The sequence below is a fragment of the Ambystoma mexicanum genome, chromosome 1q (assembly GCF_040938575.1).
Source record: "Ambystoma mexicanum isolate Mex_15411 chromosome 1q, UKY_AmexF1_1, whole genome shotgun sequence".
Classification (NCBI taxonomy): domain Eukaryota; kingdom Metazoa; phylum Chordata; class Amphibia; order Caudata; family Ambystomatidae; genus Ambystoma; species Ambystoma mexicanum.
Window position 1 is genome coordinate 461,480,486 of NC_090922.1, and position 72,089 is coordinate 461,552,574.

Genomic DNA, 72,089 nt, shown 5'->3' on the forward strand with positions numbered 1-72,089 from the left:
AAATGATTTGAAAAGGAAAGACACATCACAGATCATTCTCAAAATGGAGAAAAAGACATGTCATTGGCTGGAGGAACAGAATGAATGGAATGTGGGCCTGGACTTGCTTTCTTATCTAAAAGGCCTTAAACACTGCTGGAAGTAGGTGGCACAGGGGGTTGGAAACAGTACACTTTCTGAGAGTTGCATTTAACAGAATAAAGGAGAAAAAAACTGATTCTTTTCACATGTAACCGTTAAGCTAGGTAGAAGCAGTATCATGGTGGGCCCGGCTAGTTTCCTAAAATTACTGATGTTATTTTAAGAGGCATATTGGAGTGAGAGGTTGAGGACACATAAGGCGTGATTCACAGAACATTTGCCTATGGCATTGCACCATTATAAAACACTTCCATAAATCAGGCCCATAATTGGGAATGGGGTTATTTTGTATTTTAATCACAGAGTCTAAAAATAATGTGTTTTGCAGCCTCGAAGTAGCGTTTTAGTGATTCCAATGTAGCAGCTAACGCCTCTTGCTTGGTAAACAGTTTGGCAATACAAAAATGTGCTCTAAGGTTTAACTCATGCATCAGGACTTTTAAACATAATATGCTTCCATACTGTTCATGTAATATATTTTCAGGGTGAGACAGAAAGAGAGAACTTTTTAAATGACATTAAAGTTTAGGAGAGAACCCGGGATAGGTGATTTTTGGCAGTGTTCAACAGAATGTAATTATATTCTGTAATTGTTCAACCAACATTCAAAAGAAATCTGTGTTTCATAGAAATGCAAACTAGCTTTTGAATTTTCTTTTAGAACTGTTGCCTTCTCTTCCATGCACCTCAACTATTTACTTTGCATATTTGCACTTAGGCAGCTTAATTAAACACACACTCACACACAAGCAGTTGCATTGAAAATATTTGTCACAGCTTTGGGGGACAGAACAATTGTGAAGGTGATGGAAACATTGTTGGAGGCGGTGATCAAAGGTCGTGGGCATTAGTGCCAGGTTTGATTGGCTGTGTGAGGCATCACACCACTCGCACAAGCTGTAGGATCCAGGAGGAATTTGTTTTGAATGGGCACACTCACACACCTCAGGGGCATGGAATGGGGATGTTCACCCAGGCTTACAGTGTAACAAGAAATGTGACCAACAAAACAAAGAATGTTTCTAGGGTTTTTATTAACCTTTTTAGCACAGACTAGAAAGGAAATTGTCAGGATGTGGGCAAAAAACAAAAAAGACGGTGTTATGATGATAGCTATGATCATGAAATAAGGGGACATGATAAAAGGTCCAAGTGTCTGGGCCTAATGTGAGGGGCCAGTGGGGGTTGGTGTCTAAAGCAAATTAACTGCAGATCTTGCTTCAAAGAAGTTTCCAATAAATTATGTAAATGTGTCACAGTTCAACACATCTCAAGGTCTGGTGACAATGGCAAATCAAACGTTCCAAATACTTCCTGTGTGAGCCCCCTCAAAATGTTCCCACAAACTATTTCTTCCTCAATGAGGGCATCTTTATCAAACTTGGGGCTTCTGGGGACAGGATTGTCTGGTCTTCTGTCCTTCTTCTTGGGCTGCTGCGTTTCCAAAGCCATTGGCCAATGAATACCATGGTTTCTGTGATCTTCCTGAATGCTGCCTCCTCAGTGTCTTACTGGAGGGTTTTTGCCTGGTAGTGTTGCAGGAGTAGCCCAACAAACCAGTCACGAAATTGTAGACTGGAAAGTGATCTGATGTGCCCTGAGGGGGTTCGATGGAGACAAATAGCTTTAATTTCACCTTACACCCATTTCTCATCTCAACAATCCCTTAATGTGCCTCCTGTATCCTGGCTAGCAATATGCTCTCCTCCCTGCTCCGGACAGTAGTGGTGATGTCTACAATCTCCATGGTTGAACGACATTCTCCAGAATCACATCATTCCTTCTACCAAGATGGGTGGTTGCTACCTTCCCTTTTTTTCCTACACTGGTCTGGATCTATTCCCCTCTCTAGTGGCTCAGTCTCATCCAATTTCTCCTGATAATATCCCTTTTCTGCCTTCTGCAAACAGTGTTCAATTCTGCTCTTCTTTCGTCTGCTCTTCTTTCGTCTACACAAAGATACACTCCTCCTAGAATGTTACTATTTTCTTTCTCCCTAAGAGGAATATCCAATACTGTTTTATAATTCTCCCTTTTTCAAGCTGACATCTCTCTTATTTGTTGCCCTGTCAAAATCTCCCTCATCCTTCCCCTAGATGGTATTTCCCTCCTTTCTTTCAAATATTATTCCCCTCTTTCCTTTACAAATCAATATATTCTTCCTCCTTCATCAACATACTCCACCACTGCATTCCTGGTAATAACTTCCACCTGTCCAAAGTTCCTCTCCTTCTCTGTCCAGGTGGCATAAGTCAGGCCTCTTTCCTGCTTCATACTGCCAGTATGCTCCACTAACGCCAAATTATCTCCCTCTAAGACAATTGGGCCTCATTATAAGGTCGGCGGTAACCCACTGCTGCCACTGGCAGGTTGCCACTGACCTCATAACACCGTTCCGCCACCTGATATCTCAGTGCCACTGGTATATTCCAGGTGGTGCTGGGCTGGGATGTCAGGTGGCAGAAAGTGTAAGTCCCCATTCGCGTGGATGGGGACACCGAAGCGCCAACACCGTTGCTAACTGTGCCAGTGCTTCTGTGAAAACCATGCCGTTGCTGCCAGCAGGTCTGACCTGCTGGGAGCCCCGGCCCCTGCAGGCATTCTCATAGTCTGGCAGTCCAGAAAGTGTGTTGATACCTTGCTACTGCACCCTTATTTCCAGACCGCCAGGCTTATAATTAGGCCATAATATTTCACTCCTCTCTATCCAACGCTTCTTCCTCATTTCCAAATACCAGTGTCTCCTATCTTCTTGTCTCTTTCAATGGAGCCAATCTTTCTGCCTATCTCAATCTCACTCTTTGCTCCCCCTCAGTCACCACATTTAAGGGTTGTTTGTCATTTTTTCAATTTGTGTAGGTCTCCTAACCAAAAGACTGATTTATTTTGGCTGATTTTAGGCAGCCTAGACGAATAGAAAAAATGAAATTTCTTCACCCCCACTCCCCACCATCCTCCCCCCACCCTCTCTTGCAGCATTTGATAAAAATCGGGAAGTTTCATCCGCCAAACCCACCTTCCTCAGCCACCTCTGCCTCTCTCCCTCCCTCCCTCCCTCCCTCCCTCCGTTCCTCCCTCCCTCTCTCTCCCCAATAATCCCACCCCACCATTACACACACAAAAACACACACATGAACGTATACCTAACACACACACAAACACACACGCACACATAAACGTACCTGTTCTCCGGCGTGCCCGCTTCTGGGTCCTAGTGTACCTTTCAGCCCCTGTATGCACTCGTGTTCATCACAGGGGCTGACAGTTTGATTTAGAAAGACTGCTTGTTAGAGAGAATTCTCAGAAATGTGCTAATTTCTCTTACCTTTTGAGACCAACAGCAACTTTGCTGGATTTCTAGGGCTTTCATTTTCACCAGAAAAGAGTGTGAGCCTTTTTTCCCCACTCTTTAATGTATTTTGTTGTGTGTTTTACTTTTGTGTTCTTTGGATATGGAGTTTTAGACAACTCAATAGGCATCATCTTTTTCTTGTGTGTCACACAGCACCCTCAGTGCAGTGGCACAGGGATGTCTTTCAGCCTTCCCAAGGTTTAAATACCTTCTCTGAGACTGACTACTGTCTCCCAGTGAATGTAAAGTTAAATTGACTTTACTCGTTTTTTTAAATTGCTAGACCCAGCGCACACTGCCTTACAGCAGAGTGCTGGAGGGAATACCTAGTATTCCCTATGCCTAGAAAACTAATGTAGCCCTCAGAAAGCTACCCTTGCCTCTTAGAATGGCTGGTGGCAGTGGTATTACCATCATTTTCCCGACCGCAACCCTTTAAAACGCTCCGGTAGCTAAAATCCACCAGAGCCTTGTTTTTCAAGATGGCGCCTGAGCCCCCTCTGTAAAAACAGGTTCCGATCGATTTATTTTTGGAAAGGTCCTTTGGTCCCTTTGTTCATTGGCCTTTGGCGGGCTTCAGTGCTGAAGTCCTCCTCTGGCACCTGAGTTTCTGTGGTGGACATGATGTGAGGGAGGTGCCCGAAACCCCCTGTGCTTAGTCTCCTAGGAGTCCTGAATGCACTGTGGCGTGATTGGCTGGCTGACTGTCCGGCAAGGACAATTACCCTGCTGGGTGAGTGACAGCTAGGCTGGAATGAATGGGAGAAAACTGTTTAAAAGCAGGTCTCTGGGACTTGGAAGGTAGACTCGACCACTGGAACGAAAGAACCAAACACAAGCTGAAGGATGATGACTACTGCAACTCCTGGACCGTTGGTTTGCCCGGTGAAGCCCTGCTGCAGGTCCGAATTGCCTGAAACTCCCTCGACAGAGAAGCCCTTCAAGGACGGCTTCTTCCCTTGAGCTGGTGGGAACAACCAACTCGCAAGCCACTTGGAAACCATCTCAATACTGGTCGAATTTTCATCAGAGTGCTGTTGAAAACCAGATAGCCAGTGAGCAGGATACCAGATTGTGGACTTTAGAGCACTCACACCTTTAAACCAATGTTTTGCCAAGCTGGTGGCTTCTTCCATGTGTGGTGCAGGAACCTCCCGAATTCCTCCCTCTTGTCCCTACGACTGAGGCTCAGGAACAGCGAGATTGGCAGGAACTGCCAGGGACAACTGCCTCAGCTACAGCGTTTCTTCATCCATAAGGTACTGTGCAAGTGCTGTAGAGAAATCCTCTTTGCCGCTGTGAAAGTTTGTGAAACTTTCCCAACATTGGAGTCTTGTTCGCTCCTAACCCGACATATAATTCATGTCCTTGAAAACTACTTCCAAGAACATTGGCAAAGACTTAACCGTTTACTACCAGAACTGTGCTATCCTATCCAAGACTGATAGTCTGAAAAAAACAAATTCCTAACCGTCGTGTTGCCCCCACCTTGGGCAAGCACGCTCCGGTCTTCAGACAATCTTTGACAGACTGACAACCTCCTATTGGGGTTGTGGATCACTATACACCCCTTTGGCTGCATTCCTATTAGGCCGCATGTGCACTGTGTACTCCTAGATTACGCCTAATAACATACACCTATCTTACTACCGTAGGCAATAACAAATAACACTAAGACACAAAGAAAACACAAAGAATCGATTACATTATAATACAATGGGATACATTTATTTATATACACACAGCTAAGCATAATGCATAACAATGCAGGCAGTTCTAATGCTATGTCTAATTTGCACCTTTTATACTTCTGGTACAAAGCTACTATGCAATAACTATAAGCCTGTGCTGCGAGTGTGTGGTTCTAATGCAATCTAATGCAAGCTTCAATCATCCATCATCTTCATGGGTAAATCCACACCTTCAATCCACACCATCCACACTCTCCTCTCCCAAAGCTCTGTGTGTCTGTGTGTGTGTGTTTGTCTGTCTGTTCTTATCAATAAATTTAAACCTAGACCACAACCATACTTCCCATTCTGCATGTGCCAGGTCAGTCAGTGTCTGCCTCTCAAGATCTGGTCACTCGAACTCCCAAGCTCTCGATCTCATCAGAGCGTCATCAGGCTGCTGCACCAAGACAACTTTCATCTCGCATCTAGCACTGCACCATCTCTCCAGCCAACAACTACAGCCAACCTCTGCAACTCTCTGGCTCTCTCGATCTCTCGTGCAGACTCTCATGCAGTCTTTCTCGAACTAGCTCTCTGCAACCACTTCTTACGGGCTCTGCTCTGCTCCTTGGTTATAGTCTTCCATGACGCACCATATTTCTAAGAATGTCTCTCCCTCAGCGTTTAGCAAAATGCCTGCATGTCTGTGTTTGCATGTTCCTTGCACGGCATGTCCTGTCACTTCGTGTGCTGTCAGCGTGACCTCATATCTCTCTGCCTTGGCCTTCCGAGTATGTTGTGAAATACATCATCTATTCACTGTTCATACCCATTCTCTCCACTGTAGGCTTCACTCTGCATTACAAAATGCACTTTTAGGCCCCGTCCCTCTCATACAAAAGGCACTCCCTTCATCTCTCCATTGTCACTCCCTTCATGGCCCCAACCCTCGTGGTTCTCTCCGCGAAGTGCACACCAGCCAAGCTGATAAGCTTCCTAGGCCGTCTCTACTAGGACAAGGGTCCATGTTATCTGTCTCTCTCTGCCAATGTTTACAAAACAATTCTCTGCACTGAGCCCAGTGCGTGCAGGCAACTTCTGCTCTATAAGAATGGATACAAATGTCAGCCTAATGCTCTCTAGCATTTACCGCAAATCCAGGCACTATAAAGCAACTCATTCTAAGTACATACTCAACATACATACATACATGTGTGTCAATCATATCTCTAAATGTGTCTCTACAAAGCATAACAATGTGTGTATGGCTTTTCATGCATTTTAAATATGACAGTGTGTGTGTCATTCCAGGCCTAATTTGTTTCTCTCACAGCCTAAGTGCTATTTCTAATGCAAACATAAATACATAGATATACCATGGTGAGCATATATCATGTCTCTAAAACACTACATGGCACTTCAAATATGTGCAAGTGCAAGTGTCATTCTATTTCAAATGGCAAAGTGCAAAGTGGCAGCATGTTTCTCTATCATTCTAAATGGCAAGCATTATATGCAAACATATCAATCTATAAGAAGATCTGCAAATGCATACAAAGGTGACAGTGTAATATGTAGATAGTGTCTACTTCAGCAATGTACTATGGATAGTTAAACAGAATGCAATAATGGAATGATTCCATAGCAAAGATTCTAATGATTCTTTTAAAATTGAGCCTAATAATGGGTAATGGTTCTCTACATATACTCTATGATTTCTAATAATGATAACAATTCCAGGCTTCTCTTTCCATCCAATTCCACAAGACAGTGAACCATTGAATTTGGCCCAGGCCTATTGAATTGAATTGCCTCTTGTAGTGAACTGAAACTATTTGCCCTGCCTATGAAAGTAACTGTGTTTTGATTATTATAACCTTTGTCTTTCTACCCCTTTTGAAAGTTACTGAAGTGCCATTTTGCTCCCACTTCAGGGGAGCCTAACTTGTTCAGAAACGTATTGGTTGAGTATTGTAGTGTATTATAGTGTGATATTGAGCTGCTTATTACTAGTGGAATGATTTCTAACTAAATGTGTAAATAAATGTATATTCCTTTACCAAGAAACCTTGAGTAAGTGTTTATTTGAACTACTGTGATTGCAAGTCCTGGCTGCTCATCCACTGCTACCACATAACTATGTAGTACAGGCTTGTACCAAAGGTGAGATTGTGTTTACACCTGTAGTGTTAATTGTGTGTAGTGTTCCCAAAGGATACTGCATGTAATTCTGCCTAACACTGGTGGCAAATGGTGTGAATAAAGTATACTTGTTACATTGAGGGTGCTGCTCTTACCTTTGTTCAAATAACCCTCACAAGCTAAGCACCACTAGAAAAGCAATTGTTTTATCTTGTCTGATATGGATAGCTACAGACAGGAGACCCTAGTCACTTTAACAGTTGATCAACTAAGAGAAATGTGTAAAGCTAGAAACCTCACTGTTAAAGGCAAAAATAATTAATTGATAGAAAAGTTGTTGGAGTTTCAAAGTCTTAGAAGTAGGTCTGCTATACCTACTCCCTCAAATGTTATTGATGAGTTAGAAGAGACAGAAGAGTCTCAAGATGTAGGCCTTACTGTACCTCTACCTGCTCTTGGGCCTCAACTTTAAGCCACAGGGACCCTACCAGGTCCAGTACTGAGTCCAGAGTTTGTCTCTCTTGAGAGGATGAGACTTGAGTTAGAATTCAAAAGGCTTCAAGCCCAAACTTGAAAGTAAACATCAAGAACTTAAACAAAGGGAAATAGAAATTGTCTCTTGAGAAGTGGTCTTTCCCAGAGTCTTCTAGGTCTTCCAGTCCTAAGAGGCATCACATGCCCAAAGATGCAGTAAGTATGTATGAGGTTGAGCTTGATATTTTGGATTGGTGGGCTGCTTTTGAGTATAACTATGGGATTCAGGAAATTACAGGGAATCAGCTGATTCCTTGGCTTTTGTCTAGGCTACCGCAGGTTGCAACTGATGCTGTAATGGAGATGGGAGAAGCAGACAGTTTGGAGTATGAAAGTGTGAAGCTAGCTTTGATAGCTATGTTTAGGAAAACTCCTTCCCAGTATCTTAAGAGGTTTAGAAGACTCAAAAAGCATGATGGTATCCCTTGGGCTAACTGGGTGTGTGAATGTTTGTAAAACTTAGATGGTTGGGTTAAGGGTTACAGAATTAACACTTTTGAAGGTAGGAGAAATCTGTTCATGTTAGAATCTATCCATGATGTCTGCTCTCCTGAGCTGAGACAGCACTTGGCTGACTCTAAGGAAATGGATCCAAAGAAGTTAGCAAAGCCTGTTGACTTGTGGGTTGCCAACAGGGTCACTCACAAGGATTCTGGAGCTACTCAGAAGAAGGATGAGGGAAAGCTACACAAGAAATATAACAAAGTGAATTCCAATACCTCCAATCCAAAAGAGGGCCACATACATAAGAAGGGTAATCCTGCTGTGAAACCGAATCAGGCTAGTGTAACCTCTGGTGCTATCCAGAGGGAGGTCAGACCAAACCCCCATTCATAAAGACATTTGGAAAATGTTATGCTTGCGGGTCAACTGACCATGTGAAAGGGGATCCCAGATGTAAGGGTAAACCTTCAGGGATCCACACTATCTCCTTAGCCTTCTCCCCAGAGGAAGTAGTACAAATGGCAAGTGGAAAAGTTCACCTACTGGCTGAGGAACCCATGAAAGTTTCAGCCAGCGTTTCTTTAGTGTCCCTGGGTCTGTGAGAACAACAGAACTTAGATGTCTATAATTCCATCCCAGACAATACAAAAAGGTATAACAAAGACAGTGTTCTTGTGAATGGTCACGAGACCCCTGCCATCAGAGACACTGGGGCAAGCATTATTATAGTGGATGAATCTTTTTTCAAGGTAGAGGGTGTTGCTAAGGCACCCAAATACCTCACGTAGCTTGCTGGAATCCCTGTCCAAATGCATCCACAGTTACCAGCTCTCATCCAGTGCAATGGCATGACTGTCAAGATACCTGTTAGTGTGCAGAGTGAAGTATCTGGGAGAGTCCTGTTGGGGAATGACTTAAAAACTCTTTGGGTTGTATCAAGCACCCCCAGACCTCCCAGCAAAAGGAAACAGGAGCACTCAAGGAAGGCCAGAGAGAGTAACTTAAGAAGATCTCAAGGGGAAATGATAGAGGAAACTATAACCCCCAGTCCACAGGATTTACTGACTGCATTTTCTCAGAAAAAGGAGGAAAAGGGAAAACCTAAAACCTAAAGGAAGAAGCCAGCCATCACTCCTGTGCTACCTACAAGGACATCCCCGAGTGCACTGTCCAAAGTCACACCTGTGACTCCTCCACCAGCTGAGGATAGGTGTGAGGAACAACCTGGTAAGGTTGAATCAGCTGCTGACGAATAAGAGCTGGAAGAAAACCTTGCCCCTGTTGGAGATCTGGATCCTGCAGACCATCCTGAGCTGCAGACTTTACTGGCAGAAGGTGGACCCTGTGGGGCAGACTTCACCAGAGGTCAAAGGCAGTGTCCTACTCTTGAAGGTCTTTGCCAACAAGCAGCTTCCCAGCTGGATGGGCAAAAGCCAGGGAAGCATAGGTTATACTGGGAAGATGGCCTCTTCTACAGTGAACCTACTGAGTCTATTCCAGGGGACTACAGTAGACTTGTAGTGCCTCTGGAAAGCAGACACCAGTTCCTACAGTTAGCCCATGAGATTCCTTTGGCTGGTCACTTGAGTTTCAAGAAGACTAAGGAAAGGTTCTCTCTGTATTTCTACTGGCCTAAGTTGGGGTCCGATGTTGATAAATTCTATAGGAGCTGTCACACTTGTCAGACATCTAGCAAGAGTGGAGCCAAGAAGGTGGCACCCTTAGTGCTTCTCCCAGTGGTGGCAGTCCTTTTTGAGAGGGTAGCAATCAACATTGTTGGTCCCTTAGACCCTCCAACCTCTTCAGGCAACAGGTTTATCCTGGTTGTAGTACACCATGCTACTAGGTATCCTGAAGCACTACCTATGTGGACTGTTAAAGCACAGGCTGTTGCTAAGGCCCTACTTGGTATTTTTACCTGGGTAGGTTTTCCTAAGGAAGTCATCTCTGACAGGGGATCCAATTTTGTGTCCCACTACATGCAGGCCATGTGGAAAAACTGTGGAGTGACTTACAAGTTCCCAACTGCCTACCATCCACAGACAAATGTATTGGTAGTGAGGTTTAACCGTACAATGAAGAGCTTGATAGGTGCTTTAGAAGAACCCCTTTGAAGAAAGTGGGACATTCTACTTCCATGCCTTCTATTTGCTTATAGAGAAGTCCCTCAGGAGGGAGTTGGATTTAGTCCCTTTGGGCTTCTATATGGCCATCCAGTTAGAGGTCCCTTGGCCCTAATTGAGGAGGGGTTGGAGAGTGCTCCTTCCCCCAAGCCAGTGAGAGGCACTGACTATGTGATAGGTCTCCAGAGGAGAATGTCACACATGATGGCAGAAGCATCAGATAACTTAAAAGCAGGTGAGGCTGTGGCGAAGCACTGGCATGACCAGAAGGCCAACATGGTTGAGTTTACTCAAGACCAGCAAGTTTTAGTTATGGTACCTACAAGGCAGAGGGCCCTACAGAGCAAATTGATAGGACCCTTCAAGGTTGTGGGAAAACTTGGAGATGTCAACTATCTGGTGGACTTAGGCAATCCTAAGGAGGCTCCCAGAGTCTTTCACACCAACCGTCTAAAAGCTTATGTCTCAAGACCAGAAGTAGGAGCTTTGCTTCTAGCTTCAGCTCAAGAGGAGGAAGAGAGTGAACCTCTACCCAACCTCCTCAGAGGACAACCTTTAGATGAGAAGATAGAAGGAGTCAATCTCTCTTCTAATCTGACTCTGGAACAACAGGAGGAGTGTAAGTTTCTCTTAAATCAGTTTGCCTCCCTGTTTTCACTATCACCAGGCTTGCCCCCTTGGGGCCTGCATGATATTCTCTCTGGTGGCTGTTTACCTGTTAAAAGCAGAGGTTACAGGATGTCAGATCATGTAAGAACCCACATACAGGAAGAGGTCAACAAGATGCTTGATCTCGGGGTAATAGAGCCATCTACCAGTCCATGGTCTAGTCCAGTTGTGCTAGTGCCAAAGGCAGGATCCAAGGTGTTGAGTGTGGACTATAGAGATCTTAATGCAGTCACAAAGACTGATGCCCATCCTTTACCAAGGACAGATGAACTGGTGGACAAACTTGGTTCAGCCCAGTACCTCAGTACATTGATCTCTCTTCAGGCTATTGGCAAACATCACTGACAGACCATGCCAAGGAGAGAACGGCATTCTCCACCCCAGCAGGCCTCTACCAGTTTAAGGTAATGCCTTTTGGACTAAAGAATTCACCTGCAACCTTCCAAAGGATAGTTAATCAAGTTCTAAATGGAATGGAGGACTTTGCATGGCATACTTGGATGACATTGCAGTGTTCAGCCCTACTTGGAAGTAACATGTTGACTACTTAGGATATGTTTTGCAGGCTCTTGAGCAGGCCCATCTGACCATAAAGGCAAGTAAGTGTCAAATTGGTCAGAGTAAAGTGGTCTACCTTGGACATGAGGTAGGAGGAGGTGAAATCAGGCCATTTCCTAGCAAGGTACAAGCTGTACAAAACTGGGCCACCCCTACTACTCAAACCCTTAATAGGCCTAACTGGTTACTTTAGGAACTTCATAGAGAACTATGGGACCATAGCCTCTCCCTTGAATGTGGTCTCCTCACCCAAATTGCCCACATTTCTGAAAAAGGTCAGGTGGAATGAGGAGTGCACTCAAGCATTTGAAGGACTGAAGAAAGACCTTTGTCAAGCTCCAGTCTTAAGAGCTCCTCACTACAACCAAACCTTCATTGTGCAAACAGATGCTTCCAATACAGGTATAGGTGCAGTTCTGAGTAAGCTGGATGAGAAAGATAGGGAGCACCCCATTTGCTTCATCAGCAGGAAGCTGGAGTAACCTGAAACAAGGTGGGCAACCATTGAAAGAGAATGTTTTGCTATTGTGTGGTCACTGAAAAGGTTTAGGCCATACTTGTATCGATCTACTTTTGGGATTCACACTGACTACCATCCCTTGAGATGGTTGATGCAAATGGAAGGGGAAAACCCTGAACTATTGAGATGGTCAATCAGCCTGCAAGGGTTTGATTTTACCATTGAACACAGGTCTGGGTGTCACCACCAAAATGCTCATGGTCTCTCTAGGATGTTGGACCAACTGGAGTAGGGAGATTCATCCAGGAGTGGATTAAATCCTCCTGTCCCTTAGTCTGGGGGGGAGAGCAAGTGTTGGGGAGAGTTCTTAGAAACGTAGTAATTTCCCTTACCTTTTGAGACCCCCAGCAACTCTGCTGGATTTCTAGGACTTTCATTTTCACCTGAAAAGATTGTCAGCCTTTTTTTCCCCACTCTTTCATGTATTTTGATGTGTGTTTTACTTTTGTGTTCTTTGGATATGGAGTTTTAGACAACCCCATAGTCGTCATCTTTTTCTTGTGTATCACACAGCGCCGTCAGTGCAGTGGCACAGGGATGTCTTTCAGACTTCCCAAGGTTTAAATACCTTCTCTGGGACTGGCTACTGTCTCCCAGTAAATGTAAAGTTAAATTGACTTTACTAGTCTTTTTAAATTGCTTGACCTAGCACACACTGCCTTACAGCAGAGTGCTGGAGGTAATACCTAGTATTACCTATTCCTAGAAAACTCATGTAACCCTCAAAAGCTACCCTTACTCTTAGAATGGCTGGTGGCAGTGGTATTACCATGATTTACCCGACCGCGACCCGTTTAAACCCTCTGGTAGCTATAATCCACCTGAGCCATGTTATACAAGATGGCGTCTGAGCCCCCTCTGTAAAAACAGGTTCCGATCTACTTTTTCTGCCATTTTTTTTTGGAAAGGTCCTTCTAGTGTTTGTCTCTGTGCGCCAAACCAGGTTTGGTCCCTTTGTTTGTTGGCCTTTGGCGGGCTTCAGTGCTGAAGCCCACCTTTGGCGTCTGAGTGTCTGGGGTGGACAGGATGTGAGGGAGGTGCACCCTGTGCTTAGTCTCCTAGGAGACCTGAATGCACTCTGGTGTGACTGACTGACTGACTGGCTGACTGTCTGGCAAGGACAGGCACCCTGCTGGGTGAGTGACAGCTAGGCTTGAATGAATGGGAGAAAACTGTTTAAAAGCAGTTCTCTGGGACTTCGACCACTGGAACAAAAGAACAGAAGACGAACTGAAGGAAGATGACTGCTGCAACTCCTGGACTGTTGCTTTGCCCAGTGAAGCCCTGCTGCATGTCCGAATTGCCTGAAACTCCCTTGACAGAGAAGCCCTTCAAGGACGACTTCTTCCCTTGAGCTGGTGGGAACCAATTCGCAAGCCACTTGGGAACCATCTCCATACTGGTCGAATTTTCATAGGAGTGCTGTTGAAAACCGGATAGCCAGTGAGCAGGATACCAGATTGTGGATGTTAAGGCACTCACACCTTAAACCGACGTTTTGCAAAGCAGGTGGCTTCTTCCCTGTGCGGTGCAGGAACCTCCCGACGTCTTCCCTCTTGTCCCCATGACTGAGGCTCAGGAACAGCGAGATCTGCATGAACTGCCAGGAACAACTGCCTCAGCTATAGCTTTTCTTCATCCATAAGGTAATGTGCAAGTGCGGTAGAGAAATCCTCTTTGCTGCGGTGAAAGTTTGTGAACCTTTCCCAACTTTGGAGTCTTGTTCGCTCCTAATCTGACATATAACTCATGTCCTTGCAAACTACTTCCAAGAACATTGGCAAAGAGTTAACCGTTTACTAACAGAACTGTGCCATCCTATCCAAGACAGTGAACCATTGACTTTGGCCCAGGCCTATTGAATTGAATTGCCTGTTGTAGTGAACTGAAACTATTTGCCCTGCCTATGAAAGTAACTGTGTTTTGAATCTTATAACCTTGGTCTTTCTACCCCTTTTGCAAGTTACTGAAGTGCCATTTTGCTCCCACTTCAGGGGAGCCTAACTTGTTCAGAAACGTATTGGCTGAGTACTGTAGTGTATTATAGTGTGATATTGAGCTGCTTAGTACTAGTGGAATGTTTTCTAACTACATGTGTAAATAAATGTATATTCCTTTGCCAAGAAACTTGGAGTAAGTGTTTGTTTGAACTACTGTGATTGCATGTCCTTTGTGTAACATCTTATACTGCTCACATCCCTCTTGAGATAAGTCTGGCTGCTCATCCACTGCTACCACATAACTGTGTAGCACAGGATTGTACCAAAGGTGAGATTTTGCTTACACCGGTAGTCTTAATTGTGTGTGGTGTTCCCAAAGGGTACTGCATGTAATTCTGCCTAACACTGCTCTGTGCGGTCACAGAGCAGTCTTTCTAATTTGTGTTTTTTTATTTTTATTTTTCAAAGAGGGCGGATTGAACTGCAGAGTGTTGCAGTGGAGAATGGAGCTGGGATTCTGTCTGCTGTTTCCATTACTGACTGCTGCCAGTTTAAAAACGTCCCCGCTTTGCTGAGCAAACGCAGAGTGAGCTGCAGAGTGTTGCTGTGTTTCGGTATGGCGGTGTGACGGAGTGATGAACACCCTGAAGTGAAGGTGATCTTTGTTCGAGATACCAGTAAAGAAGAAAGTTTGTGTGGAGACCCGCAAAGGTTGGAGGAACTACTTGCCCGCTGCGCAGAGCCCTGTTAAAGGTGAGTAGGATCAGCAAGTGGGAGAGTGCGGAGCAGTGACCATCATCCCGGGATTGGGCTCACAGACCCACCTGCATGTAAGACGGCAAGATAATGTGGGGTGCATGAAGATTCAGCCTCCCCAGGAAGTTGGTAGCTGGCTAAGCCTCACCCATATAGACCCTGATTCCTCGGTCGAATTGCTCCAAAGGGAGCGTGCCTGTGTGGAGCCCCCATCTTTAGAAACTATAATTGGGGGCAGTTTTATACCTACACTTGCCGATTCGACTCAGGAAAAAGACTGGGATACAACAAGGCACGATGATAGTTTGCCGAATAACTGGCTGGGAGCTGAAAATTGTATTCACCCGCAGCCCTTGGACATTTTGATTATGACACCAACAACTAGCAGCGGTTCCCTGGAAGTGGGATTGTCGACCGAAATGGACAGCCGACTGGTGAAAGTAAGAATGTTGAGCTAACGTCTAACTTGTCTCTCAGGGAGGATAAGGAATCAACAAAGGATGACGTGGAAGAAGATCTTAGCGGGGCACAGCCGGATAGGGTATCTTGGCTGCCTTGATACTGGCAATAAGGTCTGTTGCTGGAAACTTGATAACCCAACAAGACTCTGAAGAAAGAGACAGAGAGAGAGAACCAAGTGAGAACAAGGTGGGGTTGGAAGGGTCAAAATCGCTGACGCAGGTGGCTCGCTTGTCAAAGGATATTTTGAACCTTACATCTAGAATTGAAAAACAAAAACGTTTGAGCCTAGCAAGCCTCAAAGAAAGACTGGGAAATGACTCCTGACTGAGCCCATATCCGGCAGTAAACCCATCTGACAAAGAGGTATTCTACTTTGATGAAAGAGGCCCCATCTCAACCGAGGAGGCTGTGGATGGCTGGGGGAGAAGAAGACCGTAGGCTGACATAGAGCAAGGATCTCCATTGAGACAGTGGGATGATGTGCCCAGAGACTCAGATAGCAGCCTATCTTCGGCTTCGTTCGATGAGAGGAGACGTGACTACGACTTACATGCTGAGGCCAGAAATGCAGTGGCTTGTATCACGACAGATCAGGCCCACCTGCAAAATACCTTAACGGCGACACAATGTCATTGACACCCTTCAAGAAATTGTATGAATCCCTCAATGGCTCTTTGAAAGATCAGACTACCCTCATAGCAATTATTTGCCAGACAGTCACTGGCTCCGCTACTCACAGAATTCTACGTTTCACAACAAGTATTGGGAGAATACTATGTCCATTGGCTGATCAAATAAAGCAACTCAAAAGACTAGTGAAACAAGAATTATGTCAGAGCCATTGATTTAGATTTTCAATTTTTGTTATTGAAACAGTTTGCGCTAACATGGTGAGATTAAACAAAAGCAACCATAATACACTTTTATGGACTAAAAATCAATAGAAGCAACCATATTGCAAAGTGACTTGAAAGTGAACGTCAATCAACAGAAACAGCCATAGTGCAATATAACAACAAAACCAATGCCAACACGTGTTTCAACCCTAACCGGGCCGTCTTCAGGGCGTAAATAATATGAAATGAACTATGTCAAGTTGTCCAAATATGAAACATTGTAGAAATGCACCCAACACAACATGAAGTAGTGTAATTTAAACATTGGTATTCATGCCAAACAATGCAAAATAAGAAGCCATAAATCAAAAAGAGAAATGAAGAGAGGGGGCATAAAGGGGGTGGGGATAAGGGAAGAAAAGACACAAGAAATTATTCATATTTTTTTAAACATTAGAACACATATAATTCAACAAAATTTGTTCTTGAAATATGTATGCACAGTAACATATATGGTAACTGTTGCGCATAACCACATCCTTACTGGCAAAGTTTTCAACTGAAAAGTACCTGATAGATTGGCGTCAAAGTACTAGATGTGCGCAAATTCCCGCGCAAGATACGGTTGTGTATTCTACTCCAACTTAATGAGATATTCAATGGTGGCAGGAATCTAAAAACAAATCATACTCATATTGTTTTGTCTGTTGAATTAGAAACGCCAAGGATCACTAGTATTTGAACTTAATATGAAAATTAAATGTTCAACGTTTACCTACCCGTATTTTAGGTAGGTTGCTAGCACAGTTGTAATACAGGGATATGATTCCATTCAATGCGTTTGCCATTGCCCCTTTACTTACAAGTTGACTGCAAAAGAGAGACTGCGGAAAATATATGTCTATCTGTAGCGTGGGTAATTCCCCTTGTAAGATAAAGTACAAATTGCCGTTACTGCTATGTAACTAGAATATATTTACTCAAGTGTTGGCTACAGAAACTCACCAAGTCACTGCTTCAATGCAAACTACTGGCGAAGTGCATGCCGTGTGGCCGGTCGTACGTTCGAAGAATGAGAGCGTTGGCTGCAATAGCCTATAACAGCCCAGAAAAGCTAAAACCTCTCTGGTCACATGATCCAAGTATTGCGACGTTGCCTAGCAACATAGGGTTGCTCCAAAACAGCTTGTCCCAAAGATCGTAATATCGATTACGACCCAGGCGGTAAGGGGTTAACGGCGCCGTAAAAGGTGTTGGCGCCGTTAAACCCTTATCGCCTAATTACGACGTCCCTTTGAGGGTCCTGACCTTAGCGGCTGGTTTTACCAGCCGTTAAGGAAGGAACCAGTGAAGGGACCTTCGAGGTAATTACGGTACTGCAATTTGCGGTACCGTAATTACCGCCTTCCCCATTCCCATTGAGCCCTATGGGGGCAAAAATGGGAATGGGGAAGGGCCAATGGTGAATGGGGAATTACCGTCCCACCAACCTTGGAATGGGGCGGTAATTCCGCCATTCACCATGGCGGAGTTGGTAAAATACCGGCGTCAACCATGGCGCTAATAGCGCCATGGTTAACGCCGGGGTCGTAATGAGGCCCAAAGTGAACTTGTAACCACAACGGTATACACTAAGGGGGTCATTACGACCCTGGCGTTAACCATGGCGCCATTAGCGCCATGGTTGACGCCGGTATTATACCCACTCCGCCATGGTGAATGGCGGAATTACCGCCCCATTCCAAGGTTGGCGGGGCGGTAATTCCCCATTCACCATTGGCCCTTCCCCATTCCCATTTTTGCCCCAATAGGGCTCAATGGGAATGGGGAAGGTGGTAATTATGGTACCGCAAATTACGGTACTGTAATTACCTCGAAAGTCCCTTTGCGGGTTCCTTCCTTAACGGCTAGTAAAACCAGCCGTTCAGGTCGGGACCCGCAAAGGGACCTCGTAATTAGGCGGTAAGGGTTTAATGGCGCTGACACCTTTTACGGTGCCGTTAACCCCTTACCGCCTGGGTCGTAATGAGGCCCTTATTGTGCTATGTATGTGCTGGTAAATAACGGCTTCGTGTTGGTGTGCCTGCTATTTCATATCAATAGGCGTCGTTGTCCAATCCTAATAGAGTACTTGTAATGTGACCAGGTGTTACCTGGTACCACTTCCTTGTTCTAGTACGAAGCATCCCATATTTCAACGCAAAGATATTAAATGCAATCACCAGCCGTAATGGTAACGCATACTCAAAAATAAAGTTGTCGCTAAATAGCAGTTCAATGCGGTCCCCGCCATTACAGTGAGACATTCAGTTTGATAGATAAATGAGTTGAAAAATGAATGTATCTATTGAATATTAGTCGCTTGGGTATTTACACAACAATAAGCTGATGCCGGTCATCCATAAAATGTGAGTTTGTTCGATCACACAATTGGTAATATCAAATGTCAAACATATTAAGCCGTGCCTAGTTAAACATGCTAAGGTCGTATTAATTGATGTGTGTGCTGCATTGGTATCTACTTGTACTATAACGGCCTATAAGGGGGTCTACATTGAAGGGTGAACTAGTTGAATGTGCACATAAAGACCACTCGTAAGTGATGATAATACTCATCTAGATATGATTGAGAGTTAAGCTAATTAGGTGGGCATCTAGTAATGGGCAAACAAAGTGCTATTGGGCAAATGATTGGCAAAGAAGTATTATTGACAATATGTTTTGAGAAATTACCCTTTTTGCTTTCACTGCTGCTGCACACCTGACAATTATCAAACATTTCAGGATATATATATTATTCCTATTTATATTGGGAGGTGTGCGCACGTCCAACTCAAGGATAATTTTTCAATTCACACTTACACTACCCTCATAGCAATGGCTCACTCCAAGATGAGCTATTTAGAGGGCTTTGTAGTAAAGGTCCAGGAGCGGTTTGATGAGGAAGCAGAAACATCTTTAAACTGGCAAAATCGCCTATGCGACTTAGCAAGGAGAGAAAAGTTGGATAAGTCAACTTTGATGGCAGCCGTACTCGAAGACTGCAAATGGATGCAGAGCAACTTTAAAGATTTGCAAGGAGCGATGGAAGGGCAGGCAATGAAGTGAGTGCGAGCTCTGATGGCAGGAGAAAGGAAGGGAATGGTGCAAAAACCCAGTAGAAGGGTGGGAAGCATAAGGAAATGCCTGGCCCGGGAGGCAATGAAGAATGGTCAAGGGGACCTGAAGGGGGGCCTACTAATAACAGTCTTATCGAGGAATATGAGGAAAACGCTGCATATAAACTGCACAAAGATCATTCCCTGGCCCCTTGAGAAATTACCCTTGAAGCAAATGTTTTTTTCGATATTCCAAAGTTTTGGTTCGATAGGGGGGAGATTGGGAACCCAGGGTAAAGTACCCCGACAAGATTTAAAAAAATCAAAAAACATGAAAAAAGGAGGAAAGTGAAAGTCAAATGGGTCACAGGCATTTTTGAGAAACTTGAGAACTCCCCCACCCATTCTGGAAGCCCCAAATGTGAAGGGCCAAAAAAAAGGACGCTCTTGGAGAAATCAGCACATTGCAAAGAACGAAGGATCTAACTATGCCATCAGTAGCAAGCCAGGAGCAGAGTCTACGGGAACTCTAGAGACTGAGGCAATGTCAGACTCATGTTTGAGTGACCTGGTGGAAATAATTCGAGGAGAGGAAGTGGCTGAGGAGTGGGGAAATGTTGATCATCAGATTCTGCAGATTTCGAAGGTCTGGCTGTCCAAACCCCTGGCAGATGACCTACAAACTGGGAAAGCTATACATAGTGATGTGAGGATTTCCCAGTTCACGACCTTAGAAGAAAAGTGGCTAAGCATCGGTAAAAGATCAAGGGTCGGACAAGAGGTGACTACCAGACAGGCGGAACCAAAGGGCTCTATGGTAGCAAAAGACAATCAGAAGTGCAATAGGAACAATGAAGTTGGAAGGAACCGTGATGCACCGAAATGTGAGAAACCAATGTGTGTCTCGGTGAGATCAGAATGGAATAATAAGAGGGAATCTAACCGAGTATATCTAGAACACCTGACACCTGCAGACAATGATCTGATTCTAAATCGGCGGAATGTGATGATTCTGCTGCACCATATTCCAAGATTAAGAACAATCACTACAGACGATATTCAAGTCGTCCAGTTTGTTGATGAGCGACATGTAGATTGATTTATTCTACATTTGGCATCTAAGGCTTTAAAATCAACGATATTGGAACTCAGTAATTATATGTTTCCATTGGACTTTGAGTTCAGTAATTGTGCAGACAGACTCACAGCTGAACTACATCTATCGTCCCACCCCATTCCAAAAGAATACTAGCCCTAGGTTAAAGAGGGTTTTGCCCCCACCACTCTGAAGGGTGTAGACTCGGAAGGGCAAAGCATCAAGTCACAAGCCTTCCAGACATTTACAGTGACGATCGGAAATCAAGCAGCAAGGGAGCACCAGTCGGCAGGTGGGCAGAAACCCCGGCTTGACGGGGGAAACGCCCAAAGTTGGGACTGGCTGGCAGCAGCTTTGGTGGGGCCACGTAACCATTAGAACCAGAAAAGGGAGGGAAGGAAAGCCTCCAGTTAGGCTCCTGGAACACAAGAGGATTTGTGGACCTGTTTGAAAAGGAGAATTTGGGCCTGCATCACTTTGATCTTATTTCCCTTCAGGAGACTTGGTTGAGGGCCAAACCTATCTGTGTAGGGTACACCATCCAAAAGGGACATTTAGGGCGCCCCTTATAGGGCCTGCTGTCACTCGTCAAAAGGGTAATTGAATCCTTAATTCCTCTCCGTACATCCAGAAGGTAAGACTTGAACGACACTGCCCCGGTCATAAAAAAAAACAGCAATTGTCCTCTTAAATGTGTACTGGAGCATGAGCATGCCATCTGATTGTGCTTTTGTCTCGTTAATAGAGGATGCTCGTATGACTGGAGAGAACACATCAAATAATGATATGTGGTGATTTCAATCTACATTACCTGGATGCTTTGGGTGAGGTGAGGGATGAAGCAATGTTGGTGGAAAAAGAGCTATTATTGCTCAATGGAGCTGCTTCCCAAGATTTAATTATGTTGAATGGGCAGACAAGGGGGGACATGCCAGAGCCAGTCACCTGAAGATGAGGTGTTTTGAGAGCCTGCCTGGACTACTGCTTTCTATCAGATGGCATCGCTGACTCAATAGTAAAAATGTTGATCTTAAGGTTGAAATCAAGCGATCATGATTTGATGGCAATCGGTTGCGAAATGGCAGGATGTCGTAGGGTGGAAGTATTGCTAATTCAGTTGAGTTAACCGGGGACCAGAACAGACTCATGATAAAACCGTCGGAAATCCCGAATATGATGGCACGTTTTGTACAATACGTGTCGGATTATCCGAACGAAGTAGAATAGGTTTTGATTCTGAGAAATGATAAGGAAAAAACAGGAGCTTTGAGAAGACCAGACTGTAACGCTCACCTGATTCCCGCAGAGGCGCCGGTCTTGACTGGGTGAATGCCGTATCTTCAAAGGTGATGTGTAACACACGGTTGGCTCTTTGGGCTGGACCTCTGTGCACTGTATGTCTGACTCGAAGAGTAAGATGTCTTAGGTAAGTGAACGCCGAGCTCTCCATCTGCCTCGGGGCAGGGTGCCGTAACCAGTTTCTTCACTGGATAAGGGTGCAGGCCTCTTGACCTCAGAGGACTGCTGTCCGTCGTTAACTGCACGAACGGTAAGTTCTGGGCACTTCAAATGTCTTAAAAGTCTTTTGTAATGATATCTCTTGTTTTGCATGGTTCCGGCGATGGCGGATGGCGGGCTGATGAGAGTTGAGGATCGAACCCGCGTGAGGAATAGAAGCGCCTGGAAGCACGTAAGTAAGCGCTTGTAGCCTGCTTCACGATGCGCACTAACTGTCCCTTTTATCTTGCAGGTACAAGTTCAGAGCTTTAGAGAAGCTGAAGGGTGCTGGAATACCCACTGGATTCGGCGTGGGAAGGAGTAATGGCACGTGAGTAATAAAGTTGCCCAATGTCTTTAAACGCACCTTCTTTTGTCCTTCAGATGCGGGATGCAGCGCCGAAGGCCTCCGGAGCGTGCGAAGAGCTGGTAAGCTTTTGTCTTTCAGATGCCGGAATGCAGTGCAAAGACCTCCGGAGCATGCGAAGAGTAGGTAAGCCTTTGTCTTTCAGATGCCGGAATGCAGCGCGAGGCGTTGGTGACAGCCGATGGACCAGGTAAGAGATGCGCTGCCACTGAAGACCGTAGTGCTAACCTGTTCTTTCTTTGTCTTTACAGGTGCTGCTGAAGACTGGATTCCAGGATGGTAAGCATTTGTTCCCTTAGGCCCAGGATCAGAAGCAGAAGACACGATGAGCGTTCTGCTGCAGAGAATGCAGAATAACGCAAAGCAAGATTCATCCATCGGGTGTGGTTTAAATAGCCTCCTGTAGTGCTTAGGTGTCTCCTTCCACAGCCACGCCTATGTAAGAAAAGAGTTCCTGCTTTCCAGAAGAGTTCCAGTGTTCTGAACCTAGGGAGTGGCTCCTGCCCCACCCAACAGGAAAAGTAGTCCCAAACAGAAGAGGATCAGGGGTTCAACTGGCAGGTAAGTAAGCAGCATGGTCTGCTGCAGGTAAGTCCACCCAAGCATTATGAGCCCGGCGCTTCCAGCGCTGGGACTGGGCATCTTTATGAGCCTGGTGCCACTGGCGTCAGGACAGGGTCCAGAAGATCCCAATTGGGACTGGCTGGCACTCGGAACTGGGGTTATGGGTCTGCTTCCAAGGGAGTCGGGCAAGTCCTGATCTTTTGGAAGCAGAGATCATGACAGCACCCCCCCTCAAGGACCCTCCCAAACCGGGCTTCTCCGGGGGTTTGGGCTTGTTAGGAAATGTTCGATGAAATCTTTTGATTAGACGAGGCGCGTGGACATATTCTGCAGATTCCCAGGATCTTTCTTGGGGACCGTAGCCTTTCCAGTCAATCAGGTAAAATAGTTTAGATTTGGAGATCTTGGAATCCAGGATGCTTTTGACTTCAAACTCGAGTTCTCCATCAACTAGAATAGGTTTTGGAGATGTAGTTAGTCGGGTTTGAGGTTGCACGGGTTTTAATAGAGAGACGTGGAAGACGGGATGTATCTTCATGTGGGGGGGCAAGTGCAACTTGACCGCTACTGGATTTACTATGGCAGTGATGGAATAGGGACCAAGGTATCTTGGGTTGAATGTGCGTGGTCCTTTTAGAGGTAGATATTTGGTGGATAACCAGACTTGATCTCCTACTTGATATTGGGGGGCTTCTTTCCGATGTTGGTCTGCTCCTTTCTTGTATTGTTCTTTTGCCCTTTGAAGGTGAGAAACGGCTTCCTTAAAGGCTTGAGTGATTGTAGAATGCAGGTGGTCTACTGCTGGTGTTCCAAGATCTTGGAGTGGATCCAACTCTGAGGTTCGAGGGTGACTACCGTATAAAAGAAAAAACGGGGTCTTCCCAGTTCCCGAGTGGACAGAGTTATTGTAGGCATATTCGGCTATCCAAAGGATATCTTTCCAAGTTTTTTCAGTTTGTTGTAGCATGCAGCTCAAATACTGTTCCAGAGTTTGATTGGTCCTCTCGGTTTGTCCGTCGGTTTGAGGGTGGTGGCTGGTTGAAAGTCTCACATCAATTTGAGCCGACTGACAGCAACTTCGCCAAAAATGAGAAATAAATTGACTACCTCGATCCGAAATTAGAACTGAAGGAAAACCATGCAGTCGGACGATGTTTTCAAGAAATTCTCGGGCCAGAGTTGCTGCTGTTGGTAAGCCTTTGAGTGGAATGAAATGCGCCATCTTGGAGAATAGTTCCACGATTACTAGGATCGTATTGTAGCCGGAGCATGGAGGTAGATCGTTGATGAAGTCCATAGAAAGCGTATGCCAAGGGCGAGGCGGGATGTCAATAGGGCGTAAGAGGCCGGCTGGTTTTTTCTTTTGACTCTTGTTTTGAGCGCATACTCCACAGGACATTATAAAGTCTCTGATATCTTTTTTCCAAGACGGCCACCAGAAGTAGCGCTTGATCTTTTCCGAGGTCTTGGTCATACCGGGATGTCCTTCCATTAAAGAATCGTGATAACAAGAGATTACCTTTTTCTGTAAATCTCTGCTGGGCAGGTATAACCGTTCTTGGAAATATAATAGGTTGTCCTTCACCGTAAAGTCCTTTCCCTGCAGATGCCAATTCTGTATGTCTGCTGGAGTTACCAGTAGCCTGGCTTTATCCTTAACTTCCTCTATGGATTGTGTGGCGATTACACCTAGAATTCTTTGTTCGGGAATGATAGGTACAGGTTTAGGATTGATCAAATGTTCTTCCACTCCCATCCGAGAAAGGGCATCAGCTTTACCGTTTTTTGTACCAGGTCGATAGGTAATTATGAAGTCAAACTCGGCAAAGAATAGTGCCCAACGGAGTTGCCTAGAGGATTGAGCTTTTGCGGTTTTCAAATATTGCAGGTTTCGGTGATCTGTAATCACAGTAACGGTGTGTCGGGCCCCCAGAAGATAATGCCGCCAAGCCTTAAAGGCAGACTTGATAGCTAGAAGTTCCTTATCAGTAATAGTGTAATTGATTTCAGGAGGCGAGAATTTGCGGGACCAAAATGCCACGGGATGCAACTGATTGGTTACTGGGTCCTTTTGTGATAGAACTGCCCCCATGGCAAGGCTCAAAGCATCAGTTTCAACGATGTGGGGGAGTTCTGGGCGAGGATGTTTTAAGATCGGTGCAGAGATAAATCTAGTCTTCAAATTCTGGAAAGCTTGTTCCGCCTCGGTAGACCATTCAAAACGTTTGTTTTTCTTTAACAAGGTGGTGATGGGCTGGACTATTCGAGAGAATTCGGGGATAAACCTGCGGTAAAAGTTAGCGAAGCCTAACATGCTTTGAACACCTTTTACGGACGATGGCGATGGCCATTTGAGAATTGCATCGACCTTCTTTGAATCCATACGCACTCTGCTAGGTGATAATATGAATCCCAAGAATTCAACTTCAGTCACGTTGAAAACACATTTTTCCAACTTAGCGAAAAGTTTGTGTTGACGCAATCTCTCGAGGACCATTTTCACGTGTTTCCGATGTTCAGTTTCCGATGAAGAATAAACGAGGATGTCGTCAATGTAAACAACAACACACACATCTATGAGCTCTCTGAGGACATTGTTCATAAAATATTGAAAGGCGGCCGGGGCATTGCAAAGTCCGAAGGGCATGACCTGATATTCAAATAGCCCATACTTGGTGCGGAAGGCCGTCTTCCATTCATCGCCCTCTTTTACTCGTACCAAGTGGTAGGCTCCTCTAAGATCCAGCTTTGTATATATGCATGCTTTTCTGACTTGGTCCAGGAGTTCAGGGATCAAAGGTAACGGATATCTATTCTTAACGGTGATCTGGTTCAGGGCGCGATAATCTATACAAGTTCTAAGGTCCCCTTCTTTTTTTGGAACGAAAAACAAAGCTGAGGAAGCAGGGGACTTGGAAGGACGAATAAACCCATTCGCTAGGTATTGATCCAGGTATTGTCGGAGGTGAAGATTCTCAGGCTCGGTGAGGGCATAAATTCTACTACAAGGAGGAGTAGATCCAGGTATCAGGTCTATCTAGCAGTCATAAGACCTATGAGGAGGTAGAGAGTTAGCCTGATCCTTCCGGAAAACATCTTGGAATTCTAGGTATTCAGGAGGTAACTGAGGAGCCTCCGAGGAAATTGCTGCCAGTGCAACACCAGGTCGAGGGTGACAAGTAGAGACACATTCTGGAAACTGAACCGTTCTTGCTCGCCAATCGATCTGAGGATTGTGCTTCTCTAACCAAGGAATTCCTAGAATAATCTGGAACTGAGGGGCCTTGATCACATCGAACACAATCTTCTCATGGTGTCCATCTTGACTTACTAGCGTCACTTCTTGGGTGGTATGCGTTACTGGTTCGGAGGCTATCTCCGTACCATCCACCGTAGTAATGACGTCCTTTACAGCCTTTGGACAAAGAGTCAGATTCATCCTCAAAACCATTTCATGATCCACATAATTGCCGATGGCACCGCTGTCGACGTAAGCTTCAATCACATGTAATCGATCTGGATGTTCAGGGCTAATGAGGACCATAGGTATCACGAAATGCGAGGTCACGGAACTGGTTTTAACGCTCGGCAAGAGGACCTCTATTCTTGTCGGGCGAGGTTGTTTCCCTGCTCAGAGTTTGTGACCCTGGTAACTGCAGCTCCTACTGCCTTCTTGGCTGGTTTCACTAGACAGTCTCGAAGAAAGTGCCCCGAGTTTCCGCAATAGAGGCATAATTGCAGCTGTTTTCTCCTTTCCCGCTCCTTTTGTGTTAGTGGTCCTTTCAGGCCCCCTATTTGCATGGGTTCCCCGGAGTCTACTCCTTTGGTAGGAGTTGGTGGTTTGGAAAATACTCGAGCATCAAACTTGGAACGATCGGCCTTCCTGTTCTGCAGTCTGTGGTCAATTTGAACGACTAAGTCAATATAGTCCGAACAGTCTTGCGGGGGATTCACTACTTGGGCTAACACATCTTTGAGCTCTCCACGTAGACCTCTATAAAACAGCGTAATCCTTTTGTCCTCAGGCCATCGAGTTTCCACTATCAGTCTGTTGAAAGATGCAATATAAGCCAAAAGGTCTTGATTACCCTGTCGCAATGAAAGGAGCTCATTGTCCAAGGCCTGCCCCTGTGAATGTCTTGCAAACAGTTTTTCCATACTGAGCTGAAAAGCTTGAAAATCATGGAGGACCGGATCATCTTGATTAACTAGAGGGATCGACCAGTCTGCCGCATTGCCACTAAGGTACGAAAGCACGAAAGCTACCTTAGCTTGATCAGTTGGAAAGGCTGCTGGCCGGCATAAGAAGTGCAACCGGCACTGATTAATAAATACTGCAAACCTCTTTGGGTCACCAGAAAATCGTTCGGGCGGAGCCAGAGGTACATTCCCAGGTAGGTTGATCTGCACTGGGTTCGTAGAGGGTGTTGAAGGAAGATTTGCCCCTGATGCGGGTAACGGAGTTTGTCCGGCTTGTGACTGTAGCAATTGTCTAGCGAGATCGTCTGTTCGCTCCTTGGAAATAATCAGTTCCCTTCTTAGAGCATTCGTTTCCTGACGGGCTGCATGCACTTCTGCTCTTAGTTCCCCAAGTAACTGGGCTAGCTGATCGGTATCCGAGGTTTCCATAGCGCCTGGGTGGGAGTTTTGCGATAGGCTTTGCGTTCTGTAACGCTCACCTGATTCCCGCAGAGGCGCCGGTCTTGACTGGGTGAATGCCGTATCTTCAAAGGTGATGTGTAACACACGGTTGGCTCTTTGGGCTGGACCTCTGTGCACTGTATGTCTGACTCGAAGAGTAAGATGTCTTAGGTAAGTGAACGCCGAGCTCTCCATCTGCCTCGGGGCAGGGTGCCGTAATCAGTTTCTTCACTGGATAAGGGTGCAGGCCTCTTGACCTCAGAGGACTGCTGTCCGTCGTTAACTGCACGAACGGTAAGTTCTGGGCACTTCAAATGTCTTAAAAGTCTTTTGTAATGATATCTCTTGTTTTGCAGGGTTCCGGCAATGGCGGATGGCGGGCTGATGAGAGTTGAGGATCGAACCCGCGTGAGGAATAGAAGCGCCTGGAAGCACGTAAGTAAGCGCTTGTAGCCTGCTTCACGATGCGCACTAACTGTCCCTTTTATCTTGCAGGTACAAGTTCGGAGCTTTAGAGAAGCTGAAGGGTGCTGGAATACCCACTGGATTCGGCGTGGGAAGGAGTAATGGCACATAAGTAATAAAGTTGCCCAATGTCTTTAAACGCACCTTCTTTTGTCTTTCAGATGCGGGATGCAGCGCCGAAGGCCTCCGGAGCGTGCGAAGAGCTGGTAAGCTTTTGTCTTTCAGATGCCGGAATGCAGTGCAAAGACCTCCGGAGCATGCGAAGAGTAGGTAAGCCTTTGTCTTTCAGATGCCGGAATGCAGCGCGAGGCGTTGGTGACAGCCAATGGACCAGGTAAGAGATGCGCTGCCACTGAAGACCGTAGTGCTAACCTGTTCTTTCTTTGTCTTTACAGGTGCTGCTGAAGTCTGGATTCCAGGATGGTAAGCCTTTGTTCCCTTAGGCCCAGGATCAGAAGCAGAAGACACGATGAGCGTTCTGCTGCAGAGAATGCAGAATAACGCAAAGCAAGATTCATCCATCGGGTGTGGTTTAAATAGCCTCCTGTAGTGCTTAGGTGTCTCCTTCCACAGCCACGCCTAGTTCCTGCTTTCCAGAAGAGTTCCAGTGTTCTGAACCTAGGGAGTGGCTCCTGCCCCACCAACAGGAAAAGTAGTCCCAAACAGAAGAGGATCAGGGGTTCAACTGGCAGGTAAGTAAGCAGCATGGTCTGCTGCAGGTAAGTCCACCCAAGCATTATGAGCCCGGCGCTTCCAGCGCTGGGACTGGGCATCTTTATGAGCCTGGTGCCACTGGCGCCAGGACAGGGTCCAGAAGGTCCCAATTGGGACTGGCTGGCACTCGGAATCGGGGTTATGGGTCTGCTTCCAAGGGAGTCGGGCAAGTCCTGATCTTTTGGAAGCAGAGATCATGACACAGACTTCCACCTAGTCCATGTCACCAATAAAGCAATAAAGAGGTGGGGCTGGCTAAGAACAAATTAAGAGCTGATATCAGGAATTTAAGGAAAGCAAATGCGCCCAACATGCTTAATCAAATCAAAAAAAGGAAACAGCAAAAAGGAAACATAAATATCGAAACTAGCTCTTAGCATCCAGGGCGAAAAGATTGCAGCTGGATGCTGAGCCGATGCTGAGAGCAGTGTTTAAGGAGAATACAGGAAACCTTTGGAGCCTGCTGAACAATGGTGGTGGTCTTGACCGGGCCCTCATGATCAGTCAGGCCCCTGAGGAATAGTGGATTTACTTTTACACTAAGGTGTTTGAGATGAGGGAGTCCAAATCCCAGTAAAAATACAGAGAATTGGTGGGAACCTGGACAATTAGCATAGATCGGGAAGACATCAGGTTGATGATTGGAGGACTGAGTACATGAGTACATCTAGAACAGCAGGCCCCAATGGCCTGGCTAATCATATGCTAAAAGAAAATGTGGAGTTTTGGACTGATTTTGCAGTGAGAGTTTTATTCCCAGGTCTTGGCTACATAACAGATCCCAGAGTCATGGAGAGAGGCAGTCGTAGTGCCTATTTTCAAGAAGGAAGACCGGGAAGATGCTTAGAATTATCACCCAATTGCCCTTCTCAACTCCTTGGAAAAGCTATTTGCAACAATCCTATTGCGAGACCTAAACATTCGGGCACAGGAGGTAGACTGCCTTGATCCTTGCCAGACTGGATTTGTGAAATGGGTTGGTACTACCCTCAACCTGTTCCTGCTCAATCTCCTGAAGCTGTGATCCATTGAGATGAGGTCAAACATCTATCTTGGGTTCATGGATCTTGAACAAGCATTTGATGGAGTGAGCAGGGACAGACTCTGAGCTAAACAGATAGGAAGAAATTGCCCTGATGGCCTGATGGAAGTGGTTCCGGTGCTATTCACAGATACCTCGATTCATGTTAGATTGTTACCGCAGGGCACCCTTTCTGCACAAATTCTTACGTTTAGGGGACTTAAGCAAAGCTGCTCGCTAGCCCCAATTTTGTTCAATCAATATATGGCTGATCTGGGAGACTCTCAGAAGTCTTTCCAGTCTTTCACCCCGAAAATCAATGGCACTCAGGTGCCATGGGTCCTAAATGTGGACCACTTATTCTTTACTGACCAAACGCATGTCGGGTTTCAGCGCAGGCTAACCACCTTCCAATTGTATCTGGAGGCAAATGGACTTCAATTAAATGCTAAAAAATCTAAGTTCTTAGTGATGTCGTCAGCTCAAAGAAAGCAAAGTGGGTTGTACCAATGGGCCATAGGAGGGGAGCGCCTAGAGATTGTCGAAACAATAATATACCTGGGAGCCGTAGTAAATAGGAATGTTAATGACCAGACACATCTTAGGAAACTCTGGGCCAAGGTTAACATTTAGCGGCACAAGGAAGAGAAGGAGACCTGCATAGGAGATATGGGACCTTCTCAATGCTTCATATGATTGCATTTTGCAAACAAATGGTCATACAGATTCTAACATTTGGGGCTGAAGCTATGCTGAGCCTATCATGAAAAGATTGGGGCCTTTTATACGGCCATTTTTGATGAAAGGTCCTAAGACTACCAAACTCTCAGTCAGTGGTGGACATCCAAATCGAATTTGGGCTACAATCTATGGAGTCAATTGTTAAATGGAAGACAATATCCCTGTTTAGGAAAAGTGTGACCCGCAATAATATACCCCCATCTGAAATTCTGAGAGAGACCAAAAATTGGTGGACAAATGGCTGGGGATTTAGATGGAGAAATGTGCAGCCATTCTCAGGCACAGTGATATTCCCCTAGAAATACTGATAGGGAACCCGATGAAGCCATAAAAGGAAACCTCATGAGAGATATTGGATCCTCACTCAAGAACCTAGAAAGGATAATAAACTAGTCTTGGGAATAGATCGTGGGAATAATTTACTAAACCAAATTCGCAGGTATCTGCAAAAGTTTCCTTCGGCCCACTATCGGGATATATTTATGAAAACGCACCTCGATATCCTGCCGACAAGAGAGGTTCAGCTGTTGAGGAAACAATTGGGGAAGCGAATGCAGTTTGCAGACACTGTGGTGTAAGATGGGGGTATTGAATCACTATTCCATCTGGTGGTGACACGCAGGGCTCTGACGGATCTAAGGTCTCGCTATTTGGGAGTTTTCATTGATCAGTCAAAATCATTATCAGCTGGTGAATGGTGGGATATTTTGTAATGGGGGAAAGATAAGCTTGGTCCTAGCTGGTATGACACTTGTAAAATGCATCTTTTTAAAAGAGTAATGGGGTAAGGTTTTAAAGAGGATGATATGATTGTAACTGTGTAGTTTTGTTTTAAGCAGATGTATGATCAATAATGATTCAGCAATTAATTGCAATGGAGTTGTTTTGTAATTGTAAAATGTTTACGTAAATTCTTGTAATTGTAAAAGGTTTACATAAATTCAAAATAAACTATATACAATAAAAAAAGGTTGTTTGACCTAACACCCATTTAAGACCTTGGTTTCCATCATAATCCCTCTCTCTTTAACCTCAGATTTAGCAAGTTCCTCTCCACTTATTTTCACATCTGGAACATTAGGCAAATTCTTCCATAGCTTTCCTTTTTCTCATGTATCAGTGCCATTTTGGCCATTGGACAGTTATGGCAATGAGCTTTAACTTGGATTTCTTAAGGGCCTCCTGTGTCAGCTATAGATTATTCACTGTGGTGCCAACGCCTAATTACCATCTCTCCTTGACAGACACATATTTCACTTTCGTTGCTTTCACTACTTTGAGTAATGAATACATATTTTATTTTGTTTAAATTTCTTTATATTTCTTGTCACTATTTTTGCTAGTGTGATCCATCATTTCTGGTTTTCGACTTTTGGCATGAATGTTCTCGTCAGACACCTCACACTTCCAGTCACTTTGCATTTTGCATCTCTAAATTCTCGAGTTCACAGAAATGGGATACCACATTTTCTCCTTTGCAGATGTCATTTACTGGAATGCTCTATTGTTGAAGCTGCAGTCTACTAGCAAATGTTCAATCTTCAGACATAACCTTAAGCATATACCTCTCACCTACGCCTTTGAATATGTTTCAGCATTCTCTTCTCCATTTTCAAGCATAGCAGCAAAAAACCACTTGCGGTGTATGTGCACTCTATAAATAGAATAACATATAGAATATCAACAGCGATAATCTACAAAGAGCATGGACATTCCTGTAGTTACTTGGCCATCATCTGAAAACACATACAAGAGTTTAAGGCACTAATAGGAAATCATCCATGAGTCCCTGGTGACACACTCTGATTGAGGGCTTGACTGTAACCACTGAGAGCCTTCTTGCACACTCTGATTGAGGATATAACTATGTGCCCATTAATTGATCGAAGCAGAAAAGTTGACACTGAAAGATATTATTCATAATCCAAAGACATATCTATCTATGTAAGGAAGCTTCAGAGCAACTGGGATTCTACTTCGCATGAAGGTTTGGGTGGGTTTCTTCCATCCAGATTTTCCACAGTAAGTTCCTCGTTAAATGCTCCTTCAAAGACAGATAAGAAAGACTTTCTGAAAATATCTTTGAAGTCTCTGCCCATGAAGACATACAGAATGGGGTTGAGGCAGCTGTTGAAATAGGCCAAACTGGTTGCTAGAGCCTCAGCTACTACACCTACATTGAGGAACCAATATGGTGGATAATCAATATAAAAATCCAGTAACGGTAAGACATGGAACGGAAACCAAGAGATGAAGAACAGAACAATGATAGTGATGATGATCATGTAAGGCCGGCTGGATGTACTTTGGTGCTTTCTGTTCTTAATCTTTAAAGCAATGGCCCCATAGCAAATGATGATAATTATGAATGGGACCACAAACATGGACACAAATCTCGTAATGATCATGACCTTGTAGCGCATAATCCCGATGAAATCCACATCCTCTTCTTGAATCCCATATGTGCCAAAGCAGTATGTGACATTTATATCCCGAAAAGGTACAGCTTCATAAAAGGCTGGGTAGGGAGAGCTGAGGATGACTGCAAACAGCCAAGTAGCAAATGCAATCATACATGCCAGGCTGGGAGTTCGGTGGTTCCTTGACCAAACTGGATAAAGCACAGAAACACAGCGGTCTATACTTATGACAACAAGGATGGAGATGCTTGTCAGCATGTTCAGGTATAATATTGTGTTGGTTATCTTGCAGAGAATGTCTCCAAATGGCCAATAATGCTCCATCACCATCGGCACAATGTGAAGGGGAAGGAAGATGTCAAAGATGAAGTCAGCGATGGCCAAGTTCAAGAACCAGATGACATTGACCGTCCTGGTCATCTTAAAGATGCCGACCCAAATCACAAATCCATTGCCTGTGATCCCTAGAATGCAAGTAATGGAGAAGGACACAACGGTGAAGAAGTTCCATCGTGCAATTAGGTTTGTGTACTGATGGCTGTCTGTGTCCTGTTGAAGGGTAAAGGTAGCGGTTTCGGGATTTGTTGTGTTTGCCATATAAGAAGACAGCACACCCGTGACATTTTCCATCATCATCATCCAACTGTGTCTCCTGAAGAAAATTGTCTACAGTCAGTTTTTAAACCATTTTCTTTAAGAACAAACAAAAACACACAACAAAATGCAAAAGACATCATTTTCAAAGTATAAACGTATGAAACTACTACATGCACGTAAAATCTGCCCAAAACATGCTATTCAACCCCGACAGAACCAAACCGAGAGAGAAACTAGACATCATGTGGAATCTAGAAAGTATATTTCAGAAGAAAAAACAATGATGATGCAAAATTAGCAAGTGGCCAGTTTCAGAACACAGGATGATTTTTGAAAAATGGATGCGAATGTAATTTTATATTGCGTCAATCAGTATTGACTCTATTGTGTGTCTTTTCTCTCCCTACCTATGTCCCTCTCTTTCTGTTTTCTCTCTCATTACTATTATTCATGGCCAATGAGCTAGTGTGAACAAAACACATTCCTTGTGACCACGTCAATTATAAATAATTTCTAACAATGTCTTTGTATCTATCTATCTATCTATCTATCTATCTATCTATCTATCTATCTATCTATCTATCTATCTATCTATCTATCTATCTGTCTGTCTGTCTGTCTATCTATCTATCCATTTATTTTTCTATCTTTCTATCTTTCTTGTCTCTAAAGTTTTATTTGAGAGATCTCATTTAATTTTAATGGAAAGTATGCCAACAGACATGTATGATGAAAACTTTAATAGAGATCAATTTGCATAATACGGATTTTGGAGAAAAAAAAAGTCTAGTACCTCTTGTAGTTGTATTGCCATCCAGCAGTGTGCATTCAAATATGTTCAAACACATTATGGGCATTGTGTTCTGATCTAAATTGGGAATCCCTAGTGTGGAGAATCCAATGGGATTCCCCCCAGGATCCTGGTCTGGAACCCTTCTCATATGGCCAGGGCAAGGCAGGCGCTCTCTGATCCCGACCCTGGGGGTGGTGTACTGCAGGAGGATCACATGAGGGGGAAATCAGGCTGGGAAGACTGGGAGGAACCCCTTCTTAACTTTCCCCTTGACCCTACACTTCTGATGGCCTTTTACCAAATCAGGAAAGTAAAAAGTCCTAATGTTCCTAAAAGGGACTACAAGTCCCAGAATCCCTCAGGGACTGTGAAGAAAAAGCATGCTAAAGAGGCATGCAAGAGTAGAGATCAGGCAGGCAAGCCTAATAGCCTATGGTAAGGTCAGACAATTAAGTTTGAGGGTGTGCACCTAAAGCCAATTAGTCCACCTGAGGGGTTTAAAAGGTTGCTGCAGGAGGGAGCAACAGAGAGAATCTGTAGCAGGTGGTGAAAGGTCGGCAATGGCAGTAGGAGAAGAAGAAGAACAGGAGGCTGGCAGTTCAAAAGGAATTGTGACCACAGAAGGGGCGCCAGAGTAAAGGAAGAGCAGATTTCACCTGCAGGCTCTGAGTTGGTCCTGTGCTCATAAACCCTGTTTGTCTGTAGCGTCATCGGAAGAGACTGGAAGAAGCTGGCAGTCTTTCCAGGTGTGCCTAATTGTTGTGAATGCAGTGCTAAAGTCCTGTGTTTTACCTGAGGCCCATGTGCAGAAGCAAGCCCTGGTAAGCTGTAAAGAGGAAGACTCTCCTTTAGTGAGGCCCGATCCGAGACACCCGTACTGAGGAGAGGTGTGGATCCTGAGAGTGCCTGTGGTAGCAGTAGCAGAGGAAGCAAAGTTGGGAAGTGGAAGAAACCCGCAGCCTCTGTAATTCTGGAGCCGGTAAATTAAGTGCCGTACTCCAAAGAAGTAGACACTCGTTGCTGGTAACTGTAACCAGCTGAGGTTCACTTGCGTAGAAGGTAAAGCTAGCAAACTCATTCGTAGTTGTGGGAAGTCTTGTTAAACAAAGGGAAATGTATCACGTGCTTATCCTGCAAACGCTGAAGTGCTCACCTGTGTAGAAAGTCTTTATTTTCCCATTCTTACACTAAATCATTAACTGGAAAATGTGCATACCTCCTAGTAATAGGGAGAACGGTAGTATTTATGACTTAACAAGCTGTAGCAGACTTTACTAAATGGTTACAAGAATATCTCACTTCAGAGAGGCTGCATATGAATTACTGTGTTTCCCGATCATTGTCATAATCAATTGCTGTTTACATTAAAGGGAATGCAAGTAGCAAGTTGGAGTTTACCATCAAGAACCAATCGTGTATGCCTATATTTGATTTCGAAGTAAACCTTAACTCGTGTAACACTCTACATTTAATTGTTGCAGAAGTTGCTGAACTTTTAAGTAGAAAAAGCTTTGCCCAAGCCAGTAGACAGAACCTTCTGGAGAGGAAACTAGCCCAAATAAGAACTGAGGTTTGTTGTCTTGAAGTTGTTGAAGCTAATACTACCCCAGTGTCCTCTGATACAAGGGTGACAATGTTATATAAGACTGGGAGAGTAGTATGACAGCTTTGGGGTAAACCCTGGAGGCACCGAGACGCTGTAAAGCTGGGGAAGGGAGCTGGCTGCGTGTAACAAGAAATACATATACACCTGTAAAGCTGAAACGGTGGCAGTTAGAAGTTAAAGCAGATTTTGTGGCAGCTGCAAGATTAAGAGGAAAGGCAACAAGACTGCCCTTTCTTGTAGTAGTGGAACAAAGAGTGCCTTTCCAATGTGTAGAGGTCAGAGTGTTGCTTAAGTTGACTAAAACATTTCCACAATATCAAGTCGCAGCATTAGAGAATAGAACTGTGGTTGGCTAGAATTTTGTCAGAACATTCATATGTTGATGAAGTTGAAGAAGAAGCAGTCTGTGTGACAGGGAAACCTGCTCTTGCAGTAACATTGGCAGGAGGAACTTGCCACGAGGAGAGCAACTCCCTTAAGAGACGCATCCTAACAAATTGCATTCAAGACGCTACAGAAAAGCAAAGTTGTTATCAAAGTGGAAGTGGTACTTTTGTTTTGAACATTATCCAGGATTACCATTGGTGCACTTGTCTTTATAGAACTCATAAAAGGGGGCTTTTCATCCAAAGGAGAAGAAACTCTTACCTGTGTATTTTTGTTTGGGTGACTTTTTGTTTCTTTGGCACATTTCAAGAACTAATTTAAGACTTTGGTTTTTCTTGAGAGAAGTTGATTTTGGACATTTCTGGGGGAGCGGAATCTGCCCAGAACAAGCAAAAGTCATCCAAGACCGTGTTGATTTGGTGAACTTTTGTTTATGTTGCTTATGCTTTACATTGTTTGATTGTTTAGTGTTGGTTTGGTTTGATTGTTGAGCCCTGGTGCTCTCTAGGCTTCACTACTGCAATAGCCTTGTCCTGAATCTACCTTCTTCCACTTTACAACCTCTCTAGCTAATCCATAATAGGTAGGGCAACAAGACTTATTCTTGTCCTTAAGCCCAGGGACCACATTTCTCCTGCCCTAAAAACTCTTCACTGGCTCCTGGTTGCGCCACATATTAAATTCAAATCCCTCTGCATCATCCACAAGGCTGTCTGGGGCTTGGGACCATGCTATCCTCAACTTTCTATTAATAAACACTCTCCCTCTAGACCTCTACGGTCCTCTGGCACCAACTCTCTGTGTGGAAAGTATTTCGCTAAACAGAGGGCCGGTGTCTTATCCTTCTCTTCGTCCCTCCTCTGCTAATCTCACAGTCACTGTGATTAGTGGCCAGAGTCCTTATGTATCCCTCAGGGACCTGGCCTCCCATACCCAATCGCCCCAGTCTCTGTCTACCTCTCAGCACTTGCCTTAGCACCCACCAGCCTCAATCCTGTAGGCCTGCACTCACTACCCTATGCGGCCCAAGCCCGCATAGCACTTGCATTATTATGCTCACCCACAAGCACAGACATTCCAGCACTTCCCCTCACCCCACACTTCCCCTCTTCTTACTGCACTTGCAGGTTCTGAATACTCACAAGGTATAGTCCGTTTGACTTTACCTACCACTGTATTCATAGTTTTTCAATCCCATGTTTCCTCTCTGTTGCCCTGTGGGCGCTTTGAAACAGAATTGACTTACTGTATAAGTGCCTAACAAATGCACAATAAAATACATTTAAAAAAGGAGACAGAGGAAGGATCAACATCATTGTGTAAATACATTGTGTAAATACATGGGCTAGTGTTAGCAGATTTTGTCTTCAGCTCAGTTATAGCCTTGTGGTAGTATGGATACCGCATTGGAGCATATGTGTAAAGCGCTTGTGCAATATAAGGAAAATATTTTGAAGTATCATAAGGAATGGGTTCAGGGGACTGTGGGTAAACTCTTTAAACCATGATACGAAGAGGGTACGGATGACAAGAATGTATTGGAACATTTGGATACGTATTTGTTGTCAACCTATAAGGGGAAACAGTTGAAAAATAGGCATACACGATTTATGAAAAATGTTTGTGGAAGAAAGAAGTGTACCAGTTAGTACCGTGACAGACAGAAAAAAACAGCCCCACCACCTCGGTATGGGTCCTACTCCCTGCAGCCTGCCATAGGGCACACCACCCTTCAGTTTTCTCCACCAATCGAAGATGGGAAACATCAGCAAAACCTAGGGACACCACCAGAGACCCACTGATTTTGAAAATGAGAATAATGCTCACTAACAATTAGAGGCAACATTACAAAAGACAGCGCATAAGCTGGCACACGCAGTGCATGGCCAAAATCGACAGCAGGAGCGGGGGGGGCAGTGCACTACAAAAGGTACAGACCAATGGAGGACAAGACAGATTCTTTTTAAGATCAATAGTAAAGTTATCCAAGATCCCCAAATCCCTGTAGCTCAGATGGCCTCAAATGAGACAACGCTCACCTTAGGGGCTTCTACTGTGGGTTTTCAAGATAGGAATGAACACAGCACTGTTGCAGCTTATGATTCAGTATATACAGAGAGAGAATTAGAGGAGGATGAGGATGAGTGGAATTCAGATACTTCAGAGGAGGTAATGCCATGGAGGAACCACAGGTCTGCCGAATGGTCTCTGCAAAAAAATCAGAAGAGAGGGAGGGATCACCCCTAAAGAACTGGGAATGCAGTTCCTGCTGTTACAGAAGAGACTGGTGTTTCCTCATTATGTGCCTTGGCCCCACATGGATTGGGTAAACCTTATATACACATTTCCCTCCCTTACAGCAGGAGCTGGCAAGTTGATTTACGCCCTTGAGAAGTGTTTGGATGATCGATGTTGGTCTTAATGTAGAAAAGAGGTTTACATTGTGTGCGCCATATTTGTGACTGGGCTGGACATGATGTTAGCTCAATGTTGCAATCTGGTATGTATGTAGTATAATTAATGAGAATGGAATGAGTTACTATTAGTGCTATTTTGTGTTTAGGTGATTCATTTTAGATTTTGCATACATGTAGCAACATAATGACAATCATGAGGATACAGTATGAATACAATGAATTTGTATGGCATGCAATGTAGCATCTACATATGGGAAGTGAGGAGCTTTATATGTGCATGCGAGATAAAAGATTCATGGATGGTTAAACCACTGTGAGGGATGCAGTAGTCTTGGAATCATGTACACAAACATATGCATACAGGGGTTATCAGGGAAATGTGTTTGGGACCTTTGTGGAACAGGGGGCACGTAGTGAATACATGGGAAGGTTGAATACCGCCAGTCCCTCATAGCTGGGGTTTTCTGTAGGCCGCAGACACCAAGGTTGGTGAGATAAACTTTGCTTGACCAGGAGAGTTGGTTCACCGAGGTCAAATGATTAGGGAAGGCATCTAAGTGCATTCTACCAGCTGTAATAGTATCAAATGGTCAGGACTAAATGATGTGCTAGTGGGTCATAGGCTTACAACCTGGTGCTGTAGTGGAAAAGAGATATAGGGCCTCAATATAAGTGTGCCGGTCCGGGAACAACGGTGCCGGTAAGCTTACCAGCAATGTTGTTTCCGGACCGGCACACTATGGGTTTGCCTGCCAGAGTGGCTGTGCACGACAAGTCTGACCCTGCCGGGCACAGTGGTCATGGTACGTAAAGCCATCACGGTAGCACCGGCTCGGTTAACAATGGTGCTGGTCCTTCCGTGGTCCCCATTCCCATAGAGTCCAATAGGACTCTATGGGAATGGGGACTTACAGTTTACCGGCACCTGTAATCCCTGGTCTCACCGGGAAGTCAGGCGCTGGTAAATAATTACGGGTACAGCGGCAACCGGTTGGTAGCACTGGCACGGTTACCCCCAGACCCTTAGGGCCTCATTATAAGTGTGCCGGTCCAGAAACAACAGTCCCGGTAGGCTTACTGGCACTGCTGGTTCTGGACAGGCACACCTAGGGGTTTGCCTGCTGGAGCCACTGTGCCCGATAGGTCTGACCGTACCGGGCACAGTAGTCACGGTAGGCAAAGCTGTCACAGAGACACTGGCACTGTTAACAATAGCGACAGTGCTTCTGTGGTCCCCATTCCTATAGAGTCATGGGGATTTACAATTTACCAGCAGCAGCCTTCACGGGCCACCGAGGTTGTAATCCCCCCGGTGTTACCGGGGAATTCAGGTGCCGGTAAACAATTACGGGTCCGTCAGTAACCTGCTGGTAGCACCGACACAGTTACTGCCAGATCCGTAATGAGGCCCATAATCTTCCTGAGAACATGGGAGCTTGTTACTCAGTGACCAGAGAAGTCCGGCCACATGGCAGGGTCAGCTTGGGGCCAGTTAATTAACCAGGTGCAAGAGGTGCTTAAGGGCAGAATCGGTAAATGGTTTGTAGGTTTCAATTAGTTTATCCAGAAGATATGCTAGATGCCATATGGTCTGAAATGGTAGTAGCAATAGATTAGCGTAAAATGAGAAATACCAGGGATGCCAGCATGTCTGGATGGATAAGATGTGTATCATTGGTTCAAAAGAAACTTGATTATTTCTCTCCTTCCTGATATTGATGAATTGTTCTTGTAAAAGCCATGTGCATCACAATGGGGTTAGAGGTCCCCAACCAGATGGAACTTGTTAATAAATTAGAATTGTTGTAGGTGAATATGTAGTCATGTGATGATGTTGATACCTACTATGAAAAGAGCCCAAAATGGGTTGTACTTGTAAATAGTAAAGTATGTTAAAGGGGGTAGTTTTAAGGTGAAAGTGTCAAATAAGAGTGTGGGAATTTAGGGGTATTAGATTTCCTTGTATAGGGATAGCCAATCATATTTGGGCGGATGACTTTGAAACGAATATGGGGGATTGTACAAAAATTTGCAATAATGTATAAAAAGTGTAACATTGGTGTGGTTCATGGATAATTGGGTTAGTTCTGTCTCTGAGGAGTTATCTAGCCTCTCCTGCCGGTTTATATACAATAAATGTGCTTTACTGATAAACGTGCACTCACTTTTTGAAAGGTGGACTTATTTTGAGTAGAGAGATCTGAGGTTTGCCGCAACAGAAGCATACAGCAGGCATCACCTTAGCTGTGGGGGATATAAAGAGTTTGTTTGCCTCCCTGCTTGGGTGGCAGGGGACGCAATATTGAAAAAGGCTGGGCACGGAAGGGTACATTGAGCAACACTGCACACAATGGCACTAGTGTTAACAACTGTTGAGCGCAAGTGTGCAAAATGTTGAGGAGCATGTACCACACGAGAGCTAACATTAATTCTATCATGGCTCACACGATTAAGGTAGATGAGGATCGCACAAGTCCTATACAACAGGTATAGGAGATGTGGCGGTTAGAGACAGGGGAGGCATGGGACAAAAATATCACAATTTGTTATCATGTACTGCGCAAGGGCCTCCCCCCAGAAGTACAAGCAGATTTTAGTAAGGAGGTTGAAATAGAAGTGAAATCATGGTCCAAAATACAGACGCACATAATCCATTAATGTAGGTAGTAACAGGAGAAGAACAAGGATTGGGCAGAGCAAGCTGAGAGGGCAGAAGCAAAGCTGGTACAGAAGAAATTAGCAAAGCTGAACTTAGAAGGTGTGGTAATAATCAGCACTACAGAAGGTCTACCCGAGCACAACCCTGTGCAGGGTTAGGCAGAGGGACATAGAGACGTTATAAGGGACATGGGAGATTTCTACAGAGGACAAACAAGCTTCCAGAGGGGAGAGATTTGGAGGAATGAGACTCTGATTGGCGTTGCAGTGTTGCTCCTCTGGTAGGATGGGCCATTTTGCACGATAGTGTAGAACCAGGCCGGACATACCCTTCCATCCTAACGTCCCAGCATATCACTGCCCCTTTAACCATCAGCCCTGAATTGCCCCACCGTATTCCTCGAGCCCCAAAACACAGCAGAAAATACAACCCCAGGCAGCACATTTCACCCAGCACTGGCTCAGCTGTCACCTGCCCAGCTCTGGGATATGAAATTATTGCCACAGTCAGTCACTACACATGGGCAAGTGTAATAGGGTGCAACCCTTTCCCGCTCCCAGGATTGAATGGTCACACTCAATAGAACAGCCCACAGGGAGCACTGGCCTGTCCGGTACTATCAGTAACTACCAACCCGGAAGAGGAGCCTCGAGTAGGAGTGACATTCTCTAATTTTAGTCAACACAGGGTCTACTAATTCCTGCATTAAGCAAGGCAAGTTCCCTCTGTCGGACACAATAATGGACATGCAACGGTTTATTGGGGCTTTCATAGCAGTTCCTTTTACTGAAGACTTACCTCTCACTACAGTAATGCAAGAGTTTTCAACCCCTCTATTGTATTCACAACACTCCCCAGTTAAACTCCTAGGTAGGCATATCATGAGCAAGTTGAATATGACCATTTAGTTTTCAGTGGATGACACATGTCCTCATTCCAATAATGGCATCCAGAAATAAGGGTGCCAGTCTCAACGTACTGGCACCCTTTCCGGACCGCCATACTACAAAAATGCCGGTAGGGGCCACAGATCCCCCGGCAGGCCTGACCTGCTGGGTTTTCAGGCCGCTTCCTGCATGTCTCTCACTGAAGCATCAGCACCATTAGCAACAGTGCCGATGCTTCAGTAACCCCTTTTCCATGGAGTCCTTTCAGACTCCATGGAAACAGGGATTTACTGGTTTCGCCACCTGCTGTAATATCCCGGTGGACTACTAAAACTTAGAAGAAGCATTCCATTTACCATTTACTTGGTCCTTCAAGTTCAATCTCAGCACCTTCCCCTGCACATTTGTCTTCAAGTCACATTCTCTCACCCCATTGTCAAGGACCTATGTCCTCCGATCTCTTAAATTTTGTAAGTTTTTTTGTACCAAAAGTGCATTGCTTTCCCTGTGATTTCTACAAATAATTAAATAAAACTAATTTTAAAAAAACATCAGTCGACCTCAGCTAACTACATAATGTCACCTGGTGATGACACATGAATCCACTAATATTCACTATTTTGCTCGTGTCTTTTATGGCTAGAGAAGCGCTGCCATGCAGTAATGTAGATAACAGAACATATATCACAACAATACAACAGCAAGTGCTTGACCAAGTGAAAATGGCTGGACAAACTAATGTGCAAACTTACCTTGGGTGAATTCAGGTGTCTACTGTTTGGCTTCTTCTGTCCAGTGACTACTATTCTGATTTCTTGATGGCAACTTTCCCAAATGCAGTTGGAAATCTTATTTGTTTGCTGCAAAGGAAAACAATACATTAACATAACATCACTGGCTGGTAGCAAACAGTCCCATTCTACCTGGCTGAATACAAACTTTCCCCTGCTGGCAGAGAATTAAACCCCAGCTATCAAGTTCCCTTTCATCAATGGTTGAGGAAGAGCAGCCATTCAGGGACTTCAAGCAAATGCTCAAAATAATGTCACATGGTAAAGGCGGTGTCTTTTTAAACATGCCTTTGCAATATGAACTTACCTTGGGTGAGTTTGGATGCCTCGTGTTTGGCCTCTAGGTCCATTGACTACTATTCTGATTGCTTGATGGTGACAACCTTCGCAAATCCAGTTTTGTTTGCTGCAAAGGAAAAAGGAAATTAACATAACACTGGCAGGTTGTAATGAGTCCCAGTATATCAAACTGTCTACATGGCTGAACATAGTTTTCCCTGATTTGGCAACCACATTATAGCAGTGAGGATGGGGGTGTGTGTGAGGACTGGATGAGTAGAACTTGCTCGCGTAACTCAGTGTGGGAGTCTCTGCCCAGTAGCGAAAATCAAAAGCTGACACCCATTAATAAATGCACAGTGAGTGACCATATCTTAAAGTGAAATATACACATTTAGTTCAATTGACCTTTTGCCTTAGAACAGGGGTCTGCAACCTGCAACTCTATAGATGTTTTGGACTACGACTCCCATGATCCCTCACCACTAACTATGTTGGCTAGGGCTGTTGGGATTTGTAGTTCACATTTTGAGAGCCAAAGGTTGCAGGCCACTGCCTTAGAAGAAAGCGTACAAGTCAAATTAGCATTTGCATTTTTTTAAAAAAAATAATCAACCTGGAAAAAATCAGAGGGAGGAGAATTTTCAATAAATATACTGGCAAAGTATAAAAGGTGCCCCCCTTTTAAACCTAACAATTTAAATATGTGTCAAGGGTGAACACAATGCAGTTCCTTTTCCTGAATTTAGCAGAACATCTCAACATTACTAGAACATGCAAATATACCACACAAGGTTACGGAAATGTACTAAGCTGGTATTGGCAGGCAACAGTTGGGTAATACCTTTATAAACTGAAGAGTAGTCAAAACAAAAAATGCTTTTGTTAAGAGTGGAAGTATAGGCTCAATTCTTACTTCTCCAGCATGCACTGTTTTCTCAATAATTAGTTCACGTAGCTCATTCAGGTTCTTTGGACTTCAATTCCCAAACATGCAAAATTTTCTCAGAAATTGGATCTCTCATTTGACTATGGGACCCTGGGCTCAGTGTCATAGAATGCAGTGTTTTTTCAGCAATTGGTTGTCTTAGTTTTCTTAGGGACCTTGTACTCAGTGCCGCAGCTTGTAATGTGTTTGCATCAATTAATGATTGCATTTCATTCTTGATTCTTGTACACAGGCTTTCCCAGCATGCAGCATTTGCTCAGCAACAGTTTTTCTCAGTTCACTCTTGGACCACTTGGTAAGGGGCCACCGAACCACACTATGCTTGTATGAAACAACTGGCATGCATGGTGACTATTTACTTTATTCATTTATTATAGCATTTGTTATATGCACAAACCTGGAGGTATCACGGCGTAGGTTCCAGAAATCGTACTTGTCTGGTTACAGGAGAGTTACATTACAGTCGGAGTTGGAAAACATTTGGTAGCGGTACAAATATTTGCCTTTCGGGTGCAGGGGGTTGTCCAACAGGTAAAAACATTTCCAATTTACAGTATATGCAGTGTTATCATTCAAACATAGTGGCGAAGCTTCAGGTTTAGAATTTTTTAAAGAGCCATGTTTTAATAAGACTCTTAAAGTGCTGGTGGGAGGGCTAATGTCTAATGTAGGTTGGCAGGGACTTCCAAATCTTGGGTGCTGCTACTGGGAATCTAGACCCCACGGCTTTGGCACTCTTGAACCTTGGGACACATAAATGGGTGCTAGTGCCAGATCTGAGTGCTCCAGTGGACCTTTTTTAAGTTTTAAGTTATAGAGTTGTTGAGGTATGAGGGGCGACCTTGGTGATGCATTTGTGGGTGACGCAGAGCATTTGAAATAGGATTCTGGCTTGGATGGGTAACCCGTATACTTCCCTCCTGATATGAGAGATGTGGTTGTTTGTTTTTAAGCCAAAGGCTGCCCTTAAGGCTTTGTTTTGAAGCAGTTGTAGTTTGGCCAGATTAGTGTTGGTAGTTCCTAGAATGATTATGTTGCAGTAGTCTAGTTTCGATAATATGAGTGCTCTAGCTAAGGTTTTGCCGTTTTGTGGGGTCACAAATTGGCGGCTGAGTGTGATGAGTTTAGCCCTGTAGGCAGTAGAGGATGAGCGGGCACTGACATGTTTAGTCTTCGTAAGGTTAGAGTCTAAGTAAACGCCCAAAGGTTTGACCTGCTTGAGAACTGCGATGGGTGTTCCGTCAATGGTGATGGTTGAATAATCGGAGTGGAGAGTTTTTATTCTAGAAGGTGACCCTACGATGAGGATCTCCCTTTTTTCATCGTTAAGACACGAGCTGTTTGTGGCCATCCAGTTTTGGATGATGGCATAGATCTTGTTAATAGTGGACGAATCTTGTTTGTGGTCTCCTGAGATAGGGATGAGGATCTGGGTGTTGTCCGTGAAGTTTGTGTATATGACTCCTATGGCGCTGAGGGCAGCAAATAGGAGTTTTGTATATGCATTATACAAGGTGGGCGAGAGGCAAGACCATTGAGGGACCCCTAGGGGTACTGGAATGGGATTGGCATCCTCCTTGCTGATGGATACTCTTGAGGCATGTTCCGCTAGAAAGGATTTGTTCTGTGGAAGAGTTGAAATTTTCTGGAAGAACATTACATAGCTTGTCATGGTCCACCAAATCAAATGCAGCAAAAAGGTCGAGTAACAGGAGGTTGCACAGATTCCCAGAGTCTCTCATGGAGTCAATTTGGAGTCAATTTGGATTTTAAAGTCCAATAAAGCCGTTGCTGTGCTGTGTTTAGGCCGGATTGTCTGGCTCCTAGCAGATGGTTGCTTTCTAGATAGTCTTGGACTTGAGAGTAGGCTATTTTGTCGACTATTTTTAACAGAAAGGACACAGTGGTTATGGGACGGTAGTTGGTGGGTATGGTGGGGTCCAGAGAGGGTTTTTTGAGGAGTGGGACAACCCAGGCTTCTTTGATACTGGCGGGGACAGAATTGGTGATGAAGGAAGCATTAATTATTTTAGTGATAATGGGTACTAGTGTGGGCGCACAAAGTGTTACTAGACGCGCAAGGAAGCTGTCGCCTTTACAATTGGAGGGTTTTAAGGTGGAAATGGTATTCAGGACCTGGTCTTGTGTGACCGTGGAGAATATGAATTGAGTGGCTATTTTTTCTGTGTCTGCGTCGGGTGCCAGGGGAGGCATGCTTTTGCTAGTCAATAGGTTTCTTTTCACAAGTATTTTCTTTTGAAGTGTGAGAATTTCGGAGGCTAGTGCGTTCTGGATGCTAGTGCACCAGGCTTTGCTAGTGTTGACAGGGATGGTGGAGGGGATAAGGTTTTCCAATTCTCTGGGTAAAGTGAATAGTTCTTTGGAGTTGGAAGAGGTGTTATTTATGCAGGTGTTTAGAAAGTTTGCTTTGTGGGCTATGACAACTGATTTGTAAGTTTTGTTGGCTAACAGGAAAGAGTTCGCCGAGACTGTGGATGGGGCCTTTTTGTGTAGGTGCTGTAGCGCTCTTCTGTTACGCAGAAGTACTGTCAACTCTTTGTTGAACCAAAAGTTTGTTTGTTTAGCCATATAGGGTATTTTGGTCATGAGCGGGGCTACTGTATCAATGGTGGACTTGAGGCAGTTGTGGTAGATGTAGGCAATGCTTGTGGGGTTGGTGTTGGAAGGTAGATAGAGCTTGAGGGATTCTGTTAGAGTGAGGATAAAACTCTCAGCTGTGAGATTACGGGTATTTCTCACCGCAATGGGGTCTGGAGTATGTAGTGATATGCCCTGAGTGCTTGGTTTACGTTTAAGGTCAGGATCCAATCCAGCATTCTTCCCATAGAATGAGTGGGTGCATTGACAAATTGGGTAAAATGCATTTCATGGAGAGCTGAGTAGAATGCATTGGCTTTGTTGTCCAGTTTGTCATTAAAACCCAAGTTAATGTCACCTAAGATAATAAATGTAGTGTTAGGTTTGAGGTGGGGGGGGGTGATGAGGAGCAGGATATCTAATTCTGGGTGGTTGGCATTGTTGGGAGCTCTGTAGATGATGAGGAAGTTAGTTGTGGTTTTGGGGTCAGTTGTGAGTTTGAGTAGGAGAAGTCTGTTTCCATCTACTGGGTCTAGAGGGCAAGATCTGAATTGTAAAGCAGGTTTGGCTACAATAGCTACTCCTCCTCCTATTGTGTCCTGGTGGTCAGCCCTGAGTATAGTGTAATCTGGAGGCATGGCCAAGGCTAGTAAGGGGCCAGATGCATGATGTAACAAGGTTTCTGTGACAACTAGGAAAACTAGCTTTTGGCCAAGGAGTAGGTTATGTATGTCAATAGCGTGGGCCCCTAGAGATCGCACATTTAGGAGGGCATGTTTGGGTCTGGGAATGGGCTCTGTCATGGGAGTAGAGAGAGCTACTGGAGAGGTGGGGGTGATGTAAGGGGTATGCACCTTAGGCTGTGTGATAGGGAAGTCATAATGTACTGTGGTCACATCGGTAGTCTGCTTTTTATGTTGAGTGATTTTTTGGGACCTCTGCATTAAATGGTGGGGGGAGAGGTGTGGTGCGATGGAGGTATACCCGCGAGGGTGGTGAGGGCTGGTTTGTGTGGTGAACCTCGATAACCTTGTGGTTCCTAGGATGGGACGTGAAGCGGAGAGTACAGTTATTGGGAGTCTTGATTTGAGGCATTCAAGGTGCATTAGTCCAATGCAAGAAGTAGAGGACCCTAGTGAAGTTGCAGGGCTGATGTAGAGGGTTTCCCTAGGGGGTATGGTGATGGGTTTAGAGTCTATTGGGAGTCTAGTCTGGCTGGATGAGGCAGTTTGGGGCCAGGTTGCTGGAAGTGGGAAAGGGGATACTTTGGGTAGGAAATGTGTTGGGCAAGGAGAGGGTAGTGTAGGTGGCACCAAAGTTTGGCCAGGCCATTGCCGATCTGGGTGTAGGAGCCTGCTGTGCAGGGTGGTCGGTCAGGCATGGTGCGTTCAATGTTAATACTGAAGGTGGTCCACTACTATATAGTTCCACTACCGGTTGTATACTGGGCTAGGCAGTGGTTCAGGCTACCCATTTGTGCTAGGATGAGAATGAGTTGCTAGTGGCTATTTAGGTATGGTATATTCTAAGTATACTATTTGCAGTCAGCAACATGCAGCACAGTCTAAAATGACCACATCTCGGGCGGGGTACTAGCATTATAAGGGTTCTCTCAGTGAATGCAGATATGGCAGTAATTGGGTGAGAGATGGTGAGCAGATTATGGATTCTCTGCAATGGGTACAATCTAGGTGAGGCTTACGCTAGGTCGGCAGTGGTGTGCTGGCTGTAGTCTAAGCAGGGTTTAGAGATAGCGGTCAGGTGCTGCGGGTTGAAATGGCACCTACAAACTAAGTGCAGGCACAGAATAGTATTGGCGAGCAAGGATGTGCATACATGACAATATCAACAAAATACATTGTGCTAGGTAGTAATATACACGCTAAAGATGCAGTGGAATAATCATACAAGGCAGGCAAAGCGCGGCATGATATGAGATGATGACGCATCTACAAAGGGAAAAAACTGCTTGTCAATGGAGAGCGGGGTGCGAATTGGTGATCAAGGCACATATGTTACGGTATCAACAGAGTAGAAAGACTTCATGAACAGTACTAGGTCACCGTATATACAATGAGGCAGAAGCGCCATCACACATGGTTAGTAGAGATTGACAATTCCTTATTTGAGGTCGCGGGAGGGCTTTGTCTGCGAGCGTCTGTTGGATGCGGGATGGATAGGGCAAGAGAGTTCATTTTATGGCGACTGTTGGGATGGTAGGACAGGGTAGAGTTATGCTGGGCTGTGTTCTGGAATAACCACATTATAGGGTAGGGCGCAATTGTGCCAGTGCGCAGAGTCTTACCAGAAAGGCTTAATTGATACACTCGGGGCAGGTCCAGTGTGGCGTGGGTCACCGGTACTGCCCGGTCTGCTCCCGGCTCCGACAGGCTCGGGAGATGTGCCTTGAGCATGGGCCTTTGGTGGGGGCTGGCGTTTGCTTGCCGGCTCCCACTCAAACCATGTCTGGCTAAGGGCTAACCCCCCACAGCCATAATGTGAACGGTGCACACCATGCAAGTGGCATATATGGCCCATGTCACTGAAGCATTTCCACACAGCAGGGCAATGCTGGGTAGCATTTTCATGAATCCCCGCTTTCGGAACTGATCGGTGCTGCACAGCAGCACTTATGGCTCAATAGAAGAGAACACTCTGTGCACAGTGGCGAGGACGTGCACCAGTGACAGAGCCAGGTTTTGATGGGGGCAAACTTCCCTAGTGCAAACTTTAAAAAAATGATCTTGATAAATATAAAACCAATGTTGATGGCTCACTTTTTCGCACTGATGCAATGGTGGCCCCAGGACGGCATTTGATACATTAAAAAAATAAGGGGCAGTGCATACCTTTTTAACTTTTGCGCTTATCGCTAGCAGAACTTACGTTTGTGCTCACATAACCTTACAATAAGCATATTCCTATGGTAAAGTCAGTAAAATAACTCAGTGGATTAAGCGCTGGCTGCTGCGATCTGTGTGTTATCGGCAACTCACGCGTTCCAATCACAACACGGACACTTTGGAAGTCACTGTCACTTAAAATGCAGCATTGGAAAGACATTATTCTAAAGTATTCATTTTGTGTCTGTACTAGAGAGGTACACATAATGAGGACTCAGGACTTTAACATTATCGGAATACAGTCAGTGTACTATGTAAAGACAAGTTAGGGAATTCTACTGCTTAAATTAGCAAACTACCAGAAACAACTAACCAACATAATATCAATAACTAGTCCTAAGGTAAAACTGGAATCAAATGAATTGTACTCTTTAGCTGTTCGGTAGATGTGCAAATAAGTATACATCTGCCACTGGATGCAGTAAAAAATGTAGCTGATCAAATGGAATTTCCACCAGGCAAATGACCACACACACTTACTCTACTCTCAAAATGCACGAAAATGCAAAATTGCATGACATCAGTCAATGTAATTATGTTATATAGCTATTAGTGCGGTCGTGTTTCTCATGACATGAAAAGAGGGGGGGGGGGTGCATTTGAACCCAGCCAGGCATAGGACAGCTACTGGAAACTGGGGAGAAGCCACAACACATTTCACCTAGTTAAAGGGAGCAATACCTGGCCAGAGGTCGATTAGAGTCTATAAAGAAAAGCCCCCAAAGTACAGTTCTCATGCTCAATGAGGCCAGACAGCTGGGGGAGTGGGCTACCAGTACACACTACTCAGGGTTACAGCACTCACCACTCATGCTCTTCACGGACTCAACTGCTCTGTGTGCTCACACATAACAACGAGTTAGTCTCTGATGCAGGGCATGGGCAGACCGGCAAGCACACTATCGTAGGGCAGGCTGGCAGGGTCTGTCAGGGCAGTGTGACAGACCGGGCAGGCCAAGCTGCAGCCAGGAAACGCATTGTTGCTGTGGTGCTGGTGGGTGGCTCTCAGGCTCTTTAGTGCATGCACACGCACCATATAAATTACAGGTCCAGGCCACTTATTTCTGGGTATGTGATTTGCTACATTTTGAGCCGGGTGAATCCAAACTAAAGCACATCATGCACCTAACACCAAACGGATGCCAGGTGACATAATTCCCAGCCAGTTGCCTTGGAAGGGCTGCCTGCAGCACGGTCGCTGCACAGCACACGTTGATGGTGTGTGCTGCAGCCCTTGCACCCATTCATTTCTTCATTCTGTGAAACTAAATGCATGGGGGGCGCTCCGATGAGCGGCACTGCGCCAGCCCTTTGGGCAGAAACGGGCAGCACTGATCACGGAGAGGCATCCTGCACCATTACTGTGGCTGTCACTGGCAACAGTGATCCACACAGGCCAACCTGGCAGACCCCACCACCAGTCCCAGCCCGGGCCGGCATGCCCTCCAGCAGTATCAGATGGTGTGCTCCCACGTGGCTGCTCTTGTCATTCATCATTTTCTCCTCGTTATGTTCAGGAGGAAATGAGGAATACTGAACACATATGGGTGTGCATGTCACGGCCTGCAGTGCACAGAGAGCAGCAATGTTGATGGGGACCGGGCACGCCCCCCCCACCTCGGTACCACTACCAAACACATACAAAGTTACATACATCCTTAGCTTAAAAATGGGTCCAACAGGTCCAAGTGGGCACACGCGACGGAAATACTAGGAAATACCATACAGCAGGTTTAGGGAGCAAAGAATGGTTCCAACCAAGTGAACCTGCTTATATGGTGCATGAATTCGCTGGCAAACGTGTAGCCTAATTATTTATGCAGGTCTCACAGTTCATGGTTGGAGCGGGTACATTAGGCGATGCACAAAACCGAAATTGCGTATTGCTATGCAGTAAGCCCAAATGCACGCCAGAAGGAACCTAAGTTCAAATGTTCAAGTGTTGCTACACATGTAAACTTTTGCAAATTCACGAAAATAACTCAAACCAGTCTTTTTTCTACATTAATGAACGTTATTATATACTATTATCAGTGAGTGATTCAATGCATAGTATGTGTTTAAATAGACCCAGTGTATGAATCAATATACATTCCAATATTCAGAGATATGGTACATTTTAATAGACAAATCAATATTTCTCAAAAACAAAATGTCTAACAAAATTGTCTAACCAAGCAACATAAATAAACATAACATGGGCATAATACTGATCATACAGTTGTCACAGTGTGTATAACAATCATCAGAGACAATGGTCTCGTGGGGTAATCAACTCCCTCTTTGAAGGGCCTTTACGGGTTTTATACACAGTCAATTCTATCCAGGAAAGTCCTATGATTTTATAAGTGACCAACGCGTTTCGGATCTAATGATCCATCTTCAGGGTGGGACTTCACTGTTCCTAAGTGCGAAGAGTTGTTGGAGATAGATAATCTCCTTACTTCTTTTCCTGTTGGGGATTCAATAAGGACAACTATTTAGTCTCGTCGTTAAAATGGCTAAGTTGTATAGCTGAGAAATCAATAGGAGCCTAATATCACTAACCTCTCACGAGGGCAAGTTGGATTCCGAATTGTGACCTGATAAAAAGAAGAAAGTCACTCAGGTAAATGTGTTCTACTCTAAGGGTAAGTTGCTCTTACTACATTAGCTTGCTAGGGTCCTGATCCATGCACTCACCCAGTCCTCGAATGAGATTCACTGTAGACTGGGTAAACAGCCGAACATAGTCAGCACAATCAGCGTGGCCCTTCGGAAAGAACGTACTGGTTGAAGTAGGGTTAAATGCCCTCATTCACACATGGTGATGTAGGCATTAATAGTCAGGCAAAATGCCTGCTTTATTTTATAGACGGACCATTGGCCTCCCGAGTGGATTAAATGCTTAGTAATACGTGTCTCAAGGACACGTCCTATAACTGACAAGAATCCAAAACCTTGGCGCACTCTCTCTCATATTCATCGTACTCACCTAATGCGAGAGCTTTCTCTGAATGCGCCGACCGATGCAATGAGCGCGGCACGATTGTAGTGAGCATTCATAGTTGTCACGGTGACCCCGCGCATGTGCACAGGACCGTCGGACATCGGCCATCTTGGTGGTGGCATTCAACTATTGCGCTGTTGTCAAGGGGCTGATAGGCAAGCTACGCGTCTCAGCTGGCTTGTGTATCCTACTGGAATTAGTCTTCATAGACCATTATAGGGCCAGAGGGTCCCCGTGGGGATGTGGATTCCCCAAGCCACTGAGGTGAGTGTAAATCACCATGCTCAGTCGGAAAAGATGTAAATGGGGGCACAATCGCGGCTCGTTAGAATCTGCGGGGTGCCCCCATATTGCATCCGTATTAAGGATTATCAAAGTCAGGCGTCTTGGCTGGTTTATATGTATAGCTTGTCATTCATCTTCATTCGCCGTCGCAGAGCCGGAGGGTCCCCGTAAATGTACGGGTTCCCCGATCCGCTGCGGAGCGTATTAAAGGCCATGATCCGTAGAGAGGGATGCGAATGGGGGCACAACCGGGGTTCGAAAGAATCTGCGGTGTGCCCCCATTTCGCAGCCGTATTAGAAATTATCAAAATTGAGGGTTCGGGATTTAAGAAGGACCGTGCTGATGCCGCTATGTGGGCAGAATGAGGTGGAAAGGGGTGAACTAAAGGTCTGGCACACCGAATCAGATGTAACACAGTTGGAAAAGATTCTCAAAATCAAGGGTTTAAAGCCCGGGCCGGCATGCCCTCCAGCAGTATCAGATGGTGTGCTCCCACGTGGCTGCTCTTGTCATTCATCATTTTCTCCTCGTTATGTTCAGGAGGAAATGAGGAATACTGAACACATATGGGTGTGCATGTCACGGCCTGCAGTGCACAGAGAGCAGCAATGTTGATGGGGACCGGGCACCCCCCCCCCCACCTCGGTACCACTACCAAACACATACAAAGTTACATACATCCTTAGCTTAAAAATGGGCCCAACAGGTTCAAGTGGGCACACGCGACGGAAATACTAGGAAATACCATACAGCAGGTTTAGGGAGCAAAGAATGGTTCCAACCAAGTGAACCTGCTTATATGGGGCATGAATTTGCTGCCAAACGTGTAGCCTAATTATTTATGCAGGTCTCACAGTTCATGGTTGGAGCGGGTACATTAGGCGATGCACACACCAGCAACAGGAGCATGCCTGCTAATGGTTCCCTCCCAGGAACAATGAAAAGGCTGGGAGAAACACACAGAGCTCAGTGCTCAACCTGAAACTGGAGTTTTCTGGATTCCCACAAGGAGAAAGTCAACAACCTCAGGGGGAGTTTAACAGGGATTTTCAAATGAAACCAAAAATTGGAAACCCTAGGCATAATACGCCCATCAGAATCATGATGTAAGACGGCCACTTACCCTGTGAAGAAATCAAGAGTCAACTTGGAGGATGGTGCAGGATCAGTGTCTGCTGAAAAACATTGTGGAGGCAGAATTCCCAATGGTTCCGAACCCTGCCACCATTCTTTGAAATATTCCCACAAAAGAGACTCATTTCACTGTAGTAGGCTTCAAGAATGCACGTTTCTCTATCATGTTAAGCTGTGAGTCCAAAAACCTTACAGCCTTCACTTACATGAGCCAATGGTTCCAACACATTAATTTTCCCCATGGGTACTGTGAATCCCACAGCATACTTAACAGGGTACTGCAAATGGATCTAGGAAATTTACAGGTACAGAGCACAGTGATTCGGTAGGTGGACAACCTCCTGGTTTGTAGTACAACAGAAGAGCTATGTAGAAATTACTCTGTGCACATCTTAACACTATTGGCAGAGAAGAGCTACAAGGTAGACAAAGACAACTGCAGTATTGTCAGCAAGAAGTTGTGTACATAGGGTAGATAATATCATCAGCAGGGAGGAGAATATCCCCATAAAGGGTGGCAGCAGTAAACAACACACCGCAGTCTACTATGGTAAAGCAGATTCATCATTTTTTACTTTTATGTAACTATTGTCGAGCATGGATATTTGACTATTCATCCTACACCAAACCACTAATGCAAGGGCTAAAGGATGCACGGAAAGCAAAGGGACCTATTGTTTGGACAGATCAGATGATTGAACTCATACGTCTGACCAGTAATGCACCCGTTTTAGCAACACCAGATTATAAAAAACAATTATTTTTGTTTTCACACTCAAATGGTCAGGTGATGATGGTGTTTCTCACACAAAAAACCTCTAGCTTATTACATTGGTCTCCTGGACCCCGACATGCAGGGACATTTCCTGTCTGAGCAGGCTCTAGCAGCAGCTGAATTTGCCATACAGAAATCATCTACCATTACCATGTGGTGCCCCGATAACCTTTACATGATGCATGCATTTTTAACAAATCCTAGAGAAATCCAAATCTACACTCACCTCCCAATGAGCATCAGGGTATGAGGTCATTCTGTCACAACCTCTCTGTTCATATCGTGAAGTGTCACACTGTTAATCCAGCCATCGTCATTACAGAACCAGTAAAGGAAAATGACACAGTACATGCTTGAACTACAAATGTGGACACCACTGATGAAACTACCCATGTTTATGAAGATCCCCTCTAATAAGGGATTGTGCTCTTCATTAATGTGTGTCGATGATAGATCAGAACACTGGAGCAAGGAACACAAGAGCAGTAGTAGTGAGTTTCAAATGAGGACAATACTATGAGTTGGCAAGGTGCCGCTGCCCTCGCACTCTACACAGGCCACAGAACTCCTGGCCCTAATAAGAGCTTTACAACTCTTCAGCTTATGTTACATCTCCAATACATTCTGGTTTGTCGAGATGACACAGGGTGGGATTTAAAAAAATCAGATGGCATGCCCTTGCAGTAAGCCGAGCTACTCTCCAACATAATTAAAGCATTGTCCCTCCCTTCAGCAGTTGCAGTGGTAAAATGCATAGCTCACGCCAACAACACAGACCCAATTGCTAATGGTAAATGCGAGGCAAACTTACCATCCAAAGAAGTAGCATACTATTAAAAAAAATGCCACAATGTCCTGTACAGCAAGTAGAAATCACTGTCCATTGCAATGAACTTCCCCTAACCCAGATCATTAAACTACAAGCACAAGCTCCCCAGCAGGAACAAGACTTCAGGAGAAAAAGGGAGTGTTCTGTGTCTCCTACAGACCTCACATGAAGGCAAAATATTTCACGAAAAACTGTTATGCCCCAAGCACTACTTTTACCTCGATCAGTTACAATTCCCTGCACATACTTCCAAAGAATACATTGCCGCTGATTTCCCAAAGAGGTGGCTCATGCCAAACCTCCTAGAGCTTCTTACTGATTACGTACCGAATTGCATTACTTGCCAAGGGTATATCACTGGTCGCACACCCTCAGGATACTAAAATGGACATTGCCCTGCCCTTCAGAGCCTTTTTCTACACCTTCATATCGATTATGTGGACATGGTTAACAGGTGCAGTAACCTTCTTTATCTAACTTTTGTGGTTTTTCCTTTTTCACAATAAATCAAAGCCGGCCCTTGTCATAATGCTGATGCTAAATGTGGAGCAGCATTTCTGGTATGATAAGTGTTTCCCTGGTGTGGAATATGCAATGTTCCCAAGTCTGATAATGGCACCCATTTTTCCAATTAAATGCTTAAGTAAATATGCTGTTTGTTTTTAATAAAAAACAGATTGTGCTCTATTTATTACCTACAAGTCAGTGGGGTTGTTAAAACAAAGGCTTGGAAAACCCTGCGACACACTAAAGAAATGTTATCTCCACTGTTTGACCCTAGCTCTGTTTGTGCTGTGCAATCAGCCAAGGCCTGACCATCAAATTACCCTGCACGAAATAATCACACCCAGGAGATTGCATACCCCTCTTACATCCACACGCACAGTCTCAGATGCACACACTTCTGCACAGGTTTTAGAGACAGAGTTCTAGGGGTACCTCAGGGAAATGACAAAATCTGTCAGGTTTATTTTGCACCAGATTGGGCCCCACCCCATTGACCATGATCTGCCAGTGAACGACTCATCACCGCTGCAACAGGACTTGTCACAGCTACAGCAACCACAGCTCTTCCAGCTGACGTGTTTTCATCACGTACTTTGTTCGTAAGTGTAAGGATCCTAAATTCGAGAAACTTTATGAGGTGGTCTAGGCTAGTCGAACAGCAGTCAAGTTCTCCCTAAAGAATCAATGGATTCACCTCAGTGATGTTAGAAAAGACAAGAGTACCCTCACCTCCCTCCAACAGCAGAAGGAAGAGGAGGGGGAATATCGAGTGGAGTACGATTCCTCGAACATTTATTACTTCAATCTGTCCATTTGGGTGACTGGATGCTATTGTTTCACCATGTTATCAAAAAAATGCCGATAGACTTAGGCAGTGTATGCCTTATCTTTTTTCTCTTTTGCATTTTGTGTTTTTCTATGTTATATATTAATTACTTTTTTCCTCGAAAGGGTGGGTCTTACAACACTACTAACACTGAACATGCACCAGTGAATGTTAATGTTTATGTGACTAGAGATAGGAAGGATGTTTCTAACCCAAGTATCATCCCAGGCAGAACAGATGATGTGCGTCACGATCAATGCTGAAGAAAACCATGCAGGCAATGGGATGAGAGAAATCAAGTGACCCCTTTTTGCTTGTTCACTGATTCCTTACGCAGCAGGCACACCACAGTTATTCTTACCTCAAGAGATGCCACTAGAGATAGCAAGTTGTTTAGTTCACCTGGCTTTTTGTGTATGGTGCGAGAAACCATTCACAAGGTCCAAATACAGTGGATGGAAGATACTGCAACAGTATATGACGACAATTATGTGGAACTGAAGTTGATATCAAAGGACAAGAGTTTCAATTATCGCAAACATACATATTAAAGAAGAGAACAGGCGCAAATGACTGACTTTTTTCAGGAAAAGTACTTTAAATCGAATGCGTTGGTTTTCACAGCACTGCCTGCATCCCATTGTCTCAATGGTATAGTGCAGAACTGTCTTATAGGTTGCAAATGAAAGGTTCTCTCTTTTATAAAGACAAATAGGTTGAAGGGCTGAATGAATGCAGGGCAGGGGGAATGTTTGGGCTACCTAAGGGTGTGATTCCAAAAATAAATTAAACATGTTCTGCCATATGCGCCAAGTATGTGAACTGCTGGAGGTGGATAAATCTGTAAGAGCCTCCAACAAAAATGATGAAGCTCACACAATTTGTGCGGACATATTCAAATTGCAATGTGACTGTCAACCATCCTGATATTGAAGGGCATACCGCTGCTCTCCTGGACCTCTACTGGGTGTGCAGAGGACTGGCCTATTTCCAACTAGGAACGTTGGCAATGTTTAAACACGAAGCTCGGGTGTGCGGTTGTATTTGCAGCCCGCCGCGCGAGCAGAACGGTTCAACGAATATGGCCTAGAGGTAAGGGCTTTACCTGCATGGGTGTTGAAACACACACAGCAACACCATGAAGCTCAACACGTTCATTGCATACCGTTTCTCCCGCAGAGATATCTACCCCATATACTTGAAATTGAAGGAACACGGGACACATACTCTCGCCAGTCATAGCTAAGGTAATTATTAAACATGACCCGAGTTACTGATGTTTGTAAAAGGTATGATACATAATGCAAATATGGGCTTGAGTATTCTAATTATGGTACTATGTCTTTTTCTGTTTTTCCTGACCTGTTCATCGACATACAACTATGCATCATTTGTGACACGCTCAAATGGGGGTATGTTAATACTTACAATTAATTACATGATTGGAATGTTTGTTTGAATTAATGTTTTTTTGAACTAACGCAGCCCTGACGAAGGTGCTTTGCATTGGCCAACGAGCTTGTACTGTTAACTGAGGATTTGTTGATTCTCTTGGGATAATTGTGTGATTAAAACACAAATCTTTTACAGCATATTTTCGAATAAGTATATTTTGAACATCTAATCATTGAAGCAAGTAAACTAGCAATGATATAATCGAAAATTGAAGCAAACATATTACAAACAAAAGCTTTAAATTTTGGAACTTGAGAACAAATGAACTGAGCTCCTTTCGAGGAGCAACAAGGAGCACCAGGCTTTACAGGGTGGATCCCACTCTGTTTTTCTTTTGATGCTATTTCCAACTCCCACCATACTGGGGAGGTGTCTGCTCGCTGGCAATGTTACAGGCTCCTGTGTTGATAGTACCTGATGTCAATCTCACAGACATCCACAAGCACCCAATGACCAAGGCTACATATTTACTGCATCAGCGGGTTCGTTGATCATTATGCCTGTGTCGTCAACGCTGCAGTAACTATTTGTCTCAAGAGTCAAGCGACATGTTAAATGAGATACCACACAAGTATATGCTGTTTTGCCAGAATTAAATGTTGTTTGTCTCATTTCTCACTCCTGGGGTGCAAGCAGCTGCCACTGTCAAGTGGCTCCAAATAACGAGGTGGTAGCTCATTCAATTGGCTAATGACACAGCGAATGGGTTGAATGCTGTCAGGGAAGAACTTGGAGCTATAAGGATAAGCACTTTAAAAACCACTACATGCTTGATCTAATGTCTGCCATGGAGGGGGGTGTTTGCACAAAACTGGCCATTTCTTGCTGCACTTCACAGTCCTTAGGGTTATATGGAGAATGGAAGAATCACACAGGCAATACAAGCTTTGCACACCCTGTGCACCACCATGGAGAGTGAGGATGGATTGCAGGGTAGCGGCTGGCTCATGTCAATTTTCTCATTATTATATTGCTTCTTTTTTGCACTTGCCAACTGATCCTGGGGTTTGGCAAAAAAACTATAGTAAATGTAATAATGACCATGATGTTGTTCACTCCTCCAAACCAAACACAAACGGACAAATGAATTATCAAGGACAAGCCTTGCATAGGTGAAATGCAGCAGCTCACAGGCCCACCGGGAACATTGTTTGATCACCCTAAGGATCGTGAACATTATTTTGAAATGTATGTTGAAATTACAGGGGATGGGGATTGCTGTTTTTTGCCATGTAGCCTAGAAGAATTTACAGGGGATATGAAAAATGTCAGCAAAGGGTGGGTACCGAAAACTCCTCTTGACAAGATAAAAAGAGAGATGTGGTGTAGTTGATATATCATCAACTAGAGGGGGGATTATTAATATGCAGATGAAAGTCATAAACATAGAACAAAATATAGGTTTCACAATGGTTATTAACATGGGTATTTCTGCCATTTTATTTGAGAGCCTCTGCCATTGTGAATTTGATCTCATTTTTGCCACACTATAGAGAGCTTTCGGCGCTGCCAAGTATGCAGCGGGGTGGATGGGCAGCACAAATATTAGCAAACATTGCAAGAATTGGGGCCTACTATGCTTTCTCATGAAAACCTTTCCCTAGACACTTGAGCGCAATATGAAATAACGGTTTGTATGCTTGACACAGGCAGGAGAACATACGATAGTAACAAGGCCATTTTCTAATGTAGGAGAGCAGCAGGTTTTTGGAGCAGCAGGGGATGCCATGATGTCTGGTCGCATGGGATAGAATGGCACTGTATCTAGTTTGTTTCTGAGGGGGCAGATTTCGCTCTTCTTACTGACTGCCCATGATTTGGTCATCAGCGTTCGAATGCACATCAAATGTTACCTGGCATTGTACTAAACAACTAGGATAGGCATTGTATGCTGACTTAAGGTTTTATTTAGGCAGGGGCTAATAGTAGGAATGGGAGTTGCATATACCTAATGTATAGAATGTATTCAAATGTTGTGTTTTTTGTCTTTAAATACTGTGGGCGGGTTGAGTTCTCCGTTTTTCAGTCTCACGAGACTGACTGTCCTCCCAGCGGTTGATTTCATTGCATTAAAAACATTTTTTCTCAATTTGTGCATGTCATCATTGTTTCCAGAAATTATTGCACTCCCTACAGCAGCAAGCTCCTTCTACACATCACAAATTACTTTGGATCATCTTGGACTTGTAATTTGACAACTGCAGACACAAATATCTGCCTTATGTGAAGAGCTGCATGTGCTAAGTTGATGTTGAATTTCAGAAATATCCACGTTTATCCATCTCCGGAACTGTACAGAAATGTCCATTGGGCAGGTGGTGGTGCTATTCAAAGAGAACCTGTAGCGTACATTTTTAGCAATAGGTTTCCTCAAAGAGATGTCATAGCCTGCCACTCTTCAACTCTTCTTCTTATCTCAGCGGTATTCAAAGTGTGGGCTCATCCACTATGGCTACATGCCAATGGGGTGTGGGAGGCATGGAAAGAAATGCCTTTATTTCTTTATTTTTTTGGCTCACACTGAGCATGTGCGACAGAGAGCCACATATAACCATGGCCACCCATCACCCATGCTCAGTGTGATGTTATTATTATTATTATTTTTTATTATGATGCAATGCATGGGGGTGTGACCAGAGACCCTGGAAATGTTCTTTTTTCCTGTTGCTGTTGTACTGAAGATCCGACCCGGACGAGCAGCTAGCCCAGGGGAGTGGCAGGCATTTTTCCAGTCCACCTTCACCCCGGCTTTCAAGTTGTGTCCGTGGAGGTAGAGGGGCACAGGGGCTCCAGCAAAGCTGTGTCCTCGGTCGCACCCTGAGGGGGTTGGGGACCAGGGTGCCAGTTTGCTGTGCCCGTCTCCCTCACGGACCCACTGTGGAGGCCGGCCGCATGGGGAGAGGAGACAAGCAGGACTTCACCATTGGTTTTTTTTGCGTTGCTTTTTGGGTGCCCCTTTTATGGAGCGTGAGGGGCACAGAGCGACCAGCCCCGAGGGGGGTGGGACAAAGGTGCCACTTTGCTGGTCTTCCTGGGCCCATCTGTAGTAGGACTTGCCCAAGGTAAGGATACTTTTTTTAACTGTTTTATTTTATGTTACTGTGGGTGAAGATGGGGCAATTTTAAAGGTGTGCTTGGAAGTCAGAGCTAAGCTTAGCTTGACCCCAGCAGCTACCAGAATCTACACTTGACTCTTCTGGCAAGTGGTGCCAAACACACATAGCTATTGGATATTAACTGTGTAATTTTGGGAATCTATTTACAGGATAATAAAGGCCATGCCTAAGAGACATTTAAGGCATATTGTATAATATGTAGATGTACAACAAGTTAAAGTTTGCATCTTGCGCTCATGTTACATTTGCTGCATGCTATGGGCTGACTCCTGCAAGGGATGGTAGGGATGAAATGCATTCCTCTCTACATCATAGCACTGCATATTTCACACTATTCTGGCTGACGTCTTGCAGGCAAACCAGCGCTCCTCCTTTTCCAAAATCAAGGCCTTTGCCCTCTCGCCCCACAAACACCCAATCCCACTTTTGGGGGCATTCATGGGGAAGTGGGAACACAGAGGGCTCACAAGAGCCATAGCTGCAAGTTTATTTTCTGTCATAAATCTTCTGACTTGCCCTTCTTACTTTAATTATTTTTATTTTATTTATTTTTTACATTTATATAGCGCACATACAGCCCAAGGGCATCGCAGCACTGTTATTTGTGGTAAGCTTAGTTACAGAGGAAACCTATGCATGTGAGCCATTAAAAACATGTCAAAACAGATGAGAACAATGTTGAAGTACATACATTAAGACATTACAGAACATGTGGTGAAAGATCACCCATTGGTTGGTTTTGGTCAGTACTGGTCAGTGCTTTAGGTAAAGAGCAGTGTTTTCATGGCTTTGCAGAATGCTAGGAGAGAGACTTCTCCTCTCAGGGGTGGTAGCAGGGCGTTCCATTGCAGAGCTGATAAGTATGGGAAGCTAGCACCTCTGGCTCGGGCTCTCTTGACTCCTTCCATGGTCACTGGTCAATGCAAGAAAAGGCAGTGCCTACCATACCAGAGTTCGAAGGACACAGCATCCTGTGCAGGTCTTGCCAAAGCAAAGTCAGGTAAGGAGTTTGTCGGAACAAGCTAGTGTATTGTGTGGAATGTTTTTTTAAGTTAACAGCAAGCAGGCGCACTTCTGGGTAGCCATAGCTGTGTATCCTCCAGAATTTCGATTGTACAGTTATTTTGGAGTGCTGTAAAATGGAGGGGTTAGGTGTTGTGTTAATGAAAACTAATTATTTCCAAATGTTGCTTGGTTTGTTTTTTGCGAAGTAATGGGTAAGCGGCTTTGGGTGGGTCTGAAGGCTTACTGGAGGCAAAGGTAAAATGTCCTTCTTAGAGGACCACCACTTAATGTCCAATGGGCCGTGGCCAGCAAAGGCATTCAGTCAACAATGCTGGAGGATTTTTTGTTTTGTAAGGTCATTAAAACTAGAGCAACAGCATCAGATGTCTTTGACATTTTAAATGATTTCATGAGCAGCCACTATTTGGGATGGGAATGTGGAGATAGATTGGGCCTCATTACGAGTTTGGAGGAAGCCATGCCGTCATTACCGAGAAGATGAAAGACACATCATGTTTAGATGTAGTCGTACTGAGGAAGGTCTGTTTGAAGAAGAGTGATAGATAAGAGGTTACAGATGTCTTTAGCTGGACAAGCTGGGAAAGCTAGAAAAGGCTATGTGCACAGCTGGACTAAACTTATGTGTGGGACTCAGCTGTATTCTAGGGAGCAGAACAGTATATAAGGAAAGTTACCACGAGAATAATGTACAGAGCACTACATCAACTGTCTAAGTTTGTAAGCTCTGTGATACTTTGCATGTAATGTAAACACAGGTCGTAGAATCTATGTCATAACTGCACCAAACATATGTGGCATCATGCGTCCAGGGCTCAGAGCTAGAGAGAAGGAAGATGGAATGATTTAAGCACCCCAGGACCACTGACAAAGGATTATGGCTTAGTAATACACCTCACGCAGCCAACATGCACAAAACATCATATGCAAACACATGCACACTCAATTCTGGATTCCAGACGAAGTAAGTTACAGGATACAATGTACGATGCACAAAATACAATGGACCCTTAGTGCTGCTGTGCCACACAGAGATATCTAACACTGGTTTAAATTATAGAGAGGCTTTATTAGAGGAACGCACAGACATGAAAGGAAGTTGTATTACTGCACTGTACGGTATCCGTGCATTTGTATCCTTTCCCTTGCAGCTGCAGTGTGACCCAAGCATGCAGAGTAAAGAGCAGAGAATGTCAGCGAGATGCCATAGAGGATGACCACGCTCTCGGGATAGTCTAATGGTATCTTCTGGGATCCTAGCAGGATATGACGAGGGAAGGGTTCCATGGGAAGCTTCCCAAGTCGTGGCTGTGCTGAGATGGTTATTTGTTCCGGGAAAGTAGTTACCAATTTGCTGCTGATTTAGAATTGACATCAGCTATGTGTTGCCATATCTGTCGGGTAGCTTGAACAATTTGCTCTGGATCAGCTGGCGCAACAGTATCTGGTATGTCTCTATTTGCCTTCCTTCTTTCTTTCTCCTCTCTCATGCTTCCCTTATTTCTCCCCCTAAGTGATCTTATGCATATGCTAGGATTGTCTTTTTACATGAAGGATGTTACAACTGTTTCCTTTAAGGCTTATAGTTTCACTAAAAGCGTGAGTGTTTTTATAGTTTTGTTTTGTTATAGTTGTCTAGTCTTTATGAAATAAATCATGTCTTTATAGACATGTTATCTTCTCTCATACGTTGTCTTCCCAGGTCCAAGAAAAGCATTGTTGTGACAATGCCTGCAGGACGATGGTGAATTGGACACCTGCTATCTATGTCATGCATGATATTGTTTTAATACAAATTATTAAACAGAAGATTCGCTGTCAGATAAGCTCTGTTGAGATTACGCGAGTCTAAACAGTATAGGTGGAACATGTCTCTCATCATTGGTTTGATTGAGTCAGATGACGTAGCAAGGGGGTGATATCCCGCTCTAATGAATTAATGGATCAGGAAAGAGTGAGAAAGCCAACTGATAATGGTGGGGATGTGCTGATCTTCATGAATAAGTGGCTGTGATCCAGTGACAGCCTCACAAAGGGCCAAAGTGAGCAGGAGGATGAGCTGTATGTGATAGGTGATACATGAGTGAAAGGAGAGGAATGAGAGAGGATTCTGCATAGGAATTGGAGGGGGAGTAGGGAGGAAGAAAGTATAGATCGAGACAGTCTATGCGTATGTACTACTTGTTGAGCTTAGGTGAAAAATGGGTGTCAATGGAATATGATTATACTTGAAACAGGGTTGGTAACAGCCCGGATTTAAGTGCTTTCCTGAAGAGGAGGTGGTCGTCTTTGCAGCTGATGGCAAGTGGAGGGGAGTCCAGATCTGTCGGTGCTTATACTGAGAAGCAGAAACCACATATTTGAGTGGATTTGGTTGTAATGCATAAAGGGTCTTAGAGTTCTATTAGGCCTTTAACAAGTCATCGTCTCTTGAATTATTTCTGATCCTTTGCACTTAAAGGCACAGCAAGGGATATGCATCACTGTGAATGTGACTCTGTGATATGTGTTAACTCAGCCTTAGGTGAAAAAACAGCCTTGCCACCGTGATTTGGATCCATGAAGTTTTCTCATTTGTAATGAGGGAGCCCCAAGGAGCAGCAGAATTACATAGTCTACATGAGAGAAGAAGATTGCTGTAATTGCCGACACACTGTGGGGCAAAGATAGGAATGATAAAGTGTGTCGTCGGATGCTGAACAGATGGAAACAGTGTGTTATACCTTAGTTGATATGGGTTATCCAAAGCAATTTTGATTCCATAAGACAACCAATATCTTTTACTTTTTTAGATGGCATGGAGGGGGGTCCTAGCGAAGGCGGCCAATTGTTAGATTGAGGGAAGAGGGATGTCTGCCACAAAGCAAGATTTGAGCTTTTCCTGCGCTGTGGAGGATGTGATTAGATGTCATCCAGCTGTCAACTTCGCAGAAGCAGAAGGCAAGAGATGGAGGGAATTGTTTGTTATGGATTGTGAAAATGATTTGAGTTTCATTTGTGTAATTGTATCAGGAAAGTCCATAGGAGCGAATTAGTGCAGGGAAGGGATTGAGATAGAGGTTAAAGAGAAGGGGGAGAGTAGGGCTCCTTCTTGTGCCTCCTACTCAACGTGCCACAGTGCCGAAGTGAAGGGTTGCAGGAATACAATTTGTGATCTGGTGGAGAGGAATGAAGGGATTCATTTCTGGGATATTTCCTGAATATGCATGTTGTGCAATCTATCAGTGAGGATGGAGTAATCAATAGAGTTTCTAAGAATGCAGAGAGCTTGAGTAGAATGAGGGCAGCAGTTCCAAATGTACCTGAGTGTCTTTTAAGATCATCCCAGATGAAGACTAAGCAGTATTCGGTTCTTTGTTAGGGTCTGAAGCTTGACTGAGCACAATCCAGGATTTGGAAAAGAGGCATAATTGTGACTATGCAACCTGATTGGCTGGTTTGGCTAGGTAGTAGGTTTTATAGATGGGTCTGTAGTTGTTCACATCAAACCGGTCCCCCAAAGGCCTATTTTGTAATAGGTTTAATTAAGGTTTTATGGTCTGCACAAATAACGCCAGCTGCAAATGAGGAATGAGGACTGATGATGGAGTGGGTGGATTTCCAGCACAGGTAGTGGAAAGGATTTTTTTTTTAGCAATATCAGCGAACATGGGCTACCTTGGGAGGATGTTGGCTATCTGATAGATAAGAGCTTCAGGATTTCAGAAGAGGAGAGCTGAGTGAAGGAGGTTACAAGAGATGGGTCCTCATTAGGAGGCTGGCGGCCATGGAATGAACGGTGCCGGTAAGGGACCGGCACCGTTAATTCCGGGCCACCACACTACGAGGTCTGCAGCGGGTCCCGCTCTGCATGCCTGGCCAGAACAGACGTGCAGAGCGGAACCCGCTAGCAGTCCAGGATACTAACAACGGGCCCGTCACTATCGGGCCCGTTGTTAGCATCCTCCCCGTTCCCATTGAGCCCTATGGGGCTCAACTGGGAATGGGGATGTACCGGGTCCGGGTCCCGCTAAAGGGATTTACCGGGCCCGCCAAGGTCCGAATGGCCCGGTAAGTCCCCTTTTGCGGGACCTGGACCCGAGTTTGGAGGTAGCCATGTCCTTGTTAAGGGCATGGCTACCTCCAAACTCGTAATGAGGCCCATGATGTTGGAGGGCAAACTGTAAAGGAGGAGTGGATAGGATTGGCAGAGGAAGGTCAGGTGTTCTTTTAATAGGATAACATTATTACTCTCTATGGGTTTGTTGTGGAAGTGATCAAATACTGGGTCACAAAGGAACTGTGTGTGAGGTAGGGTATTAGTAGCACATGAGGGGGAACTAAATTCAGTGATTAGTTTTAATATGTCTATGGCAGGATGAAGAGCTTTGGAGATCCTCTCTATGTAGTATTTGTTTCTTCGATTTGTAGACCTATAATGTGTATGATGAGTCGCATAGGCACACCTGTTTTACATCGACGGATTTGAAAGCCATCTAAGCTCCAGAGATTGATTTGAACTTTTCATTTTCTTAAGTCGTGTGGGAAACCATCTGGCTGAGTGATCACAGCTGAAACGGGAGACAATGGGCCTCATTATAAGGTTGCCGGCCCGGGAACTACAGTACAGCTAAGCTTGCCGGTACCGTAGTTCCCGGACCGGCAGACTACGAGTTCTGCTCGTGGGTGCCATTGCGGCCGCCATGTCTGACATGGCGGCCGTACCGGCACCCGCGAGCAGAGCATGTTGGATGCACCAGCACAGTTTATAACAGTGCCGGTGCATCCGGCTTCCCCATTCCCATTGAGCACTATGGGACTCAAATGGGAATGGGGAAGAATGTTTTCCAGCGCCAAGGAATGAGCAATTACCGGGTCCGGCAAGGCTGTAATGACCCGCTAATTGCCCATTCCTGGGAGCCAAAAAAAAAAATACTGGCGGTAGCCGTGCCTGTAGTACAGGCTTCCTAATGAGGCCTCATCCAGCTTCCTAATGAGGCCCAATGTGTTGAACAATTCCGAAAGCAAGTTGCTGAAGGAGGTAATGGAGATAGGATCAGAAGAGATATCCTTCCATTTGCATCATAGTGTTTTAGGCCCATGGACCAGGTCAGGGTTGGGAGTTCTGCATGGTGCAAGGTTGAAGAAAATGGCATAAGGGTGAGACCATGTGAGAGGGTGAGATGCGGTTATGACCACATAAGGACATAATATTGAACACAATTACTTTACTTAAAACTGCCAAGATAATATATCAGTGCACTGACTGTCAGATATTGAAATTGCTGGGGACCATGAGTTTCTGTTTGTAGCCTATTTAGTGATTACCATTTTGTCATGATACTTGTCTGAACTAATGTTTTATTTATTCCTGAATTTGAGGGTAAAGAAAGGAAACTTTGGGAGATAGGCGTGCAGGGGGGAAAATGGAACATGAAATGTATATCTCAATGGCAGTACACACACACAAATGAAGCAGCAATTTAGAGATATTTGTACTGAATTCTTTTCTGTGGGAAAACCCCTTGTTAACATCTGTTCAAAATGAGATTAATAGATTATTTAGGATTAAATATGAAGCATCCATGAAATTTTCTGAAATGTGTCATGTAGGGGTGGCTGCTATAATATTTCACTAGAGTAATGTCATGGCACTATACCTATGGTGTTTTATATACATATATAACGCTGCTCTTTTGTTAAGGTGAGTCAGACTCCCATAGGATCCTCAAAACATTCTATTGCTAATAACGTTTGATGTGTGTGATGGATGGGGTTGACATTTTGGAGTTAATTAGGGACACATACACCCTCCCCCCAGACTGCAAAGTATGGTAAAGAGCTCTTGAAAAGTAAAAAGGGTATTAAGAATACAAGAAAAAAATCAAAGCAGCAACCTACTTCCCATTCATTTTCCCATAGACAAACCACAAACAAGGTACATTTTTGCTGGACCGCACAGCCCACCTGGGGTCTGCAACCTGTGGCTCTCCAGATGTTTCGGACTACAACTCCCATGATCTCCTGACATTGACTATGCTGTACAGGCCGGATGGGAATGGTAGTCCAAATACATCTGGGAGCCAAAGGTTGCAGACCCTGACTAGACGTATTTGGTCCAGGTCCAAAACAACTTGTGTACAAAGCGTTTACTGGAGGCCTTTTTGTGTTTTGGAGTTATTCCGTGTAGTATTTTTTTAGATACTTGACGGAGAAGGGGATGCCCCCTTCTCAAAAATAGATAGCTATGTCTTGGGTAAATTGATCAAACCAGGTGTTTTTAGAAATGAAACGGCTGCCATCTTTATTTACTCAAAGCGGGAGATAGCGGCATTTATAGCCGAGGATATTGGAAATTAAAAGCAGGAAAAAATCCATTTGTAGGTCAAAAAACATGCAGGCTAGAGGTGGGGGTTGGGATAGCTGGAGGACACCAACTTAAGTATTTATCTTTTTGTACACAGGTGACTGACGGTAAAGGTTTGTTTTTTTGCTCTGGATGTAAAACTTTCAGTGCAACTTTTCAATGGAGTATGTGCACTTATGTGGTCAAAAAAGTAAACATATGTGTAAAAGTGTCATTGTAAATGGTAAAGTATGTTCTCTAGGTAAATGTATTTTCTTTTTTGTACAGACTGAAAAGTGTATATTATAACATAATTAATGTGCACATATAACTCTGGACAAGACTAGTGTCTGTACCATTGTATAAGATTACGGTCCAGTTGGTCCCTTGTGTTCAGCTTTACGCAATTCCTTGGCAAGCCTTATTTTTCCAATAATTAATAGTTTTAATTTCTGCTTGATTGGTTGCTGGGCAGAACTCTTGGTTTACCTTTAGCCTGAAGCTGATCAGACTGTATACTCAATGCAGCAAATTTGTCTTTTTACGAAAAAAAGGCAGAAACCAAATGTCTTGCGCCCTCAGCAAAATTTATTTTTCAAATTAATAAATCAATAGTTTCAATTCAATGCCCTCAAATCAATAGTTTCAATTCAATGCCCTCTACACGTGTTTCACTGTCTTAACTTGCCAGACAGAGCTTCAGGAGGGAGTGACTAAATGATCATTGTGATTCATGTATCATATTATTCAGTCCATTTTAATCCATTCTTGACATGTTTGATAACAGTGCAATTGTTTGTCTAAAATAAAAGGAAACAATTTTTCATTCAGAACCTTTTACAATGTGTTGCAAGCACTTCTAATATGGAGAATTTCCACTTAAATTGCTTTTTAGCTGGGTAATTTGGCATTTTATGTAAATAGCACGAAAAACTTATAATATAAACATTTGAATGCACTCACTTGCACTTATCTCTCACCCAGAGCTGCTAAAGCTGTTTTATAATTGCTTTGGGCAGCGTTATCCCTTTTGGCGCTGTCCCAATTTTTTAATTTAAATGTAGGGCTGGGGAGAGAGGGACACCAGAGTTAGCAGATATATTATAGCGTTCGCCTAATTTTTTGAACTCTTTTTGGCTAAATCCAGAGAGTGTACCTATTTGCTAAACAATGCCTATTGTTTTGCTTACCTTTAGTCCTTTTTTATTTGTCTGTACCATTGTGCATATTACTGTGGACATGGCTAGTGTCTGGACCCCTGTGCATATACTTTTTGTAGATTTACCTAATGTCCCCTCATCCTTACTACCTCTCTATTGTTACCTAAACATGATTTTCCACATGTACTCACCCTATTTACAGCTTTAGTATTACTTTTGTACCCCTATTATGTCTTTGTCTATCTATAAACTCTATCCACAATATCTGTAGCCTACCTCCACCCTTTTGACCACTATCCCCCATCTCTTCCGCTACAGAATGTATTGATGTTTCTGTACTGTTCTGCCATTTTCTCTTATATTGTATATATCTGAAAATACAAAATACAAGGAAAAGTAAATAAAGATATATATACATATTCAATGAAAGACTTTGTTACAGGGACATGGTTAAGTTGCACTAACAAAAACCTATGATTTCCAATGAAAGAATGTTGTTAAAGGGACGTTATGGTTACAAGTAAAACCGAAAACCCCCAGAAATTCACCTGTTATGTTAAGCCAAGCAACCACGACTTGTGCTGCCACCGTGGACTGCTAAGACTAGCACCCAGGACATCAAAGATGACATCAGAAATGCCAGTGTTAACATTGAATATCTAGGGCGTTTGATAATGTTCACTGGCATTCTAGGCCAGGTGTTTTTGTTCACTAACAGTCAGAATATGAACATTCAAAAGGTGCTACATATCTGGATGTTAACCTTGTCGGATGTTCTTAAAGTACTTTCCTTAGGGTTTGGTCTCAGCTCATGGTGCACATACACGGGGCAATAAGCGGACCTCAACTACACAATTCCTTTGTATACATGAAAATGAACTTGAATGTTATTGACATTTTCTGGTGATGTTGTTTCTTTCTTCCTTACTTTAATTGCCCTATATGTGCCTCTGATTTGTATGCATTGTGGGTCTTGATATGTATTGCTTGTACTGAGAGTAAGTCTTGACTTGTTAGCTGTTTATTCCATATTTCCGGTACTCAAAACTCTGATAAAGTAGCATTCATGTTAACATCCAAAATTGCAAGATTAAAAATGTTATACTTCTATCGTGCATGCTGCAGCCATTGCCTATGTGCATGTATGATTAGGTTCCTATATTAACAACAACACTCCAATACAATGTTTTGTTTAGATGAGTACATTCTTTAGTACACTAGGTTGCTCATGATAAGTCTCCCGATCACCCCTGACATCTTGTTACCAACATTATAAACACAACCCCTTGTAGGGACTTTTCATCACAATTATTTTCATATGTGAGTTCATCAGTGATGTCATCAATGACATTTGTGATGTCATCTTTGAACTCCTGGCTGTTAGTCTGAGCAGTGCAAGGTGGTGGCTTGAGTTATGGTTTTTTTGTTTTCCTTGTAAACATAACGTCCCTTTAACAAAGTTTTTTCACTGAACTTCATGGGTTTTTACGTGTTCAACCTAATTTACTACAACTTTGTAAGATCAAACTTACCTCGAATAAAGCAGCATTTTCGGCTGATGTAGAAAGTTGGACCTTGAAACTGTGCCATTACCCACCAACTACCAACATTTTTAACACTTGGAAGAATATTAGCAATACTGCTATTTATCTTAAAAATCGCATTAGCTATTGCCATCCCTCCTCCCAAGAGCCACCACCACCACCAGCTGGAGGACCTACACAACAAAAAAAGTGCAGTACTTCCAAAGACTATGAAGATGACCAAGAAGATGAGGTAGAGGAAGTGCCTGCCTCTAGCACCCAGTGAGAATCATGGGTGTGGTAGTTCTTTAACACTGTTGGCAATGTACCAAAGGCTAAAGCTACCAAAGTGAAATGCACTGCGTGCCTCTGTCGCGAAAACCTGGCCATTACTCCTACGGCACCACCTCCATACACCGCCACACTAAATCCAACCACCAGAATGCTCTTAGGCTGTTCATTTCTCAGGAAGTAGTACGCTCTCTTCCTCTACCTCATATT

General features: G+C 44.3%; 1 protein-coding gene and 1 long non-coding RNA gene across 2 annotated transcripts; both read right to left on the minus strand.

Moving 5' to 3' along the window:
- Positions 1-16,631: 16,631 nt before the first annotated feature.
- LOC138528676 (uncharacterized) lies at positions 16,632-43,308 on the minus strand. Its single transcript, XR_011284202.1, has 3 exons — positions 43,219-43,308; positions 42,873-42,980; positions 16,632-16,823 (listed from the first exon to the last, which is right to left on the minus strand). It is a non-coding gene; the product is annotated as an uncharacterized lncRNA (long non-coding RNA).
- LOC138522841 (chemerin-like receptor 1) lies at positions 32,310-33,410 on the minus strand. The gene has a single exon (XM_069635407.1). The coding sequence runs from the start codon at positions 33,408-33,410 to the stop codon at positions 32,310-32,312; it is 1,101 nt and encodes a 366-aa protein (XP_069491508.1).
- Positions 43,309-72,089: the final 28,781 nt, after the last annotated feature.

Excerpts from the sequence above, each read along its gene's own strand:
- LOC138522841 (XM_069635407.1), bottom strand. The coding sequence starts at position 33,410 with ATGATGATGGAAAATGTCACGGGTGTGCTGTCTTCTTATATGGCAAAC.